The following is a 71,566-nucleotide window of genomic DNA, read 5'->3' as shown; positions in this document are numbered from 1 at the left end:
ACATCTAGAAGTAAAACCCTACATCTAGAGGTAAAGCCTAATATCTAGAGGTAAAGCCTAATATCTAGAGGTAAAGCCCAACGTCTAGAGGTAAAGCCCAACGTCTAGAGGTAAAGCCCAACATCAAGATGTAAATCCAAAAATCTAGTATGAAAACCCAAAATCGAGCGGTAAAGCCCAAAATCTAGAGGTAAAGCCTAAAATCTAGATGTAAAGCCCAACTTCTAGATCTAAAGCCCAATATCTAGAGGTAAAGCCTAACATCTAGAGGTGAATTCCAAAATCTAGAGATAAAGCCCTACATCTACAGGTAAAGTCAAACATCTAGTTTTAAAACCAAATTTCTAGAGCTAAAGCCCAATATCTAGAGGCAAAGCCCAAAGTCTAGATGTAAAGTCCAACATCTAGAGGTAAAGCGCAACATCTAGAGGTAAATACTAACATCTAGATGGGAAGTCCAAAATCTAGAGTTAAAGCCTGACATCTAGAGGTAAAGCCAAATGTCTAGATTTAAAAACCAAAATCTAGATGTAAAGCCCATAATCTAGAGGTAAATCCCAAAATCTAGATGTAAAGCCCAACATCTAGAGGTAAAACCAACATCTACACCTAAAGCCAAACATCTAGATGTAAAACCCAAAATCTAGAGTTAAAGCCCAAAATCTAGAGGTAAAGACCAATGTCTAGAGGTATAGCCAAACATCTAGAGGTAAAACCCAACATCTAGAGGTAAACTCGAACATCTAGAGTTAAAACCCAACATCTAGATGTAATGCCCAACATCTAGAGGTAAAGCCCAAAATCTAGAGGATGAAGCTCAAAATTAAGATATAAAGCCCAACGTCGAGATTTAAAGACCAACATTCAGAGGTAAAGCCTAACATCTAGAGGTAAAGCTTAACATCTAGAGGTGAATTCCAAAATGTAGAGTTAAGTCCGACACCTACAGTTAAAGCTAAACATCTAGATGTAAAACCCAATACCTAGAGGTAAATCCCAATAGCCAGAGGTAAACCTGAACATCTAGAGGTGAATTCCAAAGTCTAGATTTAAATCCCGACATCTACAGTTAAATCCAAATTTCTCGATGAAAAACTCTTCATCTAGAGGTAAAGCCCAACATCTAGAGGTAAAGCCCAATACCTAGAGGTAAAGCCTAATGTCTAGATGTGAATTCCAAAACCTAGAGTTAAAGTCCGACATCTAAATGTAAAGCCAAACATCTAGATGTAAAACCCAACATCTAGAGGTAAAGCCCAATATCTAGAGGTAAAGCTGAACATCTAGAGGTAAAGCCCAACATCTAGAGGTAAAGCCCAACATCTAGAGGTAAAGCCCAACATCTAGAGGTAAAGCCCAACATCTAGAGGTAAAGCCCAACATCTAGAGGTAAAGCCCAACATCTAGAGGTAAAGCTTACCATCTAGAGGTGAATTCCAAAATCTAGAGTTAAAGCCCGACATCTAGAATTAAAGCCAAAGATCTAGATATAAACCCTACCATCTAGAGGTAAAGCCCAAGATCTAGAGGTTAAAAGCCAACATCTAGAGGTAAAGCCCAATATCTAGAGGTAAAGCCAAACATCTAGAGGTAAAGCCCAATGTCTGGAGGTAAAGCCCAGCTTCTAGAGGCAAGGCCAAAAATCCAGATTTAAAACCCAAAATCTAGAGCTAAAGCCCAACATCTAGAGGTAAATACCAAAATCTAGATGAAAAGCCCAATTTCTAGATCTGAAGCCAAACACCTAGAGGTAAAGCCTAACATCTAGAGGTAAAGCCTAACATCTAGAGGCGAATTCCAAAATCTAGTGTTAAAGCCCGATATCTACAGAAGAAGCAATACTTCTAGATGTAAAGCCCACCTTCTAGAGGTAAAGCCAAAAATCTAGATTTGAAATCCAAAATCTAGAGGTAAAGCCCCAAATCTAGAGGTAAATCCCAAAACCTGGATGTAAAGCCCAACTTCTAGACCTAAAGCCCAACATCTAGATGTAAAGCCCAACATCTGGAGGTAAAGCCTAACATCTAGAGGTTAATTCCAAAATCCAGAGTTAAAGCCCAACATCTAGTCGTAAAGCCCAATATCTACATGTAAAGCCCAACTTATAGAGGTAAAGTCAAACATCTAGAGGTAAACCCCAAAATCTAGAGGTAAAGCCCAACATCTAGACCTAAAGCCCAACATCTAGAGGTAAAGCCCAACTTCTAGAGGTAAAGCCTAATATCTAGAGGTGAATTCCAAAATCTAGTGTTAAAGCCCGAAATCTACAGTTAAAGCCAAGCATCTAGAGGTAAAGCAAAACACCTAGATGTGAATTTCAAAATCTAGAGGTAAAGACCAACATCTAGAGGTAAAGACCAAAATCTAGATGTAAATCAAATCGTCTAGATTTAAAACTCAACATCTAGAGGTAAATCCCATCATCTAGAGGTAAAGCTTACCATCTAGAGGTGAATTCCAAAATCTAGAGTTAAAGCCCGACATCTAGAATTAAAGCCAAACATCTAGATGTAAAACCCAACATCTAGAGGTAAAGCCCAATATCTAGAGGTAAAGCCGAACATCTAGAGGTAAAGCCGAACATCTAGAGGTAAAGCCCAACATCTAGAGGTAAAGCCCAATGTCTGGAGGTAAAGCCCAGCTTCTAGAGGCAAGGCCAAAAATCCAGATTTAAAACCCAAAATCTAGAGCTAAAGCCCAACATCTAGAGGTAAATCCAAAATCTAGATGAAAAGCCCAATTTCTAGATCTGAAGCCTAACATCTAGAGGTAAAGCCTAATATCTAGAGGTAAAGCCTAACATCTAGAGGTAAAGCCTAACATCTAGAGGTGAATTCCAAAATCTAGTGTTAAAGCCCGATATCTACAGAAGAAGCAATACATCTAGATGTAAAGCCCACCTTCTAGAGGTAAAGCCAAAAATCTAGATTTGAAATCCAAAATCTAGAGGTAAAGCCCCAAATCTAGAGGTAAATCCCAAAACCTGGATGTAAAGCCCAACTTCTAGACCTAAAGCCCAACATCTAGATGTAAAGCCCAACATCTGGAGGTAAAGCCTAACATCTAGAGGTTAATTCCAAAATCCAGAGTTAAAGCCCAACATCTAGTCGTAAAGCCCAATATCTACATGTAAAGCCCAACTTATAGAGGTAAAGTCAAACATCTAGAGGTAAACCCCAAAATCTAGAGGTAAAGCCCAACATCTAGACCTAAAGCCCAACATCTAGACCTAAAGCCCAACATCTAGACCTAAAGCCCAACTTCTAGAGGTAAAGCCTAATATCTAGAGGTGAATTCCAAAATCTAGTGTTAAAGCCCGATATCTACAGAAGAAGCAATACATCTAGATGTAAAGCCCAACTTCTAGAGGTAAAGCCAAATAACTAGGTGTAAACCACAAAATCTAGAGGTAAAGCCTAACATCTAGAGGTAAACCCAACATCCAGAGGTAAATCTCAACATCTAGATCTTAATTCAAATATCTAGGGTTATAGCCCGACATCTACAATTAAAACCAAACATCTAGAAGTAAAACCCTACATCTAGAGGTAAAGCCTAATATCTAGAGGTAAAGCCTAATATCTAGAGGTAAAGCCCAACGTCTAGAGGTAAAGCCCAACGTCTAGAGGTAAAGCCCAACATCAAGATGTAAATCCAAAAATCTAGTATGAAAACCCAAAATCGAGCGGTAAAGCCCAAAATCTAGAGGTAAAGCCTAAAATCTAGATGTAAAGCCCAACTTCTAGATCTAAAGCCCAATATCTAGAGGTAAAGCCTAACATCTAGAGGTGAATTCCAAAATCTAGAGATAAAGCCCTACATCTACAGGTAAAGTCAAACATCTAGTTTTAAAACCAAATTTCTAGAGCTAAAGCCCAATATCTAGAGGCAAAGCCCAAAGTCTAGATGTAAAGTCCAACATCTAGAGGTAAAGCGCAACATCTAGAGGTAAATACTAACATCTAGATGGGAAGTCCAAAATCTAGAGTTAAAGCCTGACATCTAGAGGTAAAGCCAAATGTCTAGATTTAAAAACCAAAATCTAGATGTAAAGCCCATAATCTAGAGGTAAATCCCAAAATCTAGATGTAAAGCCCAACATCTAGAGGTAAAACCAACATCTACACCTGAAGCCAAACATCTAGATGTAAACCCCAAAATCTAGAGTTAAAGCCCAAAATCTAGAGGTAAAGACCAATGTCTAGAGGTATAGCCAAACATCTAGAGGTAAAACCCAACATCTAGAGGTAAACTCGAACATCTAGAGTTAAAACCCAACATCTAGATGTAATGCCCAACATCTAGAGGTAAAGCCCAAAATCTAGAGGATGAAGCTCAAAATTAAGATATAAAGCCCAACGTCGAGATTTAAAGACCAACATTCAGAGGTAAAGCCTAACATCTAGAGGTAAAGCTTAACATCTAGAGGTGAATTCCAAAATGTAGAGTTAAGTCCGACACCTACAGTTAAAGCTAAACATCTAGATGTAAAACCCAATACCTAGAGGTAAATCCCAATAGCCAGAGGTAAACCTGAACATCTAGAGGTGAATTCCAAAGTCTAGATTTAAATCCCGACATCTACAGTTAAATCCAAATTTCTCGATGAAAAACTCTTCATCTAGAGGTAAAGCCCAACATCTAGAGGTAAAGCCCAATACCTAGAGGTAAAGCCTAATGTCTAGATGTGAATTCCAAAACCTAGAGTTAAAGTCCGACATCTAAATGTAAAGCCAAACATCTAGATGTAAAACCCAACATCTAGAGGTAAAGCCCAATATCTAGAGGTAAAGCCGAACATCTAGAGGTAAAGCCCAACATCTAGAGGTAAAGCCCAACATCTAGAGGTAAAGCCCAACATCTAGAGGTAAAGCCCAACATCTAGAGGTAAAGCCCAACATCTAGAGGTAAAGCCCAACATCTAGAGGTAAAGCCCAACATCTAGAGGTAAAGCTTACCATCTAGAGGTGAATTCCAAAATCTAGAGTTAAAGCCCGACATCTAGAATTATAGGCAAAGATCTAGATGTAAACCCTACCATCTAGAGGTAAAGTCCAAGATCTAGAGGTTAAAAGCCAACATCTAGAGGTAAAGCCCAATGTCTGGAGGTAAAGCCCAGCTTCTAGAGGCAAGGCCAAAAATCCAGATTTAAAACCCAAAATCTAGAGCTAAAGCCCAACATCTAGAGGTAAATCCCAAAATCTAGATGAAAAGCCCAATTTCTAGATCTGAAGCCAAACATCTAGAGGTAAAGCCAAACATCTAGAGGTAAAGCCTAACATCTAGAGGTAAAGCCTAACATCTAGAGGTAAAGCCTAACATCTAGAGGTAAAGCCTAACATCTAGAGGTAAAGCCTAACATCTAGAGGTGAATTCCAAAATCTAGTGTTAAAGCCCGATATCTACAGAAGAAGCAATACTTCTAGATGTAAAGCCCACCTTCTAGAGGTAAAGCCAAAAATCTAGATTTGAAATCCAAAATCTAGAGGTAAAGCCCCAAATCTAGAGGTAAATCCCAAAACCTGGATGTAAAGCCCAACTTCTAGACCTAAAGCCCAACATCTAGATGTAAAGCCCAACATCTGGAGGTAAAGCCTAACATCTAGAGGTTAATTCCAAAATCCAGAGTTAAAGCCCAACATCTAGTCGTAAAGCCCAATATCTACATGTAAAGCCCAACGTATAGAGGTAAAGTCAAACATCTAGAGGTAAACCCCAAAATCTAGAGGTAAAGCCAAGCATCTAGAGGTAAAGCAAAACACCTAGATGTGAATTTCAAAATCTAGAGGTAAAGACCAACATCTAGAGGTAAAGCCCAACATCTAGAGGTAAAGCCCAAAATCTAGATGTAAAGCCCAACGTCTAGATTGAAAGCCCAACATCTAGAGGTAAAGCCCATCATCTAGAGGTAAAGGTTAACATCTAGAGGTGAATTCCAAAGTCTAGACTTAAAGCCCGACATCTTCAGTTAAAGCCAAATATCTAGATGTAAAACTCAACTTCTAGAGGTAAAGGTCAATATCTAGAGGTAAACCCCAACATCTAGAGATAAAGCCCAAAGTCTAGAGGTAAAGCCCAACATCAAGAGAAAAAGCCAAAAATCTAGTATTAAAACCCAAAATCTAACGTTACAGCCTATAATCTAGAGGTAAAGCCCAACATCTAGAGGTAAATCCCAAAATCTAGATGTAAAGCCCAATGTCTAGAGTTGAAGCCCAACATCTAGCGGGAAAGCCTACAATCTACAGGTAAAGCCTAATATCTAGAGTTGAATTCCAAAATCTAGAGTTAAAGCCCGACATCTACAGTTAAAGCCAAATATCTAGATGTAAAACTCAACTTCTAGAGGTATAGCCCAAAATCTAGAGGTAAAGCCCAACATCTAGAGCTAAAACCATAAATCTAGATGTAAAGCCCAAATTCTAGATATAAAGTTCAATTGCGCACACAATGTTTTCTCCCAGAGCACTTTTTAACTCAGCTCCTTTCCTCCCTCCTGTCTTTTCCCACCAGTTGCTCTTGGCGCAGGCCCCACTTGAGGAAATGCTTCCCCTGCTGAAATTCTAAAGGTCTCTGTTTTCCTATTTACAGAGGAACAAATTTGCTGACATTTTTCAACTTTTCCCTTCTCAGCTTTCTTGGGAAATCTCTACTTGACAAAACTAATCATTTTAAGGTGCAGACCTTCAAGAGCACATTACTCTGGATGGGCTGTGGCTCTCCAAAGCGAAAGCAGAGAGCCACGTTGGCTTAGAACAACCTGAGCAGAACTGAATTAAGCTTAGCAGGAACCTCAAGTGGCACCTAAAGGCCTCCCACCACTGCTGCTGAATCAGTCTTTCCCCACTGCTCTTTCAAAACACCTTTCCTGGAGTGCTAATGCCACTAACTAGAACTCTTTCCATCAGGAAGCTGAGAAGACTCAGCCCCTGTGCTTTCACAGGAAGCTGCACAGAGGCAGCTCAACAGGCTGGGAGAGGCAGAGATGTCCTGCCAGACACCGAGATTAACCAAGGAGCCACCAGCACGTGGTGCACACGTGAGGTAAAGCACAAGAGCAGGTAGAACCATACAGCCCTCAACACCCCATCAATCCAGGGCTTTCAAGGGGAAGGATGCTGACTAGAAAAGCTCCTTTGGCTAAGATACCACCAACGCCTGGCCAAAATCAGACGGAGAATCCCCACTACGGGAAGATTTCCACCATCTTGCAAAATACAGGTGGGAGACATTCCATTCTGGATGCGCTGTGCTGCAGCAGGTACCTTGCTATGCCGTACACCACGGGAACTGCACTGCTCTCCTCTTCCAACACAGTGCTAGACCTCCGCCTCCCAGCACTTACCTTGTCCTTGTTCCTCAGAACCAGGGGCACTTCGTAGACCTCACGGGGGACGTAGCTCTGGAATACCACCTCTGATGGGAACGGCTGAAATGAGCTCTGTTCCGGGTCAACTGCTGAGAACTGGAGATGCAAGACAGAGCAGTGAGAGTTCAGTTGCTGGCAGAAAGATTCATGAAGAAGAATCCTACACTACCTTGATCTCCAGGGAAGTATAGGCTCTGGGTGACTATGTCTGCCCAGCTCACACCAGGGAAGCGGCAGCTCACCCACCTGTGTTCTCAGCTGATCAGGTTTCTGGACCACGTTGAGCAGGCTCAAGCCAAGAAGCTCTTTTGGTAGGGGTTTCGCCAGGTTTCCATCTCCAAATTGGAAGGCAGCACTTACCTCCAGCAGAGCTCTGCGCTAATGTGGCCACACAGCTCCAGAGCACTTGCTGCCAGAGCCATGAGCACTCATGGAGCAAGTGAAACCCAAGAATTTACAGGAGACTCCATGGGAGACAATTTGGGGGTAATCTTTGAGACAGAGAGACCGAGTCCCACACATCCCCAATATCTTTTTGGATATTGGAAACCAGGAAGAAGAGAACAGTACCAGAGGAGGTAAGGCCAAAAAAAAAGTAACACACTCACTAGGAAAGACAAGTGAGGTGAATGCTGGATGCTGATAGGGTTCAGCTCTTTTCTCAGCATTACTGGCCAACCTGAGTAAGACTGGACTTGGTATCTCCTGTTTCCATGAGCTTTAAACAGATGTGCTATTGTATTCTCTTATTGCTGCTTTATTTAACACCACCGCAGAAGCATGCTGAAAATATACACAATCAGCAAATGCTTACAGAGCAGAGGCGTTACTTTGAGAAAAATCCTCCCTGCTTTGTCTCCCCTCAGCTGCACTGTTCCCCCTCGAAAGACACAGGCAGGTCTCCTGCCTCTCCACAGAAGTCACTGTCACACTGAAGCCAGCAGCTGCAGCACACCGCCACTTATTTGTGCCCGCCCTCATCTGATGCCCTCCCAACCTCCCGTGCTGACCAGGGCAATCCTGAACCAATTGCTTACAGGTCTCTTGCTGGCAATTTTCCACTCAACAGCCTACCTCGGTGACCTACCCACTTGGACTGTGTTACACTGAGCAGTTCTGCAAGAAAAGCAGCTTTAAACATACATCAAAGTAAACGTGGACCCAGATAAAGCACCTCCACTCCGCTCTGCCCAGGGCAATTCCCCGCTATAACTGGCAGCCTGCAAAATCCAACACCCTGTACGGGTCCCACACGTTGTTCCAACCCAAAGCACTAATGCAACTGGTTTTGTTAAATCTTGAGTAATCACCATAGGCCCTCAGCCTGCGAAGGCCAATGCTGCCACCACCCAGGGAGTCCTGTGACCCCAAGCATTTGACAGTGACTACACCAAAGCAAGAGGCGGCTATTTCAGCAGGATGGACCATGGCAAGCTCATGCCCTCGTGTCCTGCCCCAGCCTTCCCCCAGGATCGTGCTGTCAGCAACATCAGCTAAACTCCAGCAAAACCCACCAGCTTCAGCAGAGGGTATTTACATCGGCTTAGTGCAGATCAGGACTTCAACCTCTCACCGGGGAAAAATGTTTTACCTTTCCCCCAGCAGAAGGAACTCCACCACCACCAGCAGTTTGAAAGGACAGCAGGACCTAGTCACTGAGCTATTCAGGTAAGCTGGAGGCAAGGCTGTCACAAGCACGCCTCCTCTTCACATGTCACATCAAACAGCAAGGAAAAGGGCAGGAAAAGGCTACCTTTGGATGAGAGGTTTCACTTCTCTCTAGAAGCTGGATAATCCGGGGCCGCCTCATCTCCCGAGTGCTGGCCAGTCTCTGCTTGGTGGTGAGAGACATCTCCTTCAGGAAGGCAGAGGGAGTCAGCTGAAATGCAAAACACCAGCAAGATGTACAGAAATGCCTTTGTTCAGGAAGGCTTTTCTTGTCAAGTGCCACTGATGAATAATTTGGGATCACAGCCACTCGCATAGTCCTGGAAGAACCCTAAGTCACCTGCTGAAATATTTAACATCAGTAAATGAATGATATAGAGCAGAATACACATGCCGTAACCAAGTGGCTCTGTCCCATTAGCTTCTTCATCATTTGGTGTGACATTTTGGGGGATTTCTGCTCTTCGGGCATTTGTTTCCTCTTTAGTTTTGCTGGATCGAGCCAACGACCTTTGAAAAGAGTGGGGAGGAGTTGTCAGAAATCCCCCAACTCCACCCTTGCACAACGCCAACACTCGTATGGAGACGTCTCTGCTGGGTGACTCAGAGGAAAGCAGAACAGCAGTGTTGTGCCAAGACAGAGGGGGAAAGGAATGGGTCCGAGTTTTAGTTCTCTCTTTTTAATTAGCACTTGCTCTATCTCTGTTCCGGCCTCACAGACCCCTCCACAAAAGTATACAGAGATACCGCCTGGACAGAGCCTCAGCACTAGGTCATCTCCAGTCAAGTGAGATCCAGTCAGCAAAGGGGACATTTGTGGAAGGGAAGGAGGAATTGCCCTGACTCCGCTGCTCTTTGCAGGGCTGGATCGGGGCTCCACAAAGAACACAAGATACAAACTGGTTTGCAGCCTGTTCTATCTGGGAGCAGCAGCTGTCAAGTCTTCAGGCAGAGTTGGAGCAGCCCACCACGTGCCCAGCTGCCTGGACGGCAGCTATGCTCAGAGCAGCACTGGCAAGTGCGCCTGCCCAACAGAAAATACCACTGCCCACGCCAAGAGGATGGAGAGAAGGACACGCTCGTGCTTCAGCCGTTCCAGTGCAATGCCCAGTACATCCGTTTAACTCTGCTCCGGCGGCACATCCAGGCAAGACTCTGGACTTTCCCTCAAGCAGCACGCAGTCCATCCCCCACTGCACCATGGCAGCCACCTCCAACAGCAGCACGGCAGCAAAGAGATGGGGAGGGCGTGTCTGGCTTCGCAATGCTGCTCGACAACAGGGGGGGCCAGCAGAGGAGGGAAACATGGGCAGTTTCCAGCCTTAACCAGCTCCTACCTGGCCTCAGCAGGTACTTACAGTTAAAGGCTCCTCTGCCTCTCTGACCAGCTTCGGATTGCGAGGTGCTACCACTTTGCTCTGGAATCCATTGGCCGTTCTGGAGGACCCCATGGAGCGATGGAGCCTAGCAGCAGCCATGTCTCAGCTCACCTGGAAGAAGCAACAAAGGGACTTTGACAATCCAGAGTCCCCTTCACGGCAGACCCAAAGGATACGCCTGTGTCTCCAGGCTGGGGCATCCTTCACAAGCGCAGAACGTTCAGGCCTCCCCACCCTGCTTCAGGATCAGACCATATGAAGTGGCAGAGTTAAAATTCATACAAGTCATACATACAACAACAAACATTCCGAGCCAAAACAGCCTGCTGCTGTGCGTGCAGTCCCACAAGCCACACACACACCCCAGGGCCTGCTGGCACTTCTCCCCACACTTGCATTACTTTTGGAACTCCATTTACTAGAATGATTATCCAAATCTCTAATATCATAACTGTCCTCTACTACTCTTTGGGTGGGAACAGAAGCAAGGTGTCACTCAGCTGCTTCACTTTGCAAGAGCAGCTGACCTGACTTTCTGCCTGACCCTACTAAGTGCTCAGACTATTGTGAACAACCTTAACCCCAGCAACTGCTGCTGCCTCGAGCACTAACAAAATCAGACCATCTTTTCCTGCTTTGCAAACCCAAATGTCCACCCTTTGTGCAAGAACCCTGGGGATGTTTCTCACTAATGGAGCATCGAGTTCAATACTCTGATGAAGAACTACAGTTTCTCAAGGCTAATTTGGTTCTTTAAAGTTACAAAAATTATCCAGCAAATATGGCTCCTTCCAGGCATGAAATTACCACAGTGCCCAAGACCATTGCTCCACGGAGAACAAGGGCCCTAATTTTCACTTATTAACACCCAAACTCAAGGCTCCCTACAGGCATTACAGAGCCTGTACCAGCAGCATGAAACCATTGAAGGAACCTGAGCAATTAGCTCGAATAGAAATGCAACACACGTGAAAGCAGGGCCACTTCAGGCTTTATCCTAATGGCAGTTCTCCAGCATCCTTATCCTACAAGTAGCATGGGGTAACAGGTCCAAGGGCCACTCTTCTTCCAACCACCAGCCTGCAGACCGCCTCCCTTTGTCGTGTCACACAAAGTGGGGGTGCAAGAAAGGGCAAGAAGACAACCCCAGAAAGCAGGTCTCAAGCACCAACAAAAATCAAAGATATAAACATGTTCAGCATTTACTAAGCACTACTTTGGACGAGAAATCATTTCCCCTCCCCTTCTGGCTAACTGCACCAGGGAACAGATGGATTTGCCCACTTTTCTGGGACTTGACAGACCAGTGCTCTCAATCCCAGCTCTACTCTAGAATTTTTTTAGATCCTGACATTGAGTAAAATCACAGATCACATTCCCTCCTGCTTCCATTCATTCCTCATCATTTTTTGTGCGGACTTGCTGTGTACAGCAAGACATCATCTACACAAAGTTGACCATTCCCTTCCCCTCAAGTTTCACCCACAGCCTGCACTCAAAGCAGTAACTTCACTCCTTTCCTCCCAAAACAGCTACAGCATTGCACGTGGTTGTGGTACTGAGCCTTTAGAGTTTCAGGGAACAACAAGGTTGCCGTTTCCTTTAGTTCTTGCAAGAAACAAGAGCACAGCACTGTCCTACGGACACTAGGACCTGCTGCAGCAAGAGCTAGGATTTAAAGCTGGAAGTAACTCTTTTTCAAGAGACAAATCTAATTAATCTGGATTTCAGCGTTTTATTACTGGGTCTTGAGAATAACTGGATTATTTGTTCCAATTTTCTAACTGCAATTTCACTTCACTTGAAATTCATCCTGTTCATCATGCCCACAATGCTTATTTCCAGAGGGTTTCCAACCTTCACGCCCCCCATCCCAGTCTTACAGCTTCCCCTACCCTCTAGCCCTGGAGTAAGGCTCTCCCACAGCCCCACTGCCCTAGAGCCTCCAGGGATCAGCCTCCCACATTAGAAGGAAAGGAGCAGAACTACCAAGTCAGCCCCATCTCCCTGCAGAGGCAGGACAAAACAGCACCCACAACACAGCACGCCTCCAGCCCAGCACCCCTGTCTGGTGGGGAGAGATCTCCATCTTCCCCACCTCAGACAGCCCTCCACCGCCCCCCAGAAATTAAGGACTAGAATTCCCCCTCTGCTCCAGGCTCAGGGCACAGACAGCTCTGGCACCTCATGTTTCGGTTCAGAGCATGAATGTCCTGAGCCTGGGCAGAGGAACCAGCTGGGCCAGGACACAACAGCTAACACCACCTAGAAAAGCAATGAAGAAATACGCCCAGGGCTGGGGCAGAAATTCCTGACATGTCGCAGAAACCCAGACGTAGCAGAGCAGGGTGCCAAGCTGAAGATCACCAAGGACATCCAAGCTTCAGCCTCCTCCCCAAGGCTCCCCTTACTCCAGTATCTACAGCTCAGCTAAAGTCTCTACCACCCCTGCAAGCTACACAGCAATTTTACAACGCATTAAAAGCCCTTCTACCTCCCCAGACCTGCTCTTAGACCAGGTACATAGTTAAATCCTGCCGAGTATCACAGAGCTGCTGCCTCCCGGCTCTTGGCCCTCCTGCCAAAAAAACTGCCTCCATCTTGCCCAGTGGCCACACACCACCTCAGGACACGTAATTCGTGCTTCTCTGGGAGGAGCCACTACACAATGTGTAGCGCCCAGCATTGCTTCCTGAACCCCAGGGGCTATTTGGTGGCTGTGAACAGCCGGGAGGGACAGGAGCAGGCCAGGGAACTACGGGTGTGACCGTGCACCCACCAGTGCAGCAATAACTGTCACTGGGCTGGCAGCCGGGGAAGAAGCTGATACGAGCACTTGGATATGGCCCTAAAGTGTCCCAACCCCTTTGTGCACATGTCCAACAGCTTCCTTCTGTAAAATACAACTGAGCAGCTCTCTGAGGACACTGGGCTGAAAAAGACAGGAAATTAAGAATATACAGCAAATTTCTTAACAGACATTAATTAAAAAAGGGAATTCCATGTAAAGGCACAGCTTTGTGTCTACACAGATCCTGTGGCTGGCACTATGCCACGTGCCAGTGCCCTCATTTCAAGGGATCCCACGTCTCTTGGGCTCAAGCAGCAGCACCAGCCTTAGAGCTGCTCTGATAGCAACCGATGGCCCTGCGAACTTAAAGGCTGGGCATATATCAGCACACTCTGCACCACAGTACACTCTACTCAGCTTTTCTGTAGGAGCACAGACTGGTGGCTGAATCTTGCCTCAGTGTACACCATAAACCCTCTTTCTTCTTCCTTCTGCAAAGACAAACCATCTCTCTCTGGAGTAATTGGTTAATTTGCCTTTCTAGTACACTTTGCTGGAAGACTAAGACAGGAGATCTGTTAAACCTGAGAACCAGGGTGCTATTTGAACAATTTTCTTCAGGTAAATCATTTTGCCCTGTTCAGGCTTAAGTAGCAAGATCACATTTCTTGCCTAGAAATCACCTCCTTAGCTACAATCATCATAGAAAGAGCATCTCAAGGAAGCCAGGAATGGAAAAGCAGAATTTCCAGGACTAATCTCTTGCCCCTCCAGCCCACTGCTAAGTGGCTGAGGGCTTTCTAAATCAACTCTTGCTACCCAGGAAGTCCCACCTGCCATCTTACCTTTATATTCCAGTCCTTCTGTATTTTATCACTTAGGTACTGTCATCCTGCACTGTAATACAAAAGCTCTACCATAGCTGAGAAAATTAATAGGAGCCTGGTGTTATACCTTCCTGATATTTCTTTTCATGAACATCAGCTGTCAGCTGACAGCGAGATGGACCAAGCTCCCCTCCCAAGGGTCTGATGGAGCTTCCCCACTTCTACACACTGTAATTTACAACTGTGGCTCCCGCCTTAAGCATTTACAGTTTACTATTACTACTTTCCCTTTCCCAGCTGCCTCCCCCAGCATCTGCTCTCTGCTATCCTGGCTTTGCAACTTTGCAACTCCTTTTTTATTTACTCTGGGTCTCCCCAGTGCCCCCCTCCTTTCCCAGTCCGCCCGGGCACACTCACACTGGGCCCTGCAGCCAGCCAGGCCGCTGCCCCGGTTCCCACGGCAACAGGGCCGGCCCAAACACTGCCATGGCAACGGGGGACAGGGCTGCTCCGGCCCGCAGAGGAGCGCGGGCTGCCGGCGGAGCCCAGGCTGCCCAACGGCCCCCGACAGCCTCAGCAGGGAGCTCCTGCCCCCTCGGGGCTGCCCCGGGCCCCCCAACCAGCTGCCCCCCCCAGCTGTCGGGGCACGGGCACTGCGGACGCCCGCCCAGCAGGGCCTCCCCTCCCAGCACTCCCAGCAGCGCGGGGGAAGCGCCCAGCGAGGACACTGCCTCCAACACACCCTGCGGCTGCAGCCCAGCCACAGCCCTGCCCGGGCAGCCCGACACCGAGCAGCGGGCGGAGAAACTCCCGGCAGAACCCGCAGGGGGTCTCCCAGCTCCCAGAAAGCGAGCCAGCACCCTGGACTGGTCAGGAAAGACCCGCACACCGCCGGGAAACACCCACTATGTCCATGGAACCTAAAAATCGAGTCACACACAATCCACAGGTGCCAGCGCTGCCCTCAAACGGACTGTCTGCTTTCCTCTCCTGCACACTTTGCCATAACCTGGAGCCCCGTTCAACCAGCTCACCTGCTTTGCTGGCACCCCCCACCTCCCAGCCTGCCCCTGGCAGGGCTCCCAGCACAGGCTGACACCGATGCACAAACCAGCACAACCGACCTTGTCATTCTCAGGGAAGCACTGCAATAAATAAACCCTGATCAGCACAGCCCAGCAGACACAGCTCTAACCTCTTCCCTGAGCCCAGACTCCCCCTCCTGCCCTCACTGAGGAGCTCCCGATGGCCTCTCAGCTCCAGCCACCTCTGCTCTGCTCACCCAGATGGATTCCACCGGACTGCCTCTGCCCAGGGCTCTTGTGCAGGGTCTGACACTAAAGAGAAGTCAGTGCTTGCTGAGGTTTGCTCAGATCCCTCATGTTCATTTCAAGGCCAGAGATGCTGCTGCAAGGAGGAAAACAGCCAGCAGTTTCCACCACAGGGGAAAAATGAAGTTGCCTAAGATGGCAAACAAGAGCACTTCCAAATGAGATTATCTGGAGATTAATTCCTGCTTCGCAGTGAGCATCACCAGCATTTCACTAAGAATCAGTCCAGGACACCTCCAACCCTTGGGCAAATGCCATGGGACTGCAAAATGTGACCTAATGATCTAAAAGAACATGACCTCTGTTCATCTTCCCCACAAGTCCTCTCCAACAAAAAGGCTCCTGCCTAAACAACCAGACCTGAGAAGACCCACAGTCACTAACGCACTTCACTTGGGAGGGCGGCATTGTGTTCCCGGGCAAGAGCAAGCCTTCGGGCAAGGCTCACCCTGTTCAGGACACCCTGCAGGATGCAGAGGACTGCAGCCGCCACTTTCTGACCCAGTGCTGGGCTTCACCCTGCTTGGAGATGGAAAAGTCCTAAGACAGATCGTCCCTCTCACAGACCTTGCTGCCCAGCTACACAGGTGTAGCTGAGACAGGGAAGTGGAGAGAAGACCAAGCCTCTTCCAGGCTTCTTCCTCAGGACAGGGCTGATCAGTCCCAAGGCAGCTTGCAAGCCAGCCACAAAAGGAAGCGTCAGCCACCGCCCCAGGGGAGACCCACACTTTCCAAAAGTGAGCCCAGAAGCTGAATTTCACACCGTCACACATGCTCAGGACCATGGGCTCAGGGGAGGTACAGGGTTCACATCACTGCCCCCTCTCCATTCCTGGGGCTGTGCATACCCACCCCCGCACCCTCCTCAGGGACCAACAAGTTCCCTCGCCAACACCCTCTCTGCCCCAAGAGCCCCCCTCTGGTTTCCTTCACCACATCCAACGGTCACCATCAAGCCCAGCTCGGAGCCATCACGCCCCATCACACCCGCTCTCACCTGGCTGCCTGCACTTCTGACTCCAAGGACACATTCCAAGCAGCACAGCCTGCGGCCAGGCCCCGGGAAGTGCAGAGAGGACCACACTTGCACACAGCCCAGGCAGAAGCCAGCCAGCCACCGCAGCACTTCAGACAAGCCACCCTTCTCCACCCGAGCAGGGTCTGACCAACCCAGGCTGTTGGCCCTGCTCTCTTCAGAGGCACAGGTACTGCTAGTTCATGCAGGGAGCTGCTCTTCGGGGCTGAAAAACCCTCCCCCTTCCCCTGGGAAAGGCAGTTTACCCAGCTCCCATCCCCCTGCAGACCCCAAGGAGCATACAGCCCAGGGCAGCAGGCAGGCACGTTGCATTATTAACCCCTCCTTTGCTGCAGTGCTAGAAGGACACAGAGCACTATCAGCCAGCGTCCTCAGAAGCCCTGCTGCAGGCTCTGAGGTGAGACCTGACAGCACAGGCACTGTCTCCTTCTGAACACCAGAACCAGAGCCCCCGGGGGCATTGAAACAAGCCCATCACAAACATCTTTCCTGTCATCATTGCTGCACTCACCAGATCAAACCCACACAGTAACTGGACTCACTGGGTCTTGCACAGGACACGGAGCTGCAGCAAAGGCAGAGACAAGGGCTGCAGTCAGGATCCAGGGAGAGGAGGGAAGCGCTGGCACAGGCACCTTACACGAGCAGATGGGACCATTCACTACTCCCAGGTTAACCCAGCGCTCGGTTAAAGAAGGGACTGACAGCAACACTCCAATCACTTGAGCTGCTATCAGAACGTTTCCTACCGAGCGACTGCGGCGAGATCACTCACCCAGCTGCAACTTCATGAAGTCACAATCATGACGTCACAATAGGCAGCCCATAGTCCTCTTTAATCCAAGCAGGGCTCGTATTGGTTTTCTTCTGAGAAAGAAGGAAAATAAAGTTGGCTCATTTAACCATGTTTCCCCTGCCTTCCTCTGAGCAATGCAATCCCATATTGCAGGGGGGAACACTGACAGTTTTGGATACCATAGACCTCAACAAACAGCCCTGCGTTTGCTTTCTCCCTTTTTATTCCCATGTCAGGAACCAATTTTATTTCCTCACTTTTTGCTTATTTTATAGCTCACTTCCAAATCCTGAACTGCTTCGCTACTCCTTTTCTAAATCAAGACAATATTTCAAATGCCCACATTCTGGAGACCCTGACATTAACTGTGCAGCCATGAAATCCAAAAAGCGTAAACTGGGGTTTCCCCACTGCCTTTTAAAACAAAGCAAAGTCCTTGGCCCCAGCAAGTGTAACACCTCCTAGGTTTTCTTTTTCCTTAATACTATGAAACCATTTAATCCAGCTGTCTTTGTGTAAATACAGAAGAAAATTTATAAGCCTCCAGAAGTTAATCACAGTTCTAGGGGAATCTCTGACATGGAGGTTAGCAAGGCAGTAACTGAGGCTGTGATTGCCAGGAGACAATGCCACAGGAAGACGGGTAGATTTTGGATGGAGGTTCAGCTCTCATCCCCTCTCCTGCAGGGGACTTCCAAACACCAACATCTGGGTCTGTCATTTGAAGCCTGGCAGAGGAAGATTAGAAAAAACAATGGTTGTCAGTGGGACACAGGGAAGGGACAAACCCAGCCCACGACACGGGTTCCAACACGAGCCCACAGGAGCCCCTGTCACAATCCCAGCAGCTACGAAGCACCGCAGGGTGTTCAGCAGCAGTGCTGGGAAAGGAGGAGCTGGTTTTATTTATCACTTGGGAAGCACCAAAGGGACAAGCTGGTCTCCTTGCCACTGCCAGGCCAGCTGGGGCAGCTCCCTGCAGCACACAGGGCTGTGCTGAGAGGTGCTGGGACAGCCTGCAGGCACCAGCCCTGCTGTGCAAGAAGTGACAACCCGAAGCAGGCACTAAGACAAAAAATGTTAAAGCTGAACGTGGCTTTACCTGCTCTGGGCAGTTGCCTTCACAGGCCAAATCCAACCATGCAACAGCCACAGTGGCTGAGTTTGAACTCAAGCAAAATCCTGAAGCGATTCCCGAGTTGCTCAAGGAGAGACTGCTGGATCCCCTTTTGCTTAGGCAAGTATTGGGCTGCATTTGTGTCCAAGTCTTTTGCCAAAAAGACTGGGAGTTTTGTCAAAGAGTAGCTACGCAGAGGCTGTCCTGGGCTGGAACCTGAGCCAGGGCTTTCTGGTTTTTAAACAGGGCACCTACTGCATCCCTTAAAAGAGCCTCTGCTCTCTGCCATGCAGGTACCACCAGACTCTACAGCTTTTACGCGATCCAGGCCTCCATGCCGACCCCCAGCACATCACATTTTGGCAGTGAGGTGAGAGGGGCAGGTTTTCATTTTCCACATCGAGATTGTCCAAGCTGAACTGTTAAATGAGTTCCTCGGGTTCTGCCTTTGAACTTATTCCCATCCTTCACATGTCCCAAGAACTACCAGGAATCAAAGAGCCAGCAACAAAACCAGCCCCAAGCATCTCCTGCAGATTGTCCTTGAGAGAAACCGTCACACTCATGAAAGCCCAGCTTTGGAATAAATATATGGACTCAAAAGCAGAGGGGAAAATCCTTCCAAACACAAAGCAGGAGTGGAGCCACTCAGGAAATTAAGCATGGTGGATCAGAAAAGCCAACAGGTCTGTGCAGAGAGCACCAAAGGCCGAAAAAATGAACCTGTCAAGTCGCTGATGTCATTTAAAACAGCTGGGATTGCAGAAGACAAGACAGTAGCCACATGGAAAAAACAAAGATGAGGATAAGAACATTAAAAGACGGGCACCCCAGTGGGCCCAGGAACAGCCAGGTTTGCATCTCTGTGACCATCAGCACAAGCACCTCTGAGTTTCAAGGCTCGGACTTGCAGGACAGACCCACCCAATGCAGAGCTGCCAGCCTCACTGCAGAGTTCTTGTTTCCCCTTACCAGGTCTGTTACAGGAGCAGCTCCAGCGGGTGCAGGTTTGATCTGAGCAAGCTCTCTCTGCCAAGGATGAAAGCAAGAGCCCGAGTAACCCATTTGTGACTTCCTCTCACATTAAAAAAATCTTCCTAGTGCACTCTGGCACCCGATCCCATTAAAAGGGAAGAGAGGGAACCGATGGAAACATGAAAAGAAGCTGACAGCTGCCAACCACTGACCCCATCTGACTCCATCCCTCTCCCCGCTGCAGCAGGAGCACGACTGGCTGCTCTTGGAAGGACAACAAGGCCAGCAGGAGACAAGGAAGATTTCAGGCAGGCAACAAACAGCAGGAGCAGATGAAATCTCGGTGAGTAAGAGCTCCTTTTATCAGGAAGAAATTCACCTGCAATCAGGAAAGACAACACATGAGGACTGTGTCATGTCTGGGAACCCTCCTGTCCCTGCAAACAGTGAGGAGTGGGGTGCTGGCTGGAACCGCCGTGGTCCCTGAGGCCATTCCAGCATGCCTCTGCTCCAGGCACCAGCAAAGCCAGCATCAGAGTCCCAGCACACAACCCGGGATCCCCAGCAGGGCCTGCAGGAATCTCACACTCCTGTCTCTCAGCCTGTAGTTCAGGCAATCACGCGTGCTAGGAAGCCTCAGCAGACCCAGCTGAGGTCCTGTACCCAAGACCATAAGAGAAGGTACTTCTATCCACCACCCTTCCTTTCAAGGGGTTTGCTTCATTCCTGTCCCCAGAGCATCCCCCTTGGGCTCCTCCAGAGACAGCCCTGCAACTTTCCCTTACCAAGCAGCACAGGGACTCCCAGGGCACCCAGGCCACAGAGAAGCCTTCCCCATTTCCTTACCCAACCCAAAACCTTTCTCTCTTTCCCATAGGCAGGAAAAATCCCCCCTCTCATGCCAGAGGTAGCACATAACATAAACTAAGGAGAACACTGAAGGTCACCAATTTGCACTCATCTAGTACAGCTCTGCCAGGGACCAGGCAACACGTTTGATCTCATAGGGACTCAACTTTCCTACCTGCGAGGCAAGTCCAGCAATACTGATTGGGAAAACGCAAAGTCACAGGGACTAGCAAAGAGCTCACATTCACCACCGTGCTGTGAATATATGGAGAGGCTGATCTGTCCTCCCTCTCTGTAATCAGCCTCTCTCTAATGCCTGAGCAGCCCAACATTTTTAGCAACATAGAATAAGCTTGCTTGGTAGAAAATAGTATCTTTTACCAGACTGACTTGATGGGAACAAAAAGCATTCCTGACAAACCTTACCTTACCCATCTCCTGACAGCGCCCTGGCTAGAGCAACAGAGCTAAAACACGCGCCTGCAGCAGCTCTGAAAGACGGGGGGAAAAGCAGCTCAGCTTTGTGGCTGGAACTGCAATGACACTGCACAGGAAAATTAAGGTCTAAGTTTACTATACATCAGCTTTTCTCCAGCATCTGCCTACAAGCAGGGTCCTGTCCCACAGAAGACACAAGGTGTCACACTCCACATGTGCTGTGGGCGTAGATGCCCACCACATCTGCAGTCAGGTTACAGCTGCCTGCCTCCTGCCTTGGTCACCCACCTCAAAACCTCGAAGCGGGAAACTGAAGGGCACCGAGCATCCACCTGGTGCCTTCAGCCCTCAGCATCCTCTCTCTCTCTAAAGAAAAACAGAACAGGGCAAGTCAAATTATGCCCAGGCACCAGGACCTTCTAGAGGCATCCATCAGCTGAATGTCTGACCAAGAGACAAAGATCTACAATTCCTCTGTAACACAGCCTCAAAGCAGATACCTTCTTCTAACCCTCCCCGGCTGCTGCTCCCACCTTTTTAACTAGGAGCCTGTTTGTCTCCCACAAAAGCCACGAGAGAGCACAACTCTCCCACACACCCTCTCTCCCTGGGAACTAAGCCTGTGCTTGTCCTCCTTGCCTTAACTGTCCATTTGAGCCCACAGCAAAATTTCAAGGCCTAGAAACACCCGGCATGGAACGAAAACAAAGGTCAGACACCAAGCGCAACCTCTCCTGGGGATGTATGCCCAGCACAAACCCCTCTCTCGTTATGGGGGTAATCCAGGTGAGCCTGAAACAGCTGCTCTGCAAGGGAGAAGCAACACAAGGAACTCCTCAGCACATCCCTCCCAAAGCCCTGCTCAGCCCTCTGGCAGGGCAGGGGCTGCTGCCAGCAGGGGCTCCCTGCCTTCCCAAATTCCCCCCTTGACATTCCCCCTTGCCCCAAGCCTACACACAGGTCCATCTGGCAACTTCACACCAACAGCAGCTGTCTTTCCAGGAAAATAACTTCATCTAGGAGAGAAAAAGGCAGCTAGCATCCGCTCCCTGCCAGAGCTTGCAGCAGACAGGAATATTGCTACGTTTCTACGTGGTTTAGAATGCTTTTTTCTCTTCCTCTCACTCCTCATAAAGCAGACCACACAGGTCATCAGTGGGAGCAAGCACAGACCCATGGAAAAATTTAGGCGGAAAAGACTTTGGATAACTCTGGTCCAACCCCTCCACACAAAATGGATAATTTCAAAGTTAAAGCAGATTGTGCAGGGATGCATCCAGCACCGTTAAATATCTCCCAGGGTGGAGATTCCCCACCTCTGGGTCACATAAGCCTTTACCTGCCTTTAAACTTACCAGACACACACGTTTGTCCTCAGCTACAGCACAGGCTCCAAGAGATAGTGTGTGTTGTGATCATCCTGCAGCCCTTGTTCTGGAAGTTGACCTCAGCACACGCCTTCGAAGTCCTCGGCTCCTTCAAAAGAAGAAAGTCTCCTGTTTTGCATGGGTTTTGTTTTTAAGCAGCCATCTGCTGAACTGCCATCTGAGCCCAAAAGGCCAGCTGCTTTGTCCCAAAGGGGAAAGCCACTGTACAGCAGAAAGGCACTGAGGTTTTCCGCCTCGCACACACAAGTGCCAGAGACGTGCGATGGACCAATAACCCCACAGAAATAAAAGCCACCTTTTTTAGCAGCCTTTATCTTTGGTCCTGCAAACGTGCTAAGGTACCTACCGCTTCTTCATGGTCTCCTGCAATCCAACAGCGCCAAGAGGGCCAGTCATCACGGCAAGGGCAAACACTAGCCCCCTGCTCTGTACAGGGGTGCCGCCAGAGAAGCCCCTGGTCCCACACCTGTCAGAAGAGCTGAGCGCTAAGGGGGAAGAACCACCAGGGCTCTCAAAACTAAGACAACGCAGAATTGGTAACAGACTAGGAAGTGCCACTGCCAGATCTTTAACTGGCAGCAGGAGCCATAGTCCGGGCTGGGTTATCCAACAGACTCCCAGGACGAGCCTTCGCACCTTGTTCTCAAAAAGCTGGTTGCACCCAGCCCATGGGGACCCTTGCGTGTCCGGGGACCTTTGCAGTAAGAAGCACAGGCAGACACAGGCCTCCAGACTCGTGCCAGAGAGAAGGGGAAGGGTCAGCATGTCGGTGATTCCTGCTGAGCTGGCTCTGGTAACCAGTCAGGAGGAAGAGTTTGATTGTTTGGTATGTTGTGCTGCATCTCTTTGTGCTGCCTTCCTGGCAAAACTGAAGGTGATCGTTGGAGCGGTAACGCAGAAAGGGCACATCCCAGCCTCAGTCCTGGTGACAGGAATGGTAAGGGCTGGTCTCCCAAAGCCACCTGGAGCTCCCTGCAGCGGCAGTGCTAACTGTGAAGCACTGCTGTCTGTTCTACTTCCTGCTCTGTCAGCTGAACACACACATAGCAAGGCAGAGATACGCAGAAATCACCAAATTTAGGATGTTACAAGTGTGTGTGCGTGTTTTGAGGCTCATAACCACAGAAACCTCACCAGGTGGTTACAGTTTAAAAACTAGAGAAACTGGAAACCTGCCATGCACCAGTGATACTGCCTGGAAATCCCCTCACTTTTCCCATCTTGATTTGAATATCAAGAATTCTAATCAGTGAATATTAGTACGAGAAACTAATGATTATTTCGGGAAAATAAGTCTCAAATGGAATAAATGATCAAATATAAACTAAAATCTGTATTGCCAAGGGTGCTAGCATATCCCTGCAAAGTCCCAGACCTAAGGTATTTATTAACCAATAATCTATTAGAGGTTAAAAACAAGGATAATGTGTTATTGTCCAAGAGGTCTGCTGGACAGGATTTATTATGGCGCCCACTGTGTATAATCTTTGAATTGTGACCAAAGCAGGTATGAGCCAAGCGCCTGCGAGCCAAGGACATGTTCCTTGACCACACACGGTCCATTCGAGGAGTGGTCGAGACCTCAGACTCACGGACCACCTACCCAAATTATACCCCCTACTCACAAGGGAACAATGGAAGACTACGACAGAGGCTGCACGCTCATTTGCATCAGAAGCGAGAGAAGAAGAACCAATCAAGAGGACGATGCTGAATATGCATTGTATAGACTGAATATGGATGAATTTAATGTATAAATCTCTGTTGACTGCAATGTGCAGGCGGACATCTTGGGGAAGGATCCCACATCCCCGGGGCGCATCGTTAATAAAGGACGTCTCTACTGATCTCACTGTGTGCAGAGGAGTTTTCCTTACCAGTGCAGACTGGCAACAGGGACGGGCCACAGGGCAGAGAGGGAGGATTTAAGAAAGGGCCCAGTAAGGGGGGCAGAGAGAGACTCAGAAAGATCAGAAAGCCTCGATGAGCTCAAGGGGGAAGACAGAGCAATTAAAGACCAGGGACAGGGAGCCAGGCAGAGACCAGCGAAGGCAAGAACGGGCTGTGGGACAGATGGGGAAGAATGAAAACACAGGGACAGGAACCCGGAACGAGAGAACGTCAGGGGCTTCTAGAGACACTGTCCACGTCCCTCTTGCCGCCGGCACGACGGGGCCGGGGGCGGCCTGGGGCTACGGCACAGGCTGCGGGGGAGGTGCCGGCGCTGGGGGCAGCTGCTCGGGGCGAGCGGGGCCGGGGAGGCTCAGGGGCGGCTCTGGCGCCCGGGGGCTGCGCCCGCCTCCTTCCCCTCCTCCCCGCTCTCGGCAGCTCCCCGGGGCTGCCCTGGCCCGGCTCGCCTCCCGCGGACCGGCAGCCCGCCGCACCGGGGGGTCGACGCTTCCCGTGCCGCCAGCGCCGGGCGCCCCGCGGGCAGCACACACCCCCGCGCCCGCCGAAGGGGCTCGCTCGCCTCACCGCTGGCCTCGGCCCTCACCTGCCGCCGCCGCCGCCGCCGCCGCCGGGACCCACGCCCGCCGCTTCGCCCACGCTGCCTCTGCGCACCGCGCATGCGCCGGTCCCGACGGCGCGCCGCAGGGGCCAGAGCCGGCGCGCGACCGCCGGGCTGCAGGACCGCGCTTCGGCCACGCGGCAGCGGCGCGGCCCGAGCGGGAGGGGGCGGCGAGCGGGAGGGGGCGGCGAGCGCGAGGGACCGCCCCGCGGCACAGCGCTGCCACGGCGCATGCGCAACGGCCGCGCCGCAGCCGCGGCCGTCGGCGCTTTGGTGTCCGGGCGGCAGCGTCGCCTTAATGACTCTTTCTCCTTAATGACTCTTTCTCCGTGATGAATGACCCCATCCGAGCGCCCGGCCGGGCGGGAACGGCCGCTGCCTCAGCCCCGCCGGAGCCGCCGAGTCCCGGCCCCGCTCGCAGCCCGGGCAGCGGCGGTCCCGGCCCTGCCCCGCACGGCCCCGCGGGGCCGGAGCGCTCCGGCCCTTCGCCTTCGGCCGCTGGGAGACCTGAGGCTCGCTCCTGCCCGTGCCCCCGCCCCGCTCCCTGGGGAGGAGCAGCCGCGCAGGGAACCCCTCACACGGGTTTGTTCCCCCCGGAGCGAGCCCCGGGGGTCGCTGTGTCGGTCTGCAGGCGGCATCGGGGCTGGGGGAGGGAGAGCAGCGGCTCAGCACACGCTGGGGGGGGAAGGCAGCCCCGGCGGCGTGCTGAAGGCGGGAGAGGAGGGGCTGCTTTCTGGGAGGGGGGCCGCGGTGTTGAGCAGGAACCAGCGCCCCCAGGCCGGCCAGACGCGAGGGGCTGACCCGCCGCGGGGCGAGACGCCGGTGACCCTCGGGCTCTGTGGGGGCGGCTGCGCCTTCCCTCGCCTCTGCGCCGCCTGTGCTCTGCTCTGCCGCCCTGCGCGCACACGAGGCTGCACTCGCACAGGGGACACTGCGCCACGGCACTCACCCCACCGGGGGGCAAAGGGATGAGCCGTGAAGCAGGGAAGGGAAAGAGGCGGCTGGTAGATGAGGTGTCCTCAGCTGGTGCCCGCAGAGCCCTGGAGGCTTCCTGTCAGCTCTGTGCCCCTGCTCTCCTTGCCCCTCCTGCCAGCAAGCGTCGCAGTTGCACTTTGCTGCCTGCAACACGCAATGCTTGGTGGGCTGGACGGGCTGCCCTGCCCATGTGTCGGGTGAGCAGCTCGCTTCCCTTGGCTGCCTGATGCACCTCCTTAAAACAATCGCTTCAACGCTCAGTTTCTTTATTTCAGACCCCTCTGAGTATCCCCTGGCCTGCAAGCCGTTTTCAGCAAGCAACACAGCTGAAACACAGCGCCGGTGTGCGGAAAAATCCTTGCACCAGCGGTCAGTGTTCACAAAGGAGACAGAGGAGTCCTGTAAAATAAACTTTATTCGAATAAAGGGAGAGTCCACTGGGCAGATCCCGTGGGCTCTCTCAAAGTTGCTGGGGTCGAAGCCCCCTTTCTATCCTAATTTCCCGGCCACATAGGACCCTCTCCCGTTCCCCATTGGCTAAGGTACTAGGAAGGCACAGACTTCCCGACCCGCCTACTACATATACTACATTTTTACCCCTTAACGTGTACCCCCCCTTTGCATCATGCATCGTATGTTTCATTATCATGTCATTATGCATCTCCTGGGTGGAGAAGATAATATTAATAAGTCTATTAAGCCTGCGCACTGTTTCCTAAAGTTGAAAAGTTCCAACTTCCCTTGAAATTTTTGAGGAAATTTTTTTTTTTTTAATGATTTTTCTCTTGCAAGTTGTTTTATCTAACAGAGCTTTGTAGTCTGGTTCTTGGTTTCCGTTGAGATTCACTAATTGCTGAGATATATGGCACCTTTTGTTTTAGGAGGCCTGCTGATTACTTCATAAACACATGGCTCCTCTGGATAAACAGTGCCATGTACTTGCAAAAACACTCTCCTCCTTATCTATTCATTGTTTAGGTCTGTGGTATCTTGTACCAGCCCGGGTAAATGGTACTATATTTTTGTAAAGACACTCTCATAATCCTACCACTGGTAAAAATCTGTCATCTCGCTCTGATGTCAAAAGACTTTTCTAAGTTGAACCCCTAACCGTTTCAGCATCAAGACTACGAGGCGAGAAATACGCTTCTTCTCGAAGCAGCAGGACACCTGCCAAGTCGCTGGGCACAGTGACATGTGGCTGCTGGTGACAGACACCTTCTTCTCGTGCAGAGCCCTGGGCAGTGCAGAACGGACCTCAGCGTCCCCTGCACCAGGTGCCCAGGGACCAGCGTCTCGGTCTGACGTCTCTGCAGCAGCCTGTGCTCCCAGCCCCTTGCCCTGGAGAAGGCGGCTGCCTGTAGCAGCAGCAGAACCGCTGCTGCCCAAAGGGGAAGGGAATGGCTTGGGGTAAAGCTCCCCAGGCTGTCTGGCCCCCGGGCAGTCGATGGCCTCGGCAGCCCGTACGCAGGGCAAAGCTACAGCCTGAGAAGGAGTCACAGGGTGTAGCAGTTTCTGCAACAGCCACACTGCCCTGCCCAGCTGGGCAGAGCCAGAGGCGAGAGAAAGAGGCTGCCGGGTGCCTCGAGGGGCAGAATTGCAGCAGACTGTGCCATGGCTGTTCTGCTCTTTGTCTTTGGCAGAGTTACCTTCCCAGAGGCTGGCAGACAGGTATGCTTGCACGGCACGAGTACTGCTCTTAGGGCACAGAAGGCACGATAAAGCAGCGATGAAGAACAAGGCTGGGCTGTCGGGATGGTGGGAATAACATGGAGAGCCTAAAGCGTGAACCAGGCAGGGCTTGCGAGTAACCTGGTGTTGGGGTTTAACCCCAGCCGGCAACTAAGCACCACACAACCGCTCACTCACTGCCCCTCACCCAGGTAGGGTGGAGGCAGGAATCAGAAGGGCAAAAGTGAGAAAACTCATGGGTTAAGATAAAAACAGTTTAATAATTAAAAAGAAATAATGACAGCAACAATAATAACTCGTAAGGAAAAGAAGAAAAAAAAAACAGAGAAAAATAAAGCCCAAGACAGACAAGCGATACAGATGGAAACAACTGCTCAGCACCAACTGACCGATGCCCGGCCAGTCCCCAAGCAGCAGCCCCCTGCCAACCTCCCCCCTAGTTTTACCACCAAACGGTCTGGAACCCCTTGGGTCATGCGGGGTCAGCTGTCCCCACCTTCGGTGCACCCCCAGCGGTGATCCCCGTGGCTCTCTCCAAGCACCGTCCGGCAGGAGCAGGGATGGAGCCCGCAGCCCACTGCGCCCCAACCCCGACAGAGCCCAGCACCGCCCAGGGGTGCCCACAGAGCCCCGCACGGGACACCCTCGCACACACAAGGTAACGTGGAAAGACACATTGAGCAGCTGCAGGCAGAGACTCACAGTTCAACAGCCCGTTGACCCCTGATGAGCACCAAAGCAGCAGCGATCAGCGCTTTGGGGAAGGAAGCTCTGGTCATTTTTAACCCATACATGATGACAAGATTCAGCTCCCTGCTGGGCTGCAGGTATTCCCTGGTTGCAGAACAGCACCTCTAACTGCACCTCGAGCTAAAAGGGCAGCAGCTCTGCTGAAATAAGGTTATAGCCCACGTGGCACTTGCCGATGGTGTGATTCCCTCCCCAGCAGTTTCTAAAGACAAACCATTTGGGGACCAACGTGGCAAATGATTCAAGCAAAGCAGTCCAAACCCAGCTCTGTTCCTTCCTAAAACAAGCTGTTCATAGTCTGACCAACATCTGTCAGTAAAAAGTAAATGGTTTCACATTTTCAAACATTCCCAGGTGACTCAGGTTACATTCCCTGGTGTAAATCACAGCAGGCACTCACAGTAACTCTGTTTGTATTCCTCAAGCACATGGATGGACACACTCCAACCGTGCCTGCCTGGCACCGTGCCTATTTGCAAGTGTTCCCCCCACAGTCAAACAAGGCAGATGTTTTACAGCAACCTGGCTGCTTCATTCCCAGCTGGGAAGTCGGTGCCTTCAATGACGTGCTCCCAAATCAATATTTCTCTTTAGCTTTGGAGCTAATTATTTAAGGCTGGTTTTCCTATCTGGATTAGAGGCCCTGCTCTTCCTAACCTGAGAAGTCCCACCTGAGTTGTCCTTCCTGCAGCTGCACACAAGAACAAGGCTTGGCCCCGGTGAGGGACCGGGAGTACATTACTGCTTAATTAACAGGCAGAGCAGAAGAGGGAGCTCTCGTAACATGCACAGCGCTAACGAGCCAGCAAAGGGGCTCTGCCAAACCCTCTGGAGCAGAGGCTCCTCTCCTGCCAGATGCTCAGGACCCTCAACTGCTACTCTCTGCAGCAGAGTCAGGTGACTCAGCCTCCGCTGGAAGAACGAGCACCTGCAGGCTCAGGTCCAGCAAAGCCAATTTAGGTGGAGCTGGGTAATTAAAAACTGAAAACTGATTCGGCATTCATGGTTCCAAAAACCTGAATTGGTTCCAAACAAAGAAATAAGAGTAAAGTAAACAGGCAGCTGGCAAACAAGTGGAATTTTCCCCAGAGGAAATGAATTCCACACAGGCTTCGCTGTAATGTCCTTGTTTCTCTGTTATTACAATTATATGCATTGTTAGATTTTCCCTTTAGTTTGGAATTAAACCCTCATCTAATTTACCAGGAGATGACAGCAGCCTCCAAACAGAGCTTACAGCCCTGCTCCTCCTTCCCTGCCCATCTCCCTCCACCTGCTTTTGCAGACCTTCCTCTGCATTTCAGGGGCTGTTCTTGAAGGTGCCATGCATCAAGGGCCACACTAAAGCCTGCTTGTTACTTGGTAAGACCCAGCTGTGCATGGGCTACCCCAGGTCTTCTCCCCCAAGCCCTCCTCGTAGCCACAGCTAATCTCCAGCTCCCAACAGGTCGTCTCCTCTGAGCCAAATCCCAATTCCCTAAACAAAACTCTTTATTGATGATCTCTGTTATTTGTAATAGCAGCACCTCAATGCACAATAGTTAACTTTGCTGGGTTTCCTGGGGCATTATGGAAAAACCATTTGCTACTGTAATTAAAACTGCCCAGACTAGACTTTCGTACTATGGAGAGAGGCCACAGTGGGAGGAACTGCTAGAAATGTGTTTATAGATGTGCCCCAGCACGACTGCCAGATTGCTCTTGGGCTTGGAAACCACAGAGCAGCTCTGGATGGCCCTGGGGATTCCCAGGAATGTTCAGACAAGTGCTCCCACCAACATCTACAGCTGTACCTACAGCCGCAGCAGAACCTGCCCTTTCGCTGTCAAACACTAAGTAGCAGCTTTGTGAACGTGGTGTGCAGTTCGACAGACAAAAACTCACTTCACCGAGGTGGTGTTTGTCTCAGGCCACAAAGGTCTGAGAAAGCAGCTTTCCACACCAGCTTTCCTTCCCAGGGAACCAGCACAGAGGCTACAGCAAAGCAGCAGCACGAGACTGGGACAGCAGCACATCATTCTGGTGGCAGTGCCTGTGTAGGCTCTTAGCATGAGGTGACAACACACAGGGTTGGTAGGGAAGGACACGAGGTCATGTTCTACATCTGCGTGTCCAAGTGCCTAAGCACAGCTTTGTAGCTCCAGAGACTGAGCAGGACTCTGGGTTATGGGCTACGTGAGAAGTGTTGGCAGTGTTTCACAGTCCCAGCTTGGCTGGAGAACGTTGTCTCCTTCTGAGAGTCACACCCGTGGAGATCACCTCTCCCCTGAGCACCTAGCCTGACCACAGCCCGTAGGTGTTATTTCCTCAAGGGAGAGCTGAAGGTGATGTGTCACACCGCAGGCAAACAGCCTTGGGCTTTGCAAGTTACAAACACGAGATCGGGAAGGAGAAGAGCTTCAAGGAGAGGGCAAAGGTGCACGTACCTCATCTGGCTCACGTGGCCGTCTGTCGGGAACAACCAGTGGTACCGGACGAGAAGCGGGCTGCAGTTGGTCATCTCGACGTAACGCACATCTTCAGTGTCATTCAAGATGCAGCCAAAGTCCAGGGCCGTGGTCTGGATACGGAGATTCGGGAAGCAGACTTCTCCCTGAACGGTGACCAGCTCCTCATGAGGATGCTCAAGGAACTTGATCTTCAGAACCTTCTCTACTACCCGGCTACTCAAGTCTTCTTCATAAGCAGGGTTAAACCTGATAGAGAGATGAAGTTCCTCCCCTTTCTCCAGCTTGATGGGCTGCAAGGAGATGAAGAGTATTAATCACCAGGGTGATGAAGTCTCAGGGTCTGATAGCACAAAACATGCCAATGTTCAAAGGGTGACCCCCAGCTCAGGCTTCTCAGTTCATCCCTCATTTTCTTCCCAGAGTGCGCCTGACTGCAAGCACCACGAGACTCTGGTCTGAGACTCTCTCAGGCTCACGTCACTGTGCTCTGCACCAATACAAGAGGGAAATAAATATTGTTCTCCTGAATTCTGGACCCACAGAAGCTACACACTAAATACACAACCAGATCAGCGCTCTGGCACGCCAGGGCCTTTTGCCCGGCCTCTAGAGGAACTCCTTCACCTCACAGCACAAGTGACACAGCGTCGCTGCCTCGCCCTTGCAGAGGCTACTCACTGGCACGGCACAGAAGTGGCGGCCATGCCTACAACAACCCGTGTTTATCAGAGTCCATGTCCAACAGCTTCTACCAACCACGGGGCAGGCGCCAGGCAGCAGCTGGAGAAGCGTCCTCAGCCTCCCGGAAAGCAGGGCTGCCCTTGGAGAGCAAGCTGCTCTGGAGGTTATCTGAGACGGCTGCTGCAGAGCTGGGATGGTTTCCAGCAGACACCTTTACTACATGCCTTGCCCAGACCTCGCTGTCTCTTCCCTTCTCCTCGTGTCTCAGAGCCAGGACGTCTCTTCCCAAGTCAGGTATATTCTGTTTCCTTCGCTGGCTCATTTCAAACCTGATTTAGTTCAGGCCAGTCTACTGCTGACTCTAAGGAATAAATTTGTCTGCTAGAGGACCTCCCCACACAAACGCACCACCACCTTCCTCCCTCTGCAACCCGCCCCCAGCAGGAAGGTCTGTGGCTGCTCACCTGAACATCTGCAGGGAGGGGCTGCTGGTCCACATCGCAGATTAAGAAGGGTTGCCCTAAGGCCAGGACAATGCTGACTGGCAGGGAGCAGACGTTTTTTAAAGAGAGAGGCTCGTACTGAAGAGTCAGGACATCACTGGGTTGCTACAGAAACAGAAGACAAGGAAAAAATAACCTGAAGTGCCCACGGATCTCCTTCCCCTTCCGATGCATTTCAAATTTTTCAACCCCCAAAGTGCATACATCTCTATTTACTATTTTTATTAGTTTCTACCCTTCAAGAAAGTTCTTCTCTAAGTATATCGGATGTTTTTCATGTTCAGAAACCACAGCATCCCCCAGGGGACAGGGAAACAGTCTTGGGTACGGATGAGGGAACAGGACCCTGAGAGGCGGCAGCTGCCTGAACAAGATCAAAACCAGAAAGTGAACCCAGACCCTTTGTCTCCAGTTTTGTATGCTCTCTTGGGCAGAAAGGCACAAGATGATCTTCACTCACAGACAGTCATTTCTTACAACCTTATCGGTTCCAGTAGCCTCATAAAAGCAGTGATGCCAGTCAGAGGAGAAAAGCAAGCAGGATTTGGCCCGTAGCAGAGAGCCTGCAGTAGCCCAAGGTTGGCTTTGAACACTTCAAGGCACATACAGCCAGCTAGAAACCTCAACAGTCCGCTTGCAACATGTCTCCTGCTGCCCCTGCTACAGCGACAAGGTGTCTGTAGCCTCAAAGCTACCTCAGCCTAAGCTATTTCTTCCTGTTTATGCATTGCTCTGGGCTTCCTGCACGGTTTATATAAACTAAACTGTGTTTGGGAAACCAGTTCTGGATGTCCTGATATCAAACAGCTGCAGTGTCATAGCACTTGAAAAATCGGAGCGCGTGGCATCAAGCAGACCACAGGCAGACATCGGGGGGGCTGAAAAGCTTCTAACTAAAATCTGAACTGCCTGCTCACAGGAATTTGTGCTTCTCTGGAAGCCTGGGAACCAGAGGACAGACCTGAAAACACAGAAACTAAATAATGAAATATCTTCTCTTTTTTGACACCTCATGGGAGAGGAAAAGATGATGCAGGAGTCAGGATCAGAAGAACAAAGGGCATCTGCTTTGCATTGGTGTCATCATCACTGCAGCTGAGGACATCTGCAGGTCCTTTGAAGAAAGTAAGGCTTGGGGAAACGCAGAGCTAGCATCCATACCAACAGCAGAGAAGGCAAAGAGGGACAAGAGATGACAGTTTTTCCTCATCGGACTGAGGCGTTGACAGGAATCTCAGTCTGTCTCAGCTTCCCTACAGGATCGGTGTTAAGACATCACCGTGCCTCCGAGGATCCTCAAAAACCTCCCTTTTATACTGAGTACAGAAACTGGTGGCTCTCTAGAAGTGGCCCTGATCCCCCCCATGATCCCTGAGCAGCTGTCATCTCAGTTTTACTTTGGTGAAGTCAAAAAAACCAGTCCCATCTCTGAAAACAACCTCACTTACTTTACAAAGCACCTCAGAAAGGGCAGGAGGGGGCTGAGCATCGCTCAGCTGCAGCGATCTGCTCTCCCACCTGAAGCCCCAGCATTCGAGGTAGCTGTGCAAAGCCCACGCTGTTCTCCTGGGTCCCCACACACCATCTCACCCCGTGCCCTTGGCTCAGCAGCTCAATTCTGTTTCCACATCAAGAAGGGCAGAATAGAGCTACTGAGACTGTCCCTGACCCCAGAGGAGCAAAAGGATGATCTCAGACCAACAGCCAAAGCCCCGCGGACTTGGAGAAGCTGCTTAACTCCCTCCTTTGAACACCAGCACACACGCCCCACCAGCTTCCAGTCCTCAGCCACGCTACTGAATGCCAGGATGCAACCCAGAGACTTACCTTCTCCATCCGGAAAGTGATTTCTCTGGAGGACAGTTGCAGAACGGGAGCAACAAACTCACACGTGACATCCACTTGCATTATCTGTGCCTTCCCTGCCTCGCTCCCCACGACGGCGTGACACAGCAGCCGCTCCTTCACCACCTGCATGCAAGAGTCACACGTCACCCAGAGGGTCCAGAAAACACCCTGCATTTGCTGGCCACCCAACCACGGGCCGTGCTCCTGCCACACAGTTACAGTCCCTGGTCTCCTCGATCGCCCCCTTTTCTCTCCGTGCCGCGTCCTGTTTATTCTGACCCCAAAGGCCCGCAATGCTACACCCCAACAGCCACAAACGGCACTCGCGAGTCACGTGCTGCCTACAGCTGTAATAACCCCTGCCCCAAAGGATTATTGGTTTGGTTTGTCCTGTTGCCAAGCATAAGGCTTACAGAAAGCTGTAGGAACTAGTTAGAAAAAAAGTATGGAACTATATTAAGAGAAAGAAGTGATAGAGGGGCCAACGGCAGCAAACGCTCCTTGGAAGCCAAGTGGAAAGCATCCTTGGGAAAAAAAAATAAATCAAATAGCCAGCCAGCCTTTAGGTAAAGGGATCGCTCATTCCTAGGATGAGCTGTGCCCTCCTAGAGCTGGTTTTAAAAGAAATCTCCCCAGGAAAGACATGCCTTGCACTTCACGTGAAAACCCTCTGCTTAAGTGGCATGCTTCAAGACTTTTTCCTGAGTTCGCATGGTTTCACTGCCTCAAAATTCCTCCCTTCATTTCTCACTCTTCCCTCTGGTACAACACCACAACCCAACTCCTCCTCAGAGCCTACAGACTTGAAAATCATCACGTGCAATGCAGGGGGCTGGGCTTCTGGCCAGCCTGAAGAGTATTAAGTTCTCAAGACCTCAGGAAGGTGGAAAGCCTGCTCCCATGGTGTTGGCTTTGACTGCAGGAGCCAGGTAGCCACAGCTGAGCTCACAGATCCCCTTTTGGCCTTCCAGGCAAGACACCCTCACCAGTGCCCTCATCACTAGTTTCTTTCTGGAACCTTTTTCCCCTCTTCAGCAAAACCTCTGGGCTCAGAACTGCACAGGGACAGTCCCGCTGCAGGCACCCAGGGGAGTAATCAAGTCTGCCTCAAGCTACTGCTGAGGGAACCCTTTAAGACACCTTTCAAAACACCAGAATCAGCAGGAGCTTAACGCAGATTTATTCTGCATTTGCTTAAAACACCTGTGCCCAGTGGTCCTGAAGCCAGGGAACGCACACCAGGGTCAGCTGGCAGCTTCTGCGCAGAGCTGGGTTTCCCCTGGGAAGAAGGGCACCCAGGGACCCTGCTGAAATGTTCCCCCCTGAGCTGCCACCCGAGGGTGCTGCAAGACCCGACTGCCCTTGGGACACTGGGGCAGGCTCTTACGGAAATATTGACCAAAGTCAAACTCTCAGTTATAATGATCCCTGGGAACAGTTTCCCACGTGGACGAACGTCACTCCGATCACGAGAGCTGACACCCTGTGTTCGTTTTTCTCCTCCAGGACTCAGCGCTAGACAAGCCCTCTGCCCATGTTTGTCTACAGAGGAAAAATGATGCTGCTCCCAGACACTCCCTCCCTTCGCAGGTGCTTTTACTCACTGCTCCCCCAGACACATTACTTGGCAGTTTTTCATTTACTTTCTGCCTGTATTCATCATCTCAGTGAACTTATTTTCTCTGCCCTCCCTTCCTGCCTCAGCACACGACACCTTGTAACCCCCCATTTGCCCCTGAAGCAGCAACACTTCCTTCGGCCTATATTTTGGTATCAGCAAATTGGGTTTATGGTAGCTATGGCAACACGAAAAAGCCTTAGCAACTGACAGTGGCCAGCAAGGAAAGCCACTGGGGCTGCCACGGTAACTTGTGGCCTTAAAACAGTTTCTTGAAAGCACCTGCTCATTTTCGCAGGCAAATGTCAAGGGGCTGCAGAAGAAGTCCCAGGGGAGGTGATCTGACGGGGAAGGGACAGCCCTCGTGGGGGACCTCACCTGGGGAGTGCTGGAGGAGCCTTCCAGCATCATCTCCACACTCTTGCCCGGCCTCAGCTCTGCCCTCAGCGGTCGAAGCTTAAACACAGGGCAGGCAGGCTGGGGCCTCTGGGAGGAGCTGCTGCCCTTGGCCTTACTGCTGGCAGGGGGGCGATCACGCTGGCGAAACGGGGCAAAACCTTCCGTTGTCCAGTAGAGCAGGTGGGTGCGTCGCCCTTTGTTCGTTACCTTGAAGCGGTAACGGCAGGGATCCAGGCTAGGAGAGAAGCAGAGATGGAAAACGTCACGGGAGCTGCTGTCTCCCAGCGGTCGCCCCGCTGCAGCGCCCCGACAGCGTTCTCTGACGGCACACTCAGCAATAAAACCACCTCCGAAAAGGCTGACCCAGATCAAAGCTTCAGCAAACGTCAGACCTTGGCTGCCCCTAAGTTTATCACCATCCAGCAGCTGGTCTCTCTGCATACAGCAAGAAAAAGCTTCCTCAAGATCACCACCTCAGTTGCTGTGGACAGAGCATCACCAGCCTTTGCTGCTCAATTATCAGAGCATTTCTCCAAGGTGCTTCCTGCAGCTCTCACTGCATCGGATGCTCAGCTGGCCTTGTCCTGGCTGCAAGGAGATGGAGCAACAGCTTCACTGCCATCTCACCTTCCCCTGGGGAGCTGCTGCCTCAGGTGGCTTCCTCTGAAGATGCTATTGGGAAGCTGCAGGGTGTATGGACTCATCTGGTGATCTGGGCACCACTGGCCTCGCTGGTGAGGCCCCTGCCCTGGCACCCATGTTAGCCCCCTCATCCCCCCACCCCTTAGGGAGCACCCAGCTCTCATCGCCCCCAACACAGCACCCTTTGCCTGAACGGTGCAGCTGTTTTTGTGTTTTAGGAAGACAAACGCACTGTGAGAACACACGATCAACAGAAGCTTCCCCAACACGAACACAGCAGCAGGACCGGGTCTAGCTGCTGAGGGGGAATGGAGTGACAACAAGGGATGAATAACTGGAGCCGATGTAAGCCAAAATGGATATTCAATGGAAATTGATTCCTTAAGGTAGAGAAACACTAACTGCAGGCTAGTCTGGAGCAATTCTTTTACCCTCCATAAATCTGAGCATGGCCAGGAAATGTTCCTGGAACAGTGACTGTTTTTTTTCGAAAGGTACGGAATATGTGGCTGACAAAACGCATGTCTGCCACAAGCAGCTAAATACAAACACAGAAGTGACAGCATAGAACAAACTTGTCCTTGAAACAGACCGGTGAAAATGATGTGCACCAGCTCAGTATGAAATGGTTTATGTTGCGGGCAGCAACAGCTAAAAGCTTGGAGAAGCTTTGGGTAGATGCAGAATTGGTGGCTCTGGGAAAGCCCAACTCGTCCGAGGTGTTACCTGGGTCCCATCTCAGCTCACCCAGTGGCAGCTCCACAGCCAACAGCGATGGCAACAGCTCCAAACCAAGTATGCAGGCGAAGACATGAAGGGTGGCAGAAGACAATGGCACCGATCCCATTGACATTGTCCCCTCTGTTGTGTAGCCAATTTGTGGCTGCACAGAGCACAAGCACCACCCTCCCTGCAACGTCCCTGCTTATGTGGATGGCTTGTGGGTGCACATTTATCCCCCCCGCCCCAAATCTATCCTAAATGCTTAAGGTAGGATTAACCTCCCCTTTCTACCCCAAAATTTCAGTATCAGAGCACTGTGGACCCTCTTTGCAGCCAGGGAAAGGAACAGACACTGACAAGATCATTCTTCTCATCCCAACAGGTCTCCAACACAAGGCAAACAGCACTTTGAAAAGCCTTATTTTTCTCTCATTTATAAGAACGTGCCCACCTTCAGACACAGGCATTAAGAGCAGGGAATCCCCTCCTTCGAGCTAAGCTCTTTCAATTAACACTCCCAATTTATCCCACCCAACCTCAGCGGGCTTCTCCCCCTCTCCCTTTCAGAGCTGCTCCTGCAGCCGCCTCTCCTGCCCGTGCCTCGGGCTGCTGCTGCGGAGCAGACGGCCAGGAAAGCCGGCAGGAGAAAGGAGGGAAGAGCGACTACGTCTGATAAAGAGCAGCCTGGCAGGGGAGCTGGGAAAGCATAATGCAGGGCAAAGAAATTCTGCTGCTCCTCCAGGACTGCTGGGCAGAAGGGAAACAAAACAGCACCATTCATTTAGCTGAGGGGTTGCTAACAAGCTACCGCCAAGGTTTGCTGTTGTGGCGAGACGATACTGCATAGCGAACGGAAAAGCAAGCAATGCTATTGCAAAGGGAAAGAGGTTTATACTTGTAATGTAGCATTTTCCAGCCGGAGGCTTCTGGGACCTGCTGTTTTCCTCCAAATTTTTGTTTGGTAGAGTGAGAAAATAAATGGTTTATAACTGAAAACAATTCAGTGACAATTGAGCAACTGCTTTCCATTTGGATGGCTTTTGAGGGTATCTAAGAACTTTCAAGTGGCCATAAAATGTCTCTAAAGGAATCCCTGGGGCTTCAGTGAAACAGAGCCAGGACCTTGAGCACTAAAGAACCAGCCTGAAGGACCACAGCCAAACTCCTCCTTGCTGAGCCCACGGGAGGAATGGGAGCTGAGAGATACCCTACCTGAAGTGAGGTCCCAAGTTGAGCTCCGGAGCAAATCGTTCGTCGGTGACGATCGTGGTGCCGATGCCAACAGCCCGGACAGGGATGACGTAGGTACAGCTGTTCTCGATGTACACGTTCACCTCGTCCTCGAACTTCTCAGTGTCGTCCAAGTTTCCTATGACAGCCACAGACACCTCGGCCTCGGGGGGGATCACTCCTTTACTGGGCTCAATCCTCCAGCACGAGTATTTGCCAGACTGTAAGACAGGGCAAACACTAACTTAGGATGGAACCCAGGAAGCCTGGGGGAGGGCAGGAAAAGGAAAGACTAAAGATTCGAAGGTAAAAACCACAACGGCTTAATTTCCCTAAATCTAAGCTACGGTGTCTGGAAACAGCAGCTATGCAGGAGCTTATACAACCTCTACTTTACCCTCCTTTAACAGACTCACTTCGCTGACCCAGTTTTGCCCAAGCCAAGGGATGCTCATCCTCCAAGAAAGTTATTCCCCCTCCAGCCTCTCTTTTGGAGTGTGTGCCAAGAGAAGCTGCTTTCTCTCTCCTGGCTTCCCGACAACAGTGGCCGCATTTGGAAAATTCAGCTCTAAGTGGTTACAGCAGGGCAGTAAAGCCATAAGCACAAAGAAAACTGCAAGACATGTTCTGTGGACATGACCCCAGCTTCCCAAGCCCTCTCCTCCTCTGGTTTCTCTTGCACCTCCCTCTGTAAATGGGGCAATAAGGGTGCTGGACCCCCAGACCATCTAAAACCACAGTCACAGGGAGCAAGCTTGCTCGCAGAAGAGAAGCTGCATGTAACGCTCCTTGTCCAGCACGAAACGCACTGGGGTGTAGATGTACGCCTTCCAAGTGTCCATCACTGTGTTGGTGGTACCTGCACCCCACAGTTCAGTGCTGGGTTTGGGACGACAGGCACTACTCACCCACAACTCTGCAGTATTGTAACAGAAGGGGTTTTTCCTTTTTTTTTTTTTTTTTACTAGAAACCAACGCTGTGCTTGGAGGCCTGACACAAGCCAAGCAAGGCTAGATCCAGGTGAAGTCCGCTCGAGTTTCCATCTGTCAGGCTGGCAGCACTGAGCTTTAACAGGCCACCAGCCAGCCCGGGGGAGAGAAGCATCAGAAAACCAAGCAGCACTCCAACGTCACAGGAAGCATTTTAAATAACCCCCTCAGAACGACCTCTGCTAACAAGGGTAAGACGAGCTGGAGGCCAGGGAAGCAACAACCTGGTGAGCACTCAGGGTCCCCGCAGTGTGTGTAGGTGCCTGAGCTACGGCATCTCCTTAGGCTGGCTGTGCCCAGCACGGAGAGCAGGTCAGGCCTGCACGCCTGCATCCCAGGATGGAGCACGCCAAAGGCATCAAAAGGATTCAGGCGCTGGCCAAACTAATAAACTCAGCTCCGTTTAATTTGTCCTCTAGAGCTGCAAAAGAAAGTCTTAGGTAAGAATGGGATGGAGGAAGGCAGTTGGCACAGGGTGAACACTCACTGACCACACAGGATCCCACCAACCCTCTTCTGCTGTCGCTGCATCCCGCCCGTAGCTGATCGCCAGGCCTCGGAGGCAGCCACTGCGCTGCCATCGGCCCAGGGCCACCCAGCCAACACGTTCCTACCGAGCCGCTGGGCGGGAGGTTCTCACTGACATCAATGTACAACTCTTCCTCTGATTCAGGCGGGCACAGGGTAGCTCGCTTGAAAAGGAGACCTGGCAGCTCTGCTCCAGAGGTGAAGCGGCAAGTCTGCTCTCTGACAAAGCTCATTTATCAAAGCTTGGCCACAAGCTGGGCAGTAAGTTGTACCCAAGAAGCTATTACTGAGGAATAATGACAGGCTGTCTCGATGGAGCCAGACTCTGAACCTCCCAGAGTGGCCCAGCGCAGACCCAGCAGGCCCTGCCAGGCCAACAGCCAGCTCCGGAGGAGCACCATTTGCATCGTGTCCTCATTCTTTCAGGTAGCATTTGGTGTGGGTCCAAGGGGCAGCACAGGGCATCGCTGAACAGGAGACCTGCCAGGACCAAAAGGCTCTGCTGGGCTAGATTCACTCGGGTTTCTAGGTCAGCTTCTGCCTACACCCATCCAGGCTGTGTCCCAGAGACAAGAAATCTCTCAGGGTCACACTAAAAAAATTCCTCCACTTTGAAGACCACGCTCTAACTTCTGATAACATCCCTGCTACTTGCTTAGCCTTGAATGATCTGGAAAATGATGCAATAGCTGTAGGCACTGGATAGACAAAGACGATGGCTATTTTTGCCCCTGTAGGGGCTTGCACTACTGGACATCAGAGTCCCTGAGTTCTAGGCAAGCGTTGGGATCAATCACTCAATCAAGAAGTTCAATGCTGAGATCATTAGCTTCTCCCAGGCCAGATTTCCAGTGTGAAGAAGAGCTGCCAACATTTGGTTATAACCAGCGTGCATCTGAGAGATGGCTGGATGGCTGCCCTGAGGGATGACTGAGGAGCCACCGCACTCCGTTCTCCTGACGATACTGCAGCCCAGTTCATTAAAGGGATCCGGTCATTCTGGCCTTGCGCAAGTGAACGAGGAAGCAGAACTCAATATCAAAAATGCAGCTGTGCTGTACCAAGGCCCAGCTCTAGCAAGACAGCATTCACACCTCGTCAGGCTGACCCATCGCTCCTCGCAGAGGTTGCACACGAAGGGGAAATAAAGCCCTCTCCTACCTCAGCTGTGCACAGAGCCTTGTCCCAGCTGTCCCAGCAGGCCCAAGGTGGGGGACCTCGTGTTCTTCCTTTCAAAGCTACTCTTTACCACACAGGCTGCCAGTGACAGAAGACAGCCCAAAAGTACCCTAAGCCCCAGGAGGAGGTGGAGATCAGAGCCTGAGGCTGGCTAGATGCTCCCAACAACAACCAGCCTCCTCCTGGCACCTCAGCACCAGCATCTCCCTGGCAAAAGCACAGGCACCACTTTGGTTTAGCCTCTGCCCCAGAGCACCAGCAAGGGGATGTTCTACTGAAATCAAGAGACATGGCCTCTAAAGCCAGCAGAAAAGACAAAAATTGAAGTGTGGCACTCGCTGCCACTGACAGTGGAGCCTAATTTGTCACGCTTGGTTCAGCTAAGAGACCGCCGAGTGAGGTGACGAGGCTTGTCTCCATTTGCGTCCCCTGTCCATAGCTCCAGATCCCACCTGCTCTCCCCATTGGGCTGGGGAGACCAGTGCCACCACTCTGCACGTCGGGGTTCTCCAGCCAGGACACAGCTTGGCCGGCTGCGGCCAAGCACAACGGTTAATAACCAAACTCCTCCTGCTTTTCCCCTGGGAAAAGCACTTAGCGGAGTCACTCTTGCTTGCAGGAGCCTAATTGCCTTCAAGACTTCCACCCTTCTTCAGTTCAGCTGGCCAGTGGGTGCAGCACAGTACGACAAGTTCAGTTGCCCTAGACAAGCAGAATAACAATTTCTTTGATTACTGAAATACAGCAATTTTGAAAGGGCATGAACAGCTCCTTCATGTTGACCTACTCCTCCAGACTTTTCTACCCAAGAAAAAACCAAATCCTCCCCTTGCTGGATCCAGACGATTCTCTAATGGGGCTGCCTGGCAGCTGGGAAAGCAACCTGACAAGGACAAGCACATCAGACACAGGATTCAGAGGATGACATGGGATGACACACTGGTCCCAAGGGTCGCAGACCCGCAGACACCCTGGCAAGCAGGGATAAGCCAACACAGGCCTCAGGTATCAAGTCCTTCAAACTCCTCTTCAAACCCAAAAAGCCCCATCTCAGCACACAGCTTTGGAGGTTCCTTACTTATTTCCTTCTGGTGGCAGAGATGCTCAGTGCTGCTCCCTGCAACTCGTCCAACAGAGAGGACAGGGGGATGGGAAAGCCTGTGCACGAGGGGTACTCCAGGTAATCCCATGTCGCTATCCCAAATTGAAGTTATCCACCAAAACCATCTCTGCTTGCTCAGATAATGCTCTTTTCTCCCAGAAAGCAAGAAGAAAGCTTGACTTGACAGGAACAGCAATTTGCACATGACAGTTAAGGATATCACCGAGGTGGCAGCGTGGCCATCTGCATTCCAGCATTTGCCTTTGGACAAGACACCAGCCCTTTACTTGCCCTGTTGCTGCCCCTTCATTTAATCTCACTCAGTTTGTCAAGCTGCCAGTCAGTGTGCTGTAACATTGCTGATCCAACACCACTGTGAAAATTTCAGTCAACAGCTCTATCTTTCAAGTGGGGACCGTGATCTCTAAGCCTGACTGCAAACAGCCACAGTTTCCAGATGAGCCATCAAACGGGAGCTGGGGAAATCCCACCTCACCATCCTGCAGGGATCTCCAAGCAGGAAATCAAAGCAGAGGCTTTGGCATCTTAGAGAGCACAAGACTTGGGTTCAGGGGCACAAGTGAATGAAGGATGCCCAAGCCACCCACCAGCTAGGCTAAGGGGCAGCCGGAGCCAGTTCTGCTCTCGGATGTACGTGTGCAAGTCACCCTGACACCCCACTGCATCTCAAATTTGAGTTCTAAAATTATCCAGTCCTCTCTTCTTTCCATCAATAATCTGCCAGGCAGCCTAAGGCAGCAGCAAAAGGGCAAAACTTCAACTGAGGCACCAAAACAGCACCAAAGCAGGCAGCTGCTGAGGGCAGGGGAGCAGCTGGAGCACACTTCACCTCCACAGTGCTGCTCCCGCCCGGCAGGCTCAGCGTCACCGTGTTGAGGCGTCTGAAGAGCCCTCGTTGAAACAACTGATCGAGCAGCTTCTCGGGACCTGCCTGCTTGAACATCTCCATGACAGCAGCAGCTGTCCTGAGAAGCGGAGATGCTCACCAGGAGGTAACTCAACCCTGGGGAGTCAGCAGCAGGGACTATGGAGCAGCAGAGCCCATCTTACTGCAGGGAGAGAAACCATCCCCGAACCACTCATATTATTGTTCTGCTTGTCGATTAGGCACAATATTGGCGGAGCTTGCAGTGAAGTAGGACAGGATTTATTGCTCAATCCCATACAATAGGGCCCTGAGGCAATGGAGAGGCACATCTACTCCTGCCAGCCCCCCCGGGTACACTGCAAGCTGCCCAGGGGAGGGAGGGAAGGCATCACCCCAGGACAGCAGTACCTCAACAGCTCTGCCTGTCAGTGCCTGGTACAAGCATGCAAAACTCAGCATTTATACACCAGCACCACCCATCCGAGGTGGCCTGCTCTCTGCAGAGATGGAAAGTGCATTTTCATTGTGGAGTCAAAGAAAGCTGCCCTGGGAATCCCCCACTTGGAGGTTACATTTATCCCCCAAACAGCTGGAAAAGCAGCAAGAGGGAAATTCAGCCCCTTCCTCCTTAGCCCAGGAGGCTGAGCCCGGACTCTCACACACTGCCTGATGCTTTATCCACAGACACAGCCAAGCCTGCCGTGCCAGGGCTGGGTTTACCAGCTCCACAAGTCCAACCCACCTAGCACGGAGAACAAATCTCTCCCGAGCCCTGTTTGCAAGCCCCTCACAGCAGGGAGCACATCCCACCCAGCCTCAGCACACGAGCCGTTCCTGGCTGCAGCAGCCTTGCTCTCCCTGCCAGGGGAGCAACCCAAGCTCTTTCTGCTAGGCAGCTTGGCACACGAGGCAGCCTCCAGGAATTAAACAGCCTTTTTCTGCAGCCGGTCTCCAGAGAGGCTCTGCCACACGACGGAGTCTGCAGGCTGAAAGTACACAACCTTGAAAGTGTATTTTTCTGCAACAACCCAGCTGGTTTGACCCCCAGTAGGTGTGAAACTCGCCTCGCCAGGAGCAGTTTGAGGACAGACCTCACACCCTCGTTTCTACCATTAACAGCAGTTTGACACAAAGTGAATGCAGATGCAAGAGGCAAACCGTAGGGAAATCCGTGCTCTTTCAGGAGCAAAGGGGCACAGGGTTCTCTTGAGCTCAGAGCTCCAAACCCCACAACTCTCAAAGCTAAATACCTTCCACAAAATAAAGGGAGAACTTGTAAAAATGATCCAGACTCTTTTCTGCTCGAAAATCTACACAAACTCTACTTAACTGAGGGGTGCCCCAGCTAAAACTGCCCCAGAGCCAGGCTCCTCGTGCCGCATTGCGACGGAATAGCTTGCCTTCTCTCTCAGACAGCAATATGGAAATGTTGCATGTAAAAATCAAGTCACAGGCTGCTACAGACCAGTCATTTTCATTGGAAAACAGCCCCACAGCTACTTACCATCTCTGCCCGGAAGGACGCAGGGATGACAGTCTGATTGGAGAGGCGGAGAGTTCGAGAAGCATCTTGTAGAACTTGGATACTGCCGAAATTTATCTTACTCAGATGCATGTAGACAACCGGTCCTTCTCCAATGCTCACTAGATGGATTTTCTGCTCCAAGAAGCAGGTAGGAAAGATAAAAAAAACAACAGCAAACGTTTAAAAAGACTAGACAGCTCTAAGGGTACTCCTAGGCTGGGGATAACTACATCTGTTTGGAGTTTTCAGTGTTGTAAGACTGAAACAGAAGGCCTGGAGCAAGTGTGGAAACTGGAGTGATCCCATCCGAAAGTCACAAGCTCCCGTTCCCAGAGGATAAAGAAACCCTGTTCCCCACGCTGCCTTCTTCACACCTCTCCCACACTGTTACCTTCAGGAAAGCTCAAATCCAGCCTTGCACAAAACATCCCCTCAGCATGGTTTCTTACACAGCGCTTGCTTTAGCGGCGTTCGGGGAGGTCCCTGGGTGCTCCTGAACAAAAGCCCCAACGAAGCAGCAGTCGCTGTTCATCTAATGACACAGCAGAGTACGAGACCCAGGGACTGTGCTGGGTTTCACACTGGGCTTCTTATGGCATCTCACATATCCACCATTACATGCTGTGTCGGACACTTAGATCACCACCGAAGAGGACACCATCCTTCCTCTTCTCTAGGCATTAGCTGTTGCTTACGCCATGAATCCCTCCTCCTCTCACCCACACCAGCCGTATCAAGTTCTTGTTTTCCCTGGAAGAAGCCCTCTACACTTCATGCCCCACCAAGATGAGTCACACAAAGGCACACTTTTCCCCTCGCACTCACCAGTGGGGATCCTTCACTCCCAAACACCGCGATACGAGCGATGGTGTCCTGCTTCCCCGTCACCTGGGCTTCCAGTGTGAACGGGACCTCCACCGAGCTGTGAGGCTGGATGATCCCACACGGCACAGGGCTGCAGTACCGCACAGCAGCGTCCTCCTTGCGTTTCTGCAAGGGACAGAAGCAAATGCAACTTCAGAGGGACTTCTGAGGAAACTTTAGACTCCTTAACATCTACCACATTGGCAACTCACACACATTTTTAAAAATCCCTAGGAGAAACGCAGAAAGGCACAGCCCAACACAACATGCAAGACTTGCATGGGCTTAGCACCCTCAGGGCGTTCAAAAGCTGCTGCATCCACAACCACCCACTCCTGTGCTGGCAGCCTCCTTGCAGCAGCTTTTCACAACCCTCTAAGTTCTCCTGCATGAAAGCATCCCAAAGACCAGAATATCAACTGCTTCCTGAAGTTTATATTCAGGTAGGCTCCTATTTAACTGCTTCCTAAAGATTATACTCAGATAGGTTCCTGTTCTCAGCAAACCTTTAGGTTTGAATATAAACTAGCAAGGTCTTATCCAAACCACTTTTTTTCCTTAATAAACCCCTCGATAACCTTTGAGGGCAGGAGGCGGACGCGATGCCAAACCTGAGGAAGAACCCTGTAGCAGCCTGGAAGATTGCTGTCGTTCACAAGGGTCAGCGTCTGCTGGCAAGGGACTTTCAGTAGGCACTGTTCAAACGTCACGACGGGGATGAGCGCTCGCAGCAGAGGCACCACGCATCTAGGCAAAGAGATGGCCGAAAGGGAATTGGGCACACTGAGAGAATGTAGAATGTTCACTCCCCAGATAGCGTGAAACGGAGCCTAACACATTTGTCACTGTCAAATAGACCTTTAATACCCCTACAGTGATAAATCACCTTTGACTTCATTTTACTCAACAACCTCTTGTAAAGGAGGGGCAAACCCTGAGACTCAGCATCACAGAGGCTGCCAAGGGCCCAGGCAGAGCACGGTGCCCTGTCCCACAGCTGTCCCACCAGCTCTGCCCCTCCTCTGCCCTAGGAGGCTTGCAAGGACCCTCCCAAGGGTCCCAGCAAGGCACGACCTCTGGAGAAGCCTTCCCACCGAGGGCCAGGACTCGCCAAGACTCAAGGACACAAGACTCCAGTAAAAAGACTCCCTCCTCTCCCACACCACTGTTGCCCTGCCTGAAAACTCAGCCATTTGCCCCAGCGATGGAGGGCACAGGCCACCACCTGCCTCATGCAGCGGGTGATCATCCTCTCCCAGCTCCTACAGCTACCTTGGCCCTTCACCCCCACGGGTCCGTGCGCTGTCCGTGCCCACTTGCTCTTGTTCTACAAAACTGCAGCCCAGGCGCTGACTGGATGACTCTGCCTGGGCGAGGGAACAGCACCAGGGAACTGCACCCCTCTTGTCATTAAACTGACACCCACTGCAGCCCAACAGGACTGAGTCTGGCTGCAGCAAGAACAACTTCTGGCTGAAGTCTGAGAACATTGATGCTCAAAAGAAACCTGAGCTCACTCACCTTCCACATCAAGGACTGCTTTCCCCTTCATAAGATCTTGCCTTTATTTTTCCCTCACCAGTCCTGCCATAAGCCCCTTTCCCATTTGCATGTGTCTTCACCAACCGAACCAGACACCAACTTTCAGCAGGCTGCTCGCTGCGTCCCAAACAAATGTTGTATTTCGGTCGCAGCCCAGCACAAGCCCACCACTTGCAGGGAGGAGAGGTGGCCCTTTGGAAATTTGTTACACCTCAAGCACCAAAACCAAGACCAATAATGAGTATAATTACTGTTCCCTCTCAAAAAAGGCTCAGGGCCGTGCCTGTCCGCTGAGCACGGGTGCTTCTCCACACGGGCTGCTTTCAAAGCCCTGCTGTTCTCGTACCCAGCTGGGCAGAACTCGCTCATTGAGCAACACTTCTCATTTGGAGCTGGAGCCAACAAACCAGGTGCGAGGCAACGTGCTGGTGATGGATGCACAAGGAGAGACGAGGAGCTGCAAGGAAAGCGCTGATACCTGGCTGTGAGGAGCAGCGCCGACACCTCCTTGCCCACACCATCCACATCCACCACCAGTGCCAGCTCGTAGCTCCTCACGGTGTTGGAACACAGGGTGACCTGGTGGAAGAGAAGAGCATCAAACACTTCATGACTCCCAAAAGCCATTATCCAAGGGTGGTGCCCTCCGGTTCTCGTTCCATGGTAAGGAAAGGGACAATTTTGCCTTAATTCTGCTGCTGGCCCACGGGTAGAACACTGCCTCTGGGAGGAACAAAAGGCTTCTGACAACATCTTCTGTGTTAAATACACCTTGCAGTTAGCAGGACACATGCAAGCCAAATTAAAGCACAGTTAGACTAATGCTCTACCCACCACCGTATTAAAATCAAGGGATGAGTTTTTAATCTCAACTCCAACAGCAAAAAACCAGAGGAAATCTGTTGACTTCAACAGAATGAGTTCAGCTTTACAGCAGGAAGCAGAGGGCAAAATGGGGCCCAGCAAAAGTCCACAAACAGCAGGAAAACACAGAAGATGTGCCACTCATGGCTGCCAGAGCTTTTGTAGTCCCCGTTGGAGATCGCCGCAGTGAACACAACTCATTCTGCACAACAGGAGAGGAGAAATAAGACCGGGAAGAAAAGCAAACTGCTTTATACAATGACATCTCTTTTTTTTAACAGCCACCTTCTGTCCTCATCCTTCCTCTGCCCACTCTAAATCAAAGAAATTGCTCCAAGCAGCTCTCAAACACATGAATGGCTTCTGTACTTGATCACAGGGTGCACGGTCTTCAGCTTATGATTTTGGAAACAAAACGTTTCTCCTTCAGAAAAGCCCCACAGTAACCCAGCTAACAAAAGCCCAACGCTACTGCAGGGATCTCACGCGTGTTATGCTCCAAGCCAGCATCACCAAAGCCCTCCCATACATCCATGAAGCTTCAGCTCCACCTGCTGAAGCACGTACGGCCGGACTCTTCCCCTACCCGGATATCCAGGTGTCCCTGGGAGCGGAGGGTCCCTCTGCAGGGCGTTATGGTAAATTCCGTCGGCTTGACGTGACTTTGGGCTCCTCTTCTCCAGGATGACCGAGTGTTGTCCACCACTTGAACAAAACTGCTGACACTGGGCTCTCCTGAGCCATCCCCAGGAATGCGAAGGTTGAAGGTCACGGGTACCGAGGACATGTTAGTGAGGCGACATGACAAGGTACAAGGAAAACCTGGGAAAATAACACAAATATGAATTTATCCGCCAGTTATCCCATGATTCCTGGTGTCAATATTCTGTTATGATCAAACTGCACTTGGAGTTCAGCTCTTTTGGATCTGAATTACAGCTGATGGAGAAGCTAAGCGAGGAACTGGTCGTCACTTAAGTTCCCTTTTACGCTGATCACGGATTGCTTCATTGGAAATGCCCTCTCTTAGCGACGTTGAACACCAGTTTTTCTCTCTCTGACTGTGAGGAGCACTCTCACCAAAACTAGCACTAGTTATTTCTCATGTAGGAGTCTGCACCCAGACAGACTATTTCTTCTGAAAATTCAACCCATAACATTCCCTATTAACTCCACAAACACTCCTCCCACAGTTTTCAACGTATAAAAGGAGTGTATTGTCATCGAGGAGAAGCTACAGTAAGAGAAAGGAAAGATGAAATTGGGAACTACAGCATGATGCAAAGCAATCTGAGGCAGCTTCTCTAGGCAGGATCCTTAAGGCACCTCCTGGTGTAATAAGTAACATATTGTGCTTTGTTCATTAAACCTGTATGGGAAGGTATGGATGGAAGATTTATGTGCCTGCAAGGCTTGATAGCCCAACCGAAGGACATTCTTGCATAAGTCAACAGGACCCGTAGCTGAGGGGGTTGAGTAGTCCCATTCTTGCATAAGTCCACCCACAGGGCAACGAGGAAGACCTTCAGCCTTCATCCTTACGATCACCAGGAGGCAGAGAAAGACCCCCCAGCAACAGAAGGAACATGCGCAGAGTATCGACCTGATTGCGACATCGCGAATGCAGGAAATGAGACTGTATATAATGTGCTTACACGAGACGGGAAGTTGCGAGCCGTTGGCGGAGCGCAGACTCCCCGGCCGCCCAGCGCTGCCTTTGCTCTTGTTCGCTTGCTAATATAATAAAATTCGCATTGGATTTTGACACTTTAAATTGTCCGTGTCTCTACCTATCACAATTTGGTGCCGTGACTCAGATCACGACTAGATTGTGGCCTGCAGCTGCATTGGGGAGGCGCCCCGCCATCCGGCGGCCCCTGCAGCCCTCAGGTCGCTTCTGTCTCGACCGACGAACCTAAATTGAACACTGAGCAAAGGAGAACCGGTAACCCTGTAATCTTTGTGCACGAAGCTCCGAACGAAGACGCAGGACGCGTGAGTATAGGCCGGGAATCCGTTCGGTTTGGGTTGGGTATCCTGGGGCACGGTGTATGAGACGTCCTGCCAGGGCGAAGTGAGTGCGGACCCTCTAGTAGTGCGTTTCTCGTAGCCCGCGAGGGAGCGAGCCCCAAACGAGGGGAGCGGTTGGGGTGTGTGTGTGAGTGCCTCAGAAGATGGGACAAAGGAAAAGCAAGCCCTTTGAGCCCATGGGAGAGGGGCCCCATGTGAAATTGCCCCAAATACCGCCCGATAGTCCCCTAGGGCTGATGTTGAAACACTGGGATAACTTTCCCTCTAGGCAGGGAAAGGATAAGGTAAAAATGATCCATTATTGCATAGAGGTCTGGGGCGGAAAACAGATTCAAGGAGACCATCTGTATTGGCCTGGTTTTGGATCATTTGAGGATTGGATATGTCAGGCGCTAAACATTTATGTTAACTCAAAGGAACCATTTAATTTGGAAGAAAGTGAATATGCCAGTCTGTGGATGGTGGCCGACACTAGGGTAAATTTATACCCTTTAAAAGAAAAGGGGGGTGGCTACCGAGGGAGGAAGAATAGAGAGGAAGAATTAATAAAGCTTTCAAGGAATATCAAGAAGCAGATGAGTCGCCCACTAAATGGTTAGAGAGACTACGAAAGAGTCTCCAAATGCATTCCAGTCTGAATGTAGACACTCAGGAGGGGCAGGCCCTGCTGAAAATGCAATTTGTAGCAAACGCATGGGAAGATAGTAAAAGAAAAATTGAGAAGACAGATGATTGGCAGAACAGAGGTTTGGACAGGCTGTTGAGGGAGGCACAGAAGGTGTTTGTCAGAAGGAAAGACGAGAGGTTTAAGAAGCAGGCAAAGGTGATGGTAGCAGTGGCTCGGGAAGGACAACGTGGAGGTGGGATTAGATCGACTCACAAAACGGACCCAAGACCCGGGGTGGAAGGAACAAGGAGAAAGGACGTAGGGTGTTATTATTGTGGGAGGAAGGGTCATATGAGAAGGGAATGCAGAAAGCGGCTGCAGGATGAGAAAATATTCAAGGAGGATTAGGGGTGTCAGGGGCTCTATTTGCTGGGGGCTAGACGTAAGACCGAGCCCTTGATAAAAATTAAAGTAAGTCCCCAGCAACAGGAAATCGAGTTCCTTGTGGACTCCGGGGCCGAAAGGTCCACAGTACAAGAATTACCCCGGGGATGTCACTTGTCCCCAGAGACAATGCAAGTCATTGGAGCAAAAGGAGAGCCTTTCGGGGTTCCAGTAATAAAAGACGTTCTTTTTGAAATGGAATCTAAATTTGGGGTGGGATCCCTATTGTTGGTCCCAGAAGCAGATTATAACCTATTGGGACGAGATATGATCATCACACTGGGCATTAATTTGGAAGTTAAAAATAATGAGTTGCAAGTAAAATTATGTCCCCTTAGGAGTGAGGATGAAGTAAAAATTAACCCCGAGGTTTGGTACACTCCGGAGACAGTGGGCAAATTAGATATCCCACCCTTCACTGTAACTATCAAGGATCCGGAAATTCCAATAAAAATAAAACAATACCCAATCTCACAAGAAGGCAGGATGGGGTTGAAACCAGAGATTGAAAGATTAATTAAACCAAGGCTACTGGAACCATGCATGTCTCCCTTCAATACACCCATCTTACCCGTAAAGAAAACTGATCGGTCCTATAGATTAGTCCATGACCTACGGGAAATTAACAAAAGAACACTTGCAAGGTTCCCAGTTGTGGCAAATCCGTATATTTTACTCAGCCAGCTGGGACCTGAAAGTAAAGAGACCTTACTAACCCCATAGTGGGATATCCTGGTTTACTTACTACAGAAACCTCCATACGAACAGCTGAAAGAGGGTGGACTCACGCCAGCCGAATCAAAGGACCCGTAAAGAATCAACAGTGGCAAGTGACCAGTGTACCCGGGGACCTAAAAATAAAATTTCAAAGGACCTGAATGAACACCTTTAAAATTGAATATAGTGAGAATCCAATTCTGACTGAAGATGGGCATGTAGATGCTGAAATCAAGTGTGGTATATTAACTGTTACCCATTCGTGTGCTTTGTGTGTAAGGTGTGTCGGGAACGGTGGTGGGCCCATTGCCGAAACGGAAGACCCCAAAGAGTGTCTGCCGGATCTGCTGGGAGTGGGAAAGGGAACTCACAGAATTGGCATTAAAATTAAAAGAATCACAGGGAGAGATTATTCTTGAATCAGAGGAATGGTGGGAGATATTTGCTAAAGGAATTCGGCCCAAAAATTATTGTTACCATTCGAATGAACCAATTCCTTTTGTCGCTGAAATAGTAAGAGGGCAGTGCCGGAAGTTCCTGAAAGGGGTGAAGTGCAACGCACCCCAAGTTAAAGATACCAACTGGAGTTCATACATCCTGAGGCAAGTGGCTAAAGTAAGCACGAGTCCTCCTGAAGAATTCCTCTGCTGCCGAGAAGACGGTACCCCTCGTGGCTCGAAGCAACCGAGTCGACGAGCGAGGCAGAGGAGTAAAAGACTATGGAGGAATGAACCCAACGATTGGGACCGTAAAGCAGTGCTTGAGATCCTGCCTCAAGGATGGTAGCGAAAAGGCGAAGCCCTGGAGTGCAAACGACAAAAATCAGGGACGGGTATCAAATCGGGGTAGGAATAAGCAATTGGTATATTACAAAAACCACCACTTTTCCCGATACGTATTTATAGGGGCAATCTGGGTAGTATTATGCATCCCTGTTTGTGAGCCGTACGCGCACGAACCTTTTAAATGGACCCTGTTTAGATGGGAAGACCAAGCTGTAGTACAGACAAAAATAGTCTCTGGACCTCCCAGTTTTACTCCCACATTGTGCCAACTCGTGCCAATACAACCATGCTTAAACCTGAAAGGGTTTTATTTTTGCCCTAGTTCAAATCCAGGAAGGACCTATTGTAATTCACCAGGACATTATTATTGCACATACTGGGGTTGTGAAACCATAGCATCGGACTGGGCTCCCGGGGGAGGGAATGACAAGTTTATTACAGTAACATGGGGACCAGTGGGATGTGCACCCCCTCAGCGTGATAGTTCTGGTGGTATACTATTGTCTGGAAATTGCCAGTTTGTATACATGAATATTTCTCAAGACCAGAACCCTACATGGTTTGTGGGAAAAACTTGGGGAATGCGTTATTGGGAACCAGGAACTGATAGAGGAGGACTGATACTAATAAAAAAAGAGACCATTCCAAATGATCCGGAACCAATTGGACCAAATCCCGTGCTAACACATGAACAAACTCTGGGACCCGCGAATGATACTGAAACTAGCAATGATACCCAGTTTACTGGTAATAATACTCACTCTGGTATAACTATCTCAGAAGAAGAAAACTTAGAAGGAAATACCCTATGGAAAGTGATGCAAGCTAGCTACCGAATACTAAATAAGACTAACCCGCAAATAACCAGCTCCTGCTGGCTATGTTATAGCATTAAACCGCCCTTTTACGAGGCTGTAGGAATTACATCCAAGGCTAGGCAGGTAAATGGGACAAACCCTGCACAATGTTTATGGAGAAAAAGGAAAGGATCAGGTCCAAGGTCTCACCTTGGAACAAGTAACGGGAAAAGGACGGTGCGTTGGGACAATTCCACCCACAAAACAACATTTGTGTAATGTAAGTATTTCACTCACAAAGGAAGCTCCTGCGGATTGGTTAATACCAGCGGCAAACACAAAATGGGTGTGCTCAAGCATCGGAGTAACACCTTGCTTGAGCCTCTGAAATGTTAATAAAAGCAAAGATTATTGCATACAAGTAGCAATAATTCCAAAAATTGTATATCACTCAAATGAGTTTGTCTACAATTATCAAACCACCCCCGAGCACCATCTTGCTAGGAGGGAACCGTTTACAGCTCTGACCATAGCCGCCCTCCTTACAATTGGAGGAACCGGAGCGACCACAGGGATGACCTCTCTATTAATCAACAAGCTGAATTTAAGTCACTTAGAGTAGCAGTGGATGAGGATTTGAGCAGAATAGAAAAATCGATAGACGCATTGGAAAAATCACTAAGATCACTATCAGAAGTGGTGCTTCAGAATAGACCCGGCTTGGATTTATTATTCTTGCAGCAAGGGGGATTGTGTGCAGCTTTAAAGGAAGAGTGCTGTGTGTATGCAGATCATACCGGAATAGTACGGGACACAATGGCAGAGCTAAGAAAGGGGTTGGAACAACGAAGGAGAGAGCGAGAATCCCAACAAAGTTGGTACGAATCATGGTGTAACCATTCTCCTTGGCTTACTACTTTATTGTCAACATTGGCGGGACCATTAATACTGCTCACTTTAACGCTTGCATTTGGACCTTGTATTTTTAATAAAGTTATCGCGATAGTTAAGAACCGTTTAGAAGCCGCTCACCTGATGCTTGTTCGAGCGAAGTACGAATCGGTATCCGATGAGCCCGATTTGGCAGAAACCCTTATTTTGAGTGCTCAAGAGCTACAACGGTTCAATGAACAAAATAATGGACAAAAGACAAAGGGGGGATTGTAATAGGTAGCATATTGTGTTTTGTTCATTAAACCTGTATGGGAAGGTATGGATGGAAGATTTATGTGCCCGCAAGGCTTGATAGCTCAACCGAAGGACATTCGGCAAAGTAAACAAGACCCGTAGCTGAGGGGGTTGAGTAATCATATTCTTGCATAAGTTCACCCACAGGGCAACGAGGAAGACCTTCAGCCTTCATCCTTACGACCACCAGGAGGCAGAGAAAGACCCCCCAGCAACAGAAGGAACATGCGCAGAGTATCGACCTGATTGCGACATCGCGAATGCAGGAAATGAGACTGTATATAATGTGCTTACACGAGGCGGGAAGGCGCGAGCCGTTGGCGGAGCGCAGACTCCCCGGCCGCCCAGCGCTGCCTTTGCTCTTGTTTGCTTGCTAATATAATAAAATTCGCACTGGATTTTGACACTTTAAATTGTCCGTGTCTCTACTTATCACAAACAGAATGAGTTAAAAAATTTCAACAAAACAAGGAACAAAGTCTGAAATACAAATTACTGGGATAAACCTATGTTAAGGCAGGTTTATTAAATGCAGTTCTTCTGTCACAGAACAGATTGACAGAACAGTCGAGGTTGGAAGGAACTTCTGGAGACCATCTAGTCCAACCTCCCTGCTCAAAGCCTATGACCTCGTCTAGTCTTTCAGTTGGCTTCGGATTTTTTTATTTGACTCCAGTTTCTACACAAAGGTATTCTGACAAGTGTTCAAGCCATCCAATCACAGTTAACCTTAAGCCCAACAACAAAGAAGCAAAAGAAAAGGTAAGTGAAGGTAGTTTTTCTTCAAGGCAATAAATACTATTAAACATCACCAATTAACATGTGTACGCCCTGCAACTGAAGCATCCTGAATTGACAATAATTATAGCAGTAAGTCTAAAGTTTTACAATACTTACTTCAGAAAAAACAATTCCAAATCTAAGACTTTGCAGCTGTTTAGTTTAATATCCACCTACACCTGTTCTTTTACTCATTTTATTGACTCTATCAGCCTGTCTGGGCTCTACATTTTTCAGAATGCAAGATGTATATAGATATGGTCCTACTTTCTATCTCAATGAACAGTGACACAGTAAAGTACTCGGACATTTCCGATCATCACTCCAAGCTGGGCTAAAAACTGGCTGCATGGCCAAGCACAGAGAGTGGTGGTGAAGGGAGTTCAATCCAGCTGGCGGCCGGTCACAAGGGGTGTCCCCCAGGGCTCAGCATTGGGACCACTCTGGTGTCACATCTTGATGGATGAGCTGGATGAGGGGATCGAGTGCTCCTGCAGGGAGCTTGCAGATGACACCACGTTGGGTGGGAGTGTCGATCTGCTCGAGGGCAGGGAAGCTCTACAGAGGGATCTGGACAGGCTGGATCGCTGGGCCAAGGCCAGTTCCACGAGTTGCAACAAGGTCAAGTGCCGGGTCCTGCACTTCGGCCACAACCACCCCCAGCAGCGCTACAGGCTGGGGAGGAGTGGCTGGGAAGCTGCCCGGCAGAGAGGGACCTGGGGGTGCTGGTCGACAGGCGGCTGAACGTGAGCCGGCAGTGTGCCCAGGTGGGCAAGGCGGCCAACAGCATCCTGGCCTGTGTCAGCCATGGTGTGGCCAGTAGGAGCAGGGAGGTGATCGTGCCCCTGTACTGGGCACTGGTGAGGCCGCCCCTCGAATGCTGGGTGCAGTTTTGGGCCCCTCAGGACAAGACAGACACGGAGGTGCTGGAGCGTGTCCAGAGAAGGGCAGCGAAGCTGGTGAGGGCTCTGGAGAGCAGGTCTGATGGGGAGCAGCTGAGGGAACTGGGGTGGTTTAGTCTGGAGAAGAGGAGGCTGAGGGGAGACCTTACTGCTCTCTGCAACTGCCTGAAAGGAGGCTGGAGTGAGGTGGGGTCGGTCTCTTGTCCCAAGTGACAAGCCATAGGACAAGAGGAAATGTCCTCAAGTTGTGCCAGGGGAGGTTTAGGTTGGACATGAGGAAAATTTTCTTTACTGAAAGAGTGGTCAGACATTGGAACAGGCTGCCCAGGGAGGTGGTGGAGTCACTATCCCTGGAGGTGTTCAAAGACGCACCCATGTGGTGCTCAGGGTCCTGGTTTAGTGGCGGGCTTGGTAGTGTTAGGATAACGGTTGGACCTGATGATCTTAAAGGTCTTTTCCAACCAAAATGATTCTTCTATGTTGCGCCAGGGAGGTTTAGATTGGACATCAGGATAAATTTCTTTACCGAAAGGGTTATCCAGCATTGGGACAGGCTGCCCAGGGAAGTGGTGGAGTCACCAGCCTTGGAGGTGTTCAAAAAACGTGTTGATGTAGTGCTTCTAGACATGGTTTAGTGCGCATGGTGGTGTTAGGTCAACGGTTGGACTTGATGATCTTAGAGGTCTACTCCAGCCTAATGATTCCATGATTCTATGATCACTACTGGCACAGTTTTAAGAATGGGTCAGTTCATACCTCAGAGCTATTGTTTTAAGCTCTCTCACAGCTCAAGCAGACAGTGTGTTAGTGGATTGACTTGGTTTTGGTGTTGAATGTTTCCTGGCAACTACAACTACAGAACTGGTTCTCATTTGAAAACAAAATCAAAAACACAGGTCTACCTCTGTTCCCAAGATACTTTCTTTTATGTCCCCTGGGATTGCTGCTATTATTCTAAGAAGTTTGGCTTTACACAAAATCCTGCTTAAATTGAAGATGGCAAGGAACAGCATGTATTACACAAATCTGCACACAAAGTTCCACCAACAGAACTTCATTGATTCAGGTTGTGAAAATTTATGGCTACTGATCACCATGTTCAGAAAAAGGAATCAAATAGCTACACAAGTTCACTACAAATATTTCAAATCTTACTGTATTAAGCCTTTGAGTGGAATGGATCATCAAAAGCAACAGGACTGCTTAAAGAATGGAAGAGAACTTGCATTTCCAATGCACTGAGAAAAAAAACAATAGCCACCATCATCATCATTTAGTCGGATCAAAGTAAGTCCTCGCTTTTTATCTGTTATCTGTTTAAAGGCTCCATATTTAATAACAGAGCTTTAATAAAGAACAGAGGACTTCCCACATTTAAGATACCCAGAGGACTTCCTTAAGCTCCTCAGTACAACCTGACACCTGAAATAACAACATCCAAACAAAACACAGACATCTCACTGCGTTACTCAAAGGTCCATGGGGACTAAGGGTTTCTGTACAAAAGCCGGGGTAGTACAGATCTAGAAAAAAACAAAAACCATAAAGCACACTGGAGACTTTTTGGACTAAATAGTCGCCAAAGGAAGGTGCAATGGAGAGGGGATAAAACTAAACAAAATACAATCCATTTAACTCCCAGGACACTCTACACTTTGTAAGTGAACAGGACAAAGTCTCCTTATCACAGTAACAGGTAAAACTTGGGGATAACACTATAGATTAGCCATGAGAGGGAGTTTTATGCATTTTATGCATATGAATATAACTTTTGATGAAGCTATTACAAAGTAAACATTTGAAGCCAGTTTATTCCCTACTAGTTGGTTTTCTGTAGTGGTTTTATTGCTTTTTACCCAAGGGCTTACAGAAATAAACATTAATTAGGTCTTTTTTTTTCCGCTGATGGCAGAATACACACATGGTAATCTGCCCAAACCATTGTTTTCCCATGCTACAGCTACTGGCATAGTAGAAGCTAGCCCTAAAAGAAAAAAAGAGAGGACTAGAAGCTACTGAATATATTTTCCTGTTCATTGTCAGAGAAGTGATTGTCTCGATCTCTTTCAAAACAGACTTTGCTTTATACCCGTGTGTTTAGATACCCTTGCAGCTGGTTACCCTATGAAGAACTCCAAAGATTAACAACCAAATCTGAAGACCCAGGTGAACCTTGTAAAACACCATTCAGTGATTCTGCACCTTCCATACTGGTTTTGTTCAGCCATGTGCCTCTAGTGGTATATTCTACTTTTTGTAATGAGATGCTCTAAGAGCTTTTACCGGCACATTATGTCAGCTTACGTGCCCCGTCATGACAAGCTTGAGTAAGGAATGCACTTGAACGCCAAGCTATGACTTTTCCTAAAGTCACTGGACGTGACCAGATCCGAAAGCACGCAGGGTGTTAACGTCTACGGTGTGATACACTTTGCAACAGCCCTACTGCTCATTGCTTAGTGAAGACACACCTCAAAAGAGCACTTAAGTCTTCCTCAGAAACTATCACTGACATTTCCAAGAACTGAAAAGACAGGCTATCTTTCTGAAGCCGTGCAACAACTTCATGCTAATCATCCAGTGTCAGGAGACAGATCAAGAAGTTGTACAAGTTCAGAAGTACAATGACAAATCATACCTCCAAGTTTTTTGTCCCCGAGGTCGGTTGGAGAGTTATCGCTGCAGTGAACTCACAATCCACAAAGATCACTAACTAGTAAAATGTTTTGGGGTTGTTGAACTATAAAGTTGCAACTGTCTCTCACTCAAAATAAAAAGGTTGTCAGGACGCACTCAGTTTTGTAAAGCAGTCAGAGTACTACTTAACTAGAGATTCTAGCTTGAGACTGGAAAACTCTCTGTGAACACCAGTATCACAGAACACAACTATTCCCGTTCTCGTGTTTCAGATTTGGAAGTATTTGCATTTTATTTCCAGTACTAATGGCATCACTTTTGTTCTAGACAATTTTATTATTTTGCTGTCCTGGCTCCCGGTCCTTTTGAGAGAAAGGTTTCATTCAGTCCTTTGAACAATAACGATGAGGTTACTAACAATGAGTTTAAGAAAGAACTGACACACACAAACTTGTTCAGGCATCCAGAACAAAAGAACCTGGAAGTGTTGAGAGCAAAGTTCAGGACGATGAAGAAAAGGATCTATTTTTCATTTGTAATTAGACCAAGAAGGGAAAATGCTATAAAGTAGATTCAAATCATTCAGATCAGATTACCAGTGCAGCACTGTGCCAAATTATAAATTAGGACTTTACTTCATTTGACATTTTTATCGATATTAGAAGCATTTTTCAAAGCCTCAGTAGAAATTGATGGAAAAACCAAACTCTGAACTCTCACACCCTAACCATCAGACTGCTCTTCAGTCAACACTTACTCTTCCAGTGGTCATTCCAACACTTGGGACAACTGAAACAAACAGACTGTAACCAGGAATAAAAATCTGTGCTTTAAAAGTATTTTGCATAGTTAAGGCCAACACTTGACTGATTATTGCAAGTCCTGGCCAATTAACTTGAGTATATCAAAAGTAAAATAAACACAAAGTGCATTGAGAGCAAAGCACAAACCAACGGGAACTTCTCACACAGGTGACCGCCACAGCATAGTATTAATAGCGATGGCTGTGGCTGGGACAACCACCTGAAAACCTCCTATTGACGGAAAGTAAGACTAAGGCTTGTGCAACTCTGCAGAGAAGCTGGCCATTCAAATCCCTGGGGCTCTAGCCCTTTAAGAGACAAAGAATTCCTTTATTTCTAGGAAAAGCAGAAAAGAATTGCCATCGAAACCACCAGAAGACCTTGAGATCTAAAACCACAGGTCAGGCTATTTATTTTGTCGTGGCTTTGGTCAGAAACTCATTCATCAGTGTCACCGGGGTGTTTCTGCACTGTCCTGTTCTAAAATGAATGCTCCAGCAAACTTCATATTCATTTCTTCAGAAAAAAAAAACAAACCAAAACAAAAACCAACCTTTAAGAGAAAACCCCACTATATTTCTAGCTCTTTGATGACAAAGGCAGACTTCCAAATAAGAATCATTTCAACCCTGTGCCTGTAGAAAAATTGTTCCTCTGCCTCCTCTGTTGCTATTCAGAGATTTCTAAGCAGCTACGAGTCCCGACCAGACAAACGTAACAAATTCAAACACTCCTGGCAGAGGCCTGTTTATTATTTTCCAATATGACTGTCTGCCAAGTTTCCCTGTCCAGGGTTTGGCTTGGCTTTGTTTGGCTTCTTTTTTAAAAAAAAAAAAAAAAAAGAAAGGAACTGTGTGAGCTAAGCTGTGTCAGGGACTCTCCTTCCAACAGTTCTTGCAGAAAGTGGAAGTGCACCAGCACGTATGCAGACTTGTATCTGAATACGGTTCAAAACCATTACAAGACACAGCACAGTCAAAACTTTAGTCTTCAAAAACCAAAATGCTATGCTGTGAGTCTTGGAAATCATTTACCAGTACAGAATACTCAAAGTTGTTCTTAACACATGATGAAAAAAGCATAAACTTTAACGAAATCAAGCTGAAATTGATGAACACAGACATCTTTGGCTCCCCTCAAAATACAACCTTTTAATAACACCTTTGGTTTGACGACTTTTCAATGCAATTCTACAGCGCCTGTTTCCAGTCTATTGCCCATCAGTTTAGCTGTACAAATCTGCACACGGCGTTACAGCACAAAGGCACAGATCTGGTGAGGGTTTCTTAGAAGCACTGCTGCACACTGTTATCTTAAATGATGGTCTTGTGATTAAGGCACCTAAAGGCAAGAAAAGGAGGACGAACCCCCCTTCAAACCCCTTGCGACCCTGTACAGGTCATCCAATCCCTCGCTCTATATTCCACATCTAAAATACCAAATTAAGAATTGCTCAAATATTTTAAATTTTTTAAAATCATTTGCTAACTGCATACGTGGCACTCAGACACAAATGCAGTCAGGCAGTCTGTATGTGCGATAAACACTGAAAACAATTTCTTTGCAGGAGTAGAATTAAAAGCAAGAAAAAAATCAAGAGCCTTTGCAAAGGTTCTGCACACAATTCTCAGCTTTCAATCTGAACACAGTCTGGAAAGGCCAACGTGAAGGAATCATCCTCTGGCGAGAGTTTAATCCAATTTCAAATAACTCCAGTAAAAGCACCCAACAACAGAGATATTGCTTAAAAGGGCAGTGGTTTGACACGGCAAGCCTTTTGATTACTCTTGCTATTAGGAGGTTTTCAGGTCTTGAGGTACAAAACTCTGTTCAGGACATGAACTGGGGAGTTGTGGGGGAGACAAAACCCTGAAGTTATGACTGCATGAACAACAGCAATCACTTCAAAGTTACCATCCTGAAGAACTAAAAACTTAAGCCCATACACGACTCACAAATGAGACCGTGGGTTCTGCTGCTTCTCTCCTACAAATAAGTAACTCTCCTTGACAATTATGCATTAGAAAAATGCAGGGCTCCAATTATTGTTTCTAACTAAAAACATTTGTAGCGTATTTCTAGGAAAAAAGGATTAAGGGTGGAACTCCTGGAGGTAGCCAGACATACACTGATTTTATAGGAATTGTGATCATTCTATACTTTTGAAAAACCACGTTCTTGATGTTACGGAGCCAGACCAGGCAGATCATCTCCTGACAAACTTCCTTGCACCCAACGGAAGGATTGCCCCTTGAAATTTTAATCATGTCTCAACTATTAAGAAACTGTCTTAAAACAAAAAGATAGATCTAATACATGATTTCATACAACAACGGCAAGCTAACAAAAATATTTAAAGGTGACATTTTGGACACATTCATCCTGTTATTGTGGCTGCTACTGGTCAATAGCCAGGGATCAAGGTCTCTGTTAACACAGACAACTCCAGAACATAATCCTCACATGAATACACTACCTCTAGTGCTAGCAGTACCCTGGTTTGAGGAGCTGAAACAGCAGAATTCTTCTGCAGAGCTTCAGTGTGTGCAGTATTTCAGGACACACAACTGGTAGAAAATCCCCTGCCCTTCTTTAGTTACTCATCGCAGCATCCACAGGCAGATCACAAAATACTCTGAAACAGTAAACTACTTTCAGCTCCAGAACAGCTCAAACCTCCATTAGTGCTAACAAAGAACTCAGTCATTTGAGGACAACACACTGAGTTGACCTCCAGAAGAAAAAACCTGAACCAAAACACCCCCCAGCCCTCCTCAGCTCAGCAAATAAATCGCATCAGGCTTTCCCCTCTGCTTCCCCCTGCCCCACAATTCTAAGTGACTTTCTAGTCTCAAGGCACTCACAAATAGCCACACCGTGCGTTTGTCCAAACAAGCCCAATGAAATCAGACGGCTTCAGAAAGCAACATTTACGCCGTGTGACGGCTGCTGCATCAAACCCTCGCACTAGGAAACTCCTGTTCACTATTGCACAGCACAAAACATCTAGGATTATTAACGAAACATAAAAGAAAAATAATGCAAGCTACTGGATTTGAAAACTCAGCCATCCACCTTCGAGGCAGGTGCAGATTCAACTGCATGATCAAGCTTCCAGTTTCAACTGATGGCTGCTGCAAAGCAGCTGTAAAAACGGCCAAAGTTTTGTACTACTCAGTTTTAAGCATTACTTGTGCTTCTCCTGACCCTTCTACACCAAATTATCTATCTTCAGATAATAAAAGCATTACGCTGCAATCTTAGTCGCCAAGGTTTCTCCTAAACCAACTTCTTACTAAAGGGTCTTTGGCCAACGCCACTCTGATCTACTGTTACTTTTCCATCACCATTTTATCTCCACAATTTTATTGTCAAATGTATAAGCTTCGGCCTCTCGCCATCAATGTTCTGCTATCAAAATACCAAGTCCCTGGTCATGAGGGTACTACAAGTAAAAAAATGGAACCGCTCAACCTTTAGAAACTACAGAATTCAAACATTCAGTGAAATTAAATGGTTTACTACGAGACAGATGACTATTGACAGAAACCAGATTATTAATAAAATTAAAATATTGCATTGCTAGTGGTTTCCACAAGAGAATGACATTCTGAAAAAGCCAAAGACTATCTTGGAAAGAATCAGATGTTGCTAAGGCTTTCTTTCAACAACTCAAGCTCCCACAAAACAAGTACGGTATTTATGGAAGCAACTGAAGAACATGACAAACAAACAGGCTACAGAAAGCCCCCTGAGCCTAAAGAAGAGATGATCAGTTGAAGAAGTGACCTGTTTCTCACTGTGTTTGTGTTTTGTTCTGTTTTTTAAATCTGCCACATAGGCACCTAGATTAGGCAGCTCCACCAAGCTTTCTCCGCCAGCAAAAGTATTTTCTTGTGCACGCATCACCCTGCAGTCAGGCTTGAAGTCTGGCTGGTTTTAGTTTATTTCTGCTGATACACGGGGAAGATGAACACTAGATATCTGGAATCCATTTTATTTACATTTTTACATCCCTTAACCTAAATATAACCACCCAAATTTTCACGAAAGCAGGCAACACAAAACGTGCTCACAAACTGCACAGTGCTCACGAGAACACTGTAGTTCTCCACTATGTTCAACACCTCTTGGACACTTCTCAGACAGGGGGACTTTGTTCTCCTTCTCTCCTCTCCCACTGCACAGAGCAATCAACCTCACCTAACACTTCACCTACTTCCAGCCACAAGTCTGGAGATAAGAAATTCCAGGGGATGAGTCAGCCCCGTGAACCAAAGCAAGCGAAACCAAAAGGGAGCACCTTGGATCACTGGTCCCTGTTGTTGCAACTCCCACTCAGCATTTTCTGCAGCCCTGGCTCTCAGCACTCTCTTCCTCCAGCCACCCCCACCCTCCCCCCCACCTCACCTCACATGCTCTGCATCTCCCTTTCTGCTCCCAGCCTTCCTTTCAACACATCCTCCCCTCCTCCTGTTTGTCCACTCGGGCAATCCCTCCTACAAAATCCCACTTCAAAACGACGACTAACAATATTGCCATGCCATCTGTTTTCGTAACATATCACTCTTCCTACACCTTTTAACTCCTCCTTTTATAGAGAACAGAATTCTTTTGGAGTGAGGACTATCCACCATTACACTGTCTAAAACAACTGGTTTCTGTTCTTAAGTCTTTCATCTTTAATATAGCCATGGTTAAAAACGACTATTTATTTCCTTGATTAGGTTTCCAACTGCTGGCATAAGAACACAAGCTCACCAAAATCTGACATGCTGGCACAACCTCTAAATGCTTAGCAGAGCTTTAGTCTGTTCTTCCCACCTATCCTATGGTGGGTGGTTTTGTTGGTGGGTTTTGGGGGTGTTTCAAGCACCAGACTCAAACCAGAAATCTAGACTGTAAAGGTACTAAATCCATCTCTGCATGGGCATTGCAGGTTCACAAACATACATGTGAATGCACAAATTCCTTAAGAACCATCCATTAAAAAAGAACATAATAAAGAATGACCTGAATTACCATGGCAAGTTAAATTACTTTATGCACAACATATGCCACTCTTCTGAAGTAAAGAAAACATGGGACAATTTAAAACTGTATTTCTGGTACAGAACACCTTCTTAGTCAAATAACGACTTATATTCAGTTATTTTAGATCATTCCTGTGTTTTCTGTTCAGGTAATACATACCATCAAAAATCAGAAAATACAGACTCAGGATTTGTCACTATTACTTTAGTCATACCATACCCAAGATATCTACATAAAAGTTTTCTAAAAGCTACAGAACAAGCCTTGCTGTAATCAGAAATGAAATGCAGCGCGTACACGTTCACCCCAGAGGACGGCATGTTAAAAAAGGGAAGAGGTAACAACAAAACACACCCTGGAGAGCTCTAAACCAGATTTGGCTGTTATGCAGCAGAGAGAGAAATGAAACTGAAGCGAGGAGAAGCAGCCTTGTAATGCAACACAGAGGCCAGTCACTAGTGGTGCTCCAGAGGTCAACACTGAGGCCAATATTGCTGAACACCTTCATTAACGGCCTGGACAGCGAACAGGTGTACCCTCAGCAGGTCTGCAGATGATACATTTGGAGGAGTGCCTTACACACCAGAGGGTGGTGCTGACATTCAGCAGGACCTCGGCAGGCCGGAGAAATGGGCAGAGAGGAATCTCCTGAAGCCCTACAAGGGGAAATGCAAAGTCCTCACGCGGGGAGGAATAACCCCGTCCCTCACTGCGGGCTGGAGGCAGACTGTCTGGAAAGCAGCTCTGCAGAACAGGACCCGGGGTCCTGGGTGAAGCAGCCAGCAACGCGCCTCGGCCACAAAGGCGGCCAACAGTGTCCCGGGCTGCATTAGGAAGAGCACCAGCAGGTCGAGGGACGTGACCCTTTCCCTCTGCTCAGCACTGGTGAGACACATCTGGAGTGCTGGGCCCAGGTCTAGGCTCCCCAGTACAAGGCAAACACGGACATACTGGAGCCCGAGGAAGGGCTTGGAGCATCGGACATACAAGGGAAGGCTGTGCGAGCCAGGATTTTGTAGCCTCAAGAAGGACTGGGGGCGGCGGGAAAGAATCTTATCGATGCGTATAAAAACCTGATGGGAAGCAGTAAAAAAGAGTGGGTCTGACTCACCCAAGTGGTGCCCAGTGAACGGACAAGAGGCAACAGGCACAACTGGAAACACAAGAAACTTAAAAAGGAAGTTTGGGGTGGGTTTGGTTTCTTTCTTTCGTGTGGGTTTTTTTTTTTTTCCCCCCTCTTGCTGTTTGTTTTGTTTTTCTGTGAGGGTGGTCAAACACTGGAACTTACCCAGACAGGTTGTGGCGTTTCCATCCCTGGAGCTGGTCTAGGTGACCCTGATTTGAGCAGGGCGCCTGGACCAACTAAACGATGTCTAGAGGTCCCTTCCAACCTGAACATTAATCTGAGGGTAAAAAACCCACTTCTGTGGTAGGAAACAGAGGAACAGATAATACTCGCAGCAGAACTGGGTTGGTTTCCCTGCTGCTGTTTACACCTAACAGTAAAGATGATTAAGCCTCAGTACTACAAAGCTAATTCAAACAGCCTAAAAGTCAAAATAGCTGATACCAAGTATTTATAAAACCAGCTTTATTTTGCCTCAATGTAAGAAACTGCCAGACAACCGCAGGCTCTACAGTTTTTAATAATGAATAGTTACTCATGCATTGCATAAATATTATTACATCATATCTCGTATGTATGCAAAATCAGAACTACAATAAAATAGGTTCCTCTGTTTCAATATTGTATCAATTAACCCACTCATCCACTTAATTTGGAGCTGTAGATGCATCAGGTCACAACAGCTTTAACATCTCACATGCCTCTGTGTCTAAACAGGGAACAGACAGACCATTCCAAATACCAAAAAACCCAACCCACCAACAACAAAAACCCCAACAAAAAAACCTGCTCTACCATAATAACTGGGTGAGAGGGAAAGATACCATTACTGTGCTTTTTTATTATGTTTTTGTCCTGCCTAACATCTAACGTACATATCAACACCTCACTTTCAAGATGTAAGTCAATAAAACACGCAGAAATACCTTCATCCCCAAGGTCAGCATTACACAACGTGAGTATAAAATGGATCACAACAAGGACGCTGAACATGGCTCACATCTCAAAGAACACGGCTTTTTTTCCAACTCGGTAATTAATGCATGAGTAAACTACAATAAGTATTACATTCATTTTCCTAAATATTAAACCTGTTAGAAATTTGTTCTGACGGTCAGAAACACACTTGAGACACGGGAAGACTGTAACCCTGAGCCCATGGAGAAGGGGCAACGAAGAAGTGGGATGTGACATGAGGAAGTCTCGGGGGCAACACGGGCCAGGGGTTAGGACGTTCCCTTCTGCAGCGCAGCACCAGTGCCCGCCGTTGTAGGCAGTTTGTACCACACTAGCGTAGGACCACCATAAAACCCCCACTTTGCAAGTCCTGCACAAGTCTCCCTTGTGACTACGCCCAGAGGTCTCCCCTCGCACGCTTACCCCTTCGCCACCCGCCCCGCAGGAACACACCTCCTGCTGTGCCGCCTCCACCCCCGCGCCCACAGACTGACTCCCCAGGTGACAACCCAGGAATCATTTACAGCCACATGAAACATCTGAATTCGAATTACTTCACATCTCCAGCTTCTGACTAGCAGCACGAAATTCAGTGGCTTTAATTGTGAAACAACCTTTCCTAATTCTAAGCTGCTGAAATAGGCTGCTGAGTCAGCACCGTATAAAAACTTAAGTCTTACGCTAAAGGGGGAGATGAAAACACAGGAATTTGTGCCCCCCTGTGCTGCACAGTAATCCCACCCCGAAATTCCACTCCCCGTGGCTGAGCGTAGGCTGTATCTAACAGACCCCAGCCTGGCACGAGCAAACCTGTCCCCACGGCATTCCGGAAGTCTGGGCAGAGACCGACTGCTGCTCCTGGCCCCGGCAACTCGGACCCGGGGGTCTCCCTCTTCACCACCTGATGCTGCCCTTGGCAAGCGAGCCCTGGTTTGAACACCTCCCCAGCAACCCACCAGCACAACTGGTCTTGTACCAGACAGCTGCCCTTTTTCCTGACAGAAGCAAGGGGCTCGAGGAACTGGAAGACCAGCAGCCAATTATCTTTCCTAATCACAAAACAACCCCGCAGACCTTTACTTCAGCTGATGGCAAACTCCTTCCGTTCACAGCTCAGTCCTTGCACAGTCCTCACCATCCTCCAGGAAACTGGGTGGGCCTGGAAATAACTGGGTTCTCTGGACATACACACACTCTTCACCTTGAAGGTGTACTGATAGCTACACCCACAAGGTACCCCAGGGGTCACAGCATACAGGCCTGTTCTTCTGCCAGAATAAAACACACAGCGCACACCCAGAAACCTGTACCGTGAACTCTGATCTGAGAATCAGAGCTTTTAAAATCCCCAGTTGCTGACACTGCTGAACTGGTAAAGCACGGTAGAGGTGTAAAGCTTTTCCAAGAAACTTCTCTGCCTATGTTGTATTTACGTGCACAGGCTACAGGTATTTAGAGGTTCTTATTCGTGAGTGCCTAAATTTTAACCAAACCTTCTGAAGCACAGCAAGTTCTCCACTACTTCAGGGTTCTTTGTTTTCGAGGAGACTTTCACACTTTGAATCAGCCTGTCTCTAGCTAGATGAAGCTAGCCATTTCCCTCCCCCTTCATTGCCAAAAAAAGCTTGTTTCATGTTCCCCCGAGATGGAGGTGTTTGTTAACTGACCTGCTCCCGTCTCTCCAATCCCACACGTGGGACCAGTCCGTAAGTATCGCCTCGGGGTTGCTCAGCCACAGCTCTCCAGGCTCAGCTTCTCCTCGTCCACCAAGCACCTCGTAAAAAAAGACGTAATTACAAAAGTTACTGCCTTTGCAAAGTTGTGGGATTCTAACTGGGCAGAAGAGTCCCCCAAGTCATCATACTACCCAGTGTTACAGCACCCTCAAACACAGGGCTCAACTGGCGGTTCACAGGAAGGCCGAACACTCCTGCCTCGAGCACAGCCACACTCAGAAGCACCAGGAACACCTTTGGGGGCTGTAGCAGTTTGGGCTGTCTAATTGCAGTCCACGGGCCTCAGTCCGTTAGAGTTTGCATCCAGCAGCGTGCCTGGCTACGTCACCCATGAGCCATGACTCTTCCCAGTCCTTCTCCCTCCACCTCTACCAGGAGAGTTGTTTCAAGGGACACGGGAAAAGTTGTGTTTAAAAAAATCCAAACAAAACCACAAAACAAAATAAAACAAGAGATAATTCTAAAGCCTCACTGATTGATGTGAGCGAGCTTAAAGCTTTGCAGAAACTTCAGGCAAAGCACCTAGAAACTGAAATGACTATTTTTATCTTCTTTGCTGGAGGCACCCACACAAAACTGTTTAGAAACTCCACCCAAAAGGGAACGATTCCTAGGTACTGCCTTTTGATTTGGGTTGAGGTTTGGGAAACCGTAGAACAGTAGGTACACCAGAGACATCAGAGAGGACTTCTCTGAAGGAAGGTGAGGCTAAGAATGCTTCTGAACACACTGCGAATGGTCAACACAGCATCAAATTGTGACTGCAGGCAGTAAAACAGTGTTGAGTCCTTCATACCAAGTAAAATACCATCTCCCCTCAAAACCCACACCGACAAGCAGCAAGGGTTACTGACACTGGCATTACTGAAGCTACAGAGAACTGTGCCTGCTGCAGCTCAACAGCTGAAATTTTTACCTCACCTACAAAGCCAAAAGCTAGAACATTATCTTCCCATGGAACATACTTATTTGCCACTTAAGAGGCCACCTGAATTCAAAACTATCGGCTCCGTTCCCACAGCTTTCAACAGCGAGGGTTCTCCTAACGAAAACCCACTGTGTGCTGTAAGAAAGCACAACCAGGGGCATTGATTGTCATTTTGCTTCAGTTAAACACAACCGCATCTCCGAGTCCAACGATTCAGCTCTGCCCTCCCTCGCTTCCCGGCGAGGTGACCTCGAGTACGGCGTCACGGCCAAGGTGACAAGTCCCGAAAGCTGCGGCTTCCCAGTTCAGCTCCCAGCCCCCACGGTCTGCAGTTACGGCAAGGGCCGTCAAGCACTTCCCTCCCTCCCTCCCTCCCTCCCTGCCTCCCCCCCCGGCAGCGCCGAGATGAAACCCTCTCACCTCCACCCCGCCGCGGCCGTCCCCGGCAGGCGGCTCTCCGAAGGCACGGGGCGGCCAGGGAAGGGGAGCGGGCCCGGCGGCAGGGACGCAGAGAGCGGGACCGGAGGCCCCGCGGGCGGACGCCGCGTTACCTCGCTCCCCTCCGGGGCCCCGCAGCGGCGCTCCCGCCGGGAGAGGCCTCCCGGCCGCGGGGCTGCAGCTCCCTCGGCCCGGGCCGGGGCTGGTGTCGCGGCAGCCGCAGCGCCGGCCCCGCCGCCGGACGGCGAGGCGGCCCCGGCAGCGCCTCTTCCCCCGGGCTCTCACCGCAAGTGCGAGCGGCGCAAGAGCGCAGGCGCCGGCGCGGCGCGGGGAGGGCGGCCCGGGGCGGGGGGGGTCGGGGGTCGGGGCCGGGGCGGCCCCTCTGCTGCCGGGGGGAGGGCGGGCGCGTCCGGGCCGCGTCTCCCGCCGTGCCGGCGCCTGCGGGACAACGGTCCCGGGGCTGCGAGCGTCCCGCCGGTTGCTTCCGCCTTCGGTCCCCGCTGCGGCGATGAACGCGCTCGCGGGGCGGCGGGCGGGAGGCACGCGCGGCTCCGAGACAAAGCCGCGATCGGGCACAGGGTCATCGGCCACCGCCGGGGCTTGGGGCCTGACCCCCCCCTCTGACGAGGCTGCAGAGCTGGCAGGTAGGAGGTGCCCTTGGGCCAGCGCCTTGTAGCTCCTTTTTAGCTGTTTTTCATCTCAAAACGGAGCGCGCGAGCTGGGGAGGCTCGTGTGGCGCCGTGGGGGATGTGGCTGGGGAGCTGACGTAGGCAGGATCTCCCTGCGGTTCCTTCCCTCGGGCAGAAATCAATCTGAAACTCGACTTTCCCGGGTGAGTTCGCCTTCCCGGTGGCAGCGTGGGATCCAGGAGCAGCGTCGTGAGTGATAAACCTCATGTTCGCCTCCATGGTGAGAGCTCAGGCTTCTGCTTACCCGCTTCAAACACCCCCCCCGCCCCCCGTTCTTTTTTACCTTCCAATCTAGAATTTATTTTCCTCTGTGAGAGAAGGGGAAAGTACTGTTTCTGGGAGGTACATAGTGGTAAGGGGATGGCACGACTTGCAACTGAGGAAACGGTTTCAACCATTGAGTCTTGACGGTGCTGTAAGCCTTTGTGTTCTGTCTTGATGGTCACTGCTTTTTAAACAAGATCGAGCTCGTTTTATACTTTAGATATAGGGAGGAAAGGATTGCAGAAGAGTTGGATTTGTGGGACAACGAGAGGAGGCAACTCATCCTACTTCTACTTAGGGGAGAGGGAGTGGGGAGAGGGAGTGGTTTGCGGGGTTTTTTTTGTACTTGGTATTGATGTCCTCAACTTGATTGTCATTTAAAAATGCAGCCAACAAATGAACCAAACCCAAAAACCACAACCAAAACCAACCAACCAACCAAAAGAACCCCGTAAAAAAAACCAAACTGGTTTGGATTTTGCGTTTCAGTGGGGTTTTTTTCACTATGGTGAAAATTCTTGTTTTAAGACAGCTTATAGTAGCTTCTCAGTACCTCCCTACTTCTGGCAAATTTGGAAAATTCAAGCCTTGTTCTACACCTATTATGTTCTTAAATTTAGGCTGTAGAAGTTGTAGGCATTTGAGCATCTGAAACTTGGGCCATTTTTTGGTTTAAGTATATGTTTTAAGAAAGTTTTAGTCGTGTGTTTAGTGCCATTTGTGTTCAGAAAAATCAGAATCACACGCTCTGCTGACTTGTGCGTCTGTATATCTCTTTAAATGTGTGTTTTGAGGCTTAATTTGCCTCTGCATAGTTAAAATCTTGATGTTTACCCAAACTGAGTTTTTCGTGAGGCCACTTCACCTCCAGAGCCTGGGAAGCATTTGCTGAAGCAGTGCTGTAACTGACTCAAAGAAAACTCACTGACAACTCAGTGTTATTAAGCAGGGATTCTGCATTACGGTGCCGGGCAGCACGGGGGATGGCTCCTTCCACCCGTGCTCCAACGGGTTAGCAAAACACATCAGTTCCTATACACAAAAATCATACGTTTGTGAAAATGAATTTGTGAAACATACCTTTGTGTAGAAACTGGAGTCAAATTAAAAAAATCCAAAGCCAACTGAAAGACTAGACGAGGTCATAGGCTTTGAGCAGGGAGGTTGGACTGGATGGTCTCCAGAAGCTCCTTCCAACCTCGACTGTTCTGTCAATCTGTTCTGTGACAGAAGAAT

General features: G+C 49.3%; 1 protein-coding gene across 1 annotated transcript; it reads right to left on the bottom strand.

The window, feature by feature from the left end:
- Positions 1-25,047: 25,047 nt before the first annotated feature.
- Positions 25,048-48,691, bottom strand: LOC147413071 (axonemal central pair apparatus protein HYDIN-like). Its single transcript, XM_086480702.1, has 14 exons — positions 48,619-48,691; positions 48,054-48,289; positions 47,082-47,182; positions 45,673-45,808; positions 45,023-45,187; positions 44,177-44,329; positions 37,967-38,205; positions 35,369-35,624; positions 33,352-33,495; positions 31,486-31,629; positions 30,317-30,630; positions 28,548-28,581; positions 26,560-26,685; positions 25,048-25,116 (listed from the first exon to the last, which is right to left on the bottom strand). The coding sequence occupies exons 1-14, from the start codon at positions 48,689-48,691 to the stop codon at positions 25,048-25,050; spliced, it is 2,190 nt and encodes a 729-aa protein (XP_086336828.1).
- Positions 48,692-71,566: the final 22,875 nt, after the last annotated feature.

This window comes from Leptosomus discolor, unplaced genomic scaffold (genome assembly GCF_034619465.1).
Source record: "Leptosomus discolor isolate bLepDis1 unplaced genomic scaffold, bLepDis1.hap2 HAP2_SCAFFOLD_114, whole genome shotgun sequence".
In the NCBI taxonomy this organism is placed as follows: Eukaryota; Metazoa; Chordata; class Aves; order Leptosomiformes; family Leptosomidae; genus Leptosomus; species Leptosomus discolor.
Note: the sequence above shows the minus strand (reverse complement) of the source record. Positions and strands in the feature narration are given on the sequence as shown.

Excerpts from the sequence above, each read along its gene's own strand:
- LOC147413071 (XM_086480702.1), bottom strand. The coding sequence starts at position 48,691 with ATGACAATACACTCCTTTTATACGTTGAAAACTGTGGGAGGAGTGTTT. Across the intron at positions 35,625-37,966 it reads AACTTGGGACCTCACTTCAG|CCTGGATCCCTGCCGTTACC; the intron begins GTAGGGTATCTC and ends CTTCTCTCCTAG. Across the intron at positions 30,631-31,485 it reads CCCTCCCTGCAGATGTTCAG|CCCATCAAGCTGGAGAAAGG; the intron begins GTGAGCAGCCAC and ends ATCTCCTTGCAG.